The sequence below is a fragment of the Triticum aestivum genome, chromosome 1B (genome assembly GCF_018294505.1).
Source record: "Triticum aestivum cultivar Chinese Spring chromosome 1B, IWGSC CS RefSeq v2.1, whole genome shotgun sequence".
NCBI lineage: Eukaryota > Viridiplantae > Streptophyta > Magnoliopsida > Poales > Poaceae > Triticum > Triticum aestivum.
The window spans coordinates 331,529,329-331,601,417 of NC_057795.1; the positions used below are offsets into that span (position 1 = coordinate 331,529,329).

The 72,089-nt window shown below is 46.1% G+C and overlaps 3 protein-coding genes across 5 annotated transcripts; 2 read left to right on the forward strand and 1 right to left on the reverse strand.

Annotated features, from left to right (window-relative positions):
- The first annotated feature begins 21,712 nt into the window (after positions 1–21,712).
- On the forward strand, positions 21,713–49,697 carry LOC123122097 (vacuolar protein sorting-associated protein 52 A). The gene is made up of 18 exons (XM_044542238.1): positions 21,713–21,783; positions 21,996–22,053; positions 22,616–22,711; positions 26,701–26,784; positions 27,031–27,111; positions 29,530–29,673; positions 29,842–29,933; positions 30,585–30,666; positions 31,439–31,621; positions 31,805–31,920; positions 31,994–32,052; positions 44,302–44,402; positions 47,245–47,295; positions 47,379–47,558; positions 48,061–48,195; positions 48,280–48,354; positions 48,907–48,964; positions 49,049–49,697. Exons 1-18 carry the CDS (start codon positions 21,713–21,715, stop codon positions 49,348–49,350), a joined length of 1,968 nt encoding a protein of 655 aa, XP_044398173.1. The 3' UTR covers positions 49,351–49,697.
- Positions 32,344–39,213, reverse strand: LOC123122105 (uncharacterized). Of its 3 annotated transcripts, XM_044542243.1 has the most exons (3): positions 38,868–39,203; positions 36,269–36,453; positions 32,344–32,648 (listed from the first exon to the last, which is right to left on the reverse strand). In XM_044542243.1, exons 1-3 carry the CDS (start codon positions 38,978–38,980, stop codon positions 32,506–32,508), a joined length of 441 nt encoding a protein of 146 aa, XP_044398178.1. In that variant the 5' UTR covers positions 38,981–39,203; the 3' UTR covers positions 32,344–32,505. The 3 variants fall into 3 exon arrangements, 1 of the variants encoding a protein (XP_044398178.1); XR_006460070.1 differs by lacking the exon at positions 36,269–36,453 and having other exon boundaries at positions 38,868–39,213; XR_006460071.1 differs by lacking the exon at positions 36,269–36,453 and having other exon boundaries at positions 38,802–39,213.
- Positions 49,698–56,797: 7,100 nt separating the features above from the next.
- LOC123091043 (uncharacterized) lies at positions 56,798–58,205 on the forward strand. The gene has a single exon (XM_044512438.1). The coding sequence runs from the start codon at positions 56,845–56,847 to the stop codon at positions 57,763–57,765; it is 921 nt and encodes a 306-aa protein (XP_044368373.1). The 5' UTR covers positions 56,798–56,844; the 3' UTR covers positions 57,766–58,205.
- Positions 58,206–72,089: the final 13,884 nt, after the last annotated feature.

The window sequence follows — 72,089 nt, forward strand, 5'->3', positions numbered from 1 at the left end:
AAAGTCATTCCTCATGCTTGGCTTCATATGAAAGATCACAAGCCACCTTTGGAGAGCATGCTTTGAACCCCATTCACACCCCGTTTCAGGCATCAAACGTTTGTCTGCCCGCTTGAAACTTCACATGATACCTCCTTACTATGTTCTAGAGATTTTCGTAAGTTTCAGTTTGAGAGTTACTTCCGCGGTTCCGCCACCTTCCTTGATGTTATCGACCAGATAGTCGACCTTGCAGAGGTCTGTTCTCTTGGAATGCCCACCCTTTATTCTTTCGTAAGTACGATGGAGTTCCTGAAGAAAGGACGTCGACTTCATCATGATGACCTGAAGCAGAGAAATGGAGACATCAATGTATTGGACCGGCCTCTTCGAGAAGAGCAAGCCAGGATGAGAAGACCCGCTAGATTCGTAACCAAACCTTCCCCCTTTCACTACCTCTTAAATCTCGGGACGAGATTTCTTGTAGTGGAGGAGAATTGTGACGCCCGGGTTATCATGCTACAGTAACCTCTACTAATGATGCCACGTCATTGAGGTCACTGTTGTTAATCTCGCGTTAATTCAAACCCGATCGAATTCAAATTCGAAATCAAACCAAACGATGAAGTTTTCAAACATTAAAACTAAAATGCTCGGAGTGTGTCGATTAATCCATCAGTAGTGGTAGGTGATGAAACCACACTTTTATAAAATATTTATGTGCACTAAAATAATTAAAACAATATTTGAAAATACTTAATAAATGCTTTTATGTATATAGGTAATTGTAAGCTATTTAAGATAATGTGTGAACATTTTATTACAATGAGTTATGTTACCTTACTAATTTAGGTATGGATTTTATAGTTTGATAAAATTGTTTTGATATTAAAACATTTAAAACCGAAGTTAAAAGAATAAATAAAGACAAAACAAAAATAAAATAAAACAACCCCCCGCCCTAACTGGGCCAGGCCTAGCTGTCCACTGCGCCGACTGGCCCGCCGGCCCAGCCGCTCACCCATAAGGCCCCCCCTGGGGTCAAACCCTAGTCGCAGCAACCCACTCCCCCCCGATCCTCTTCTCCTCCCTGTCGCCCTGGATCGGGATCCCGTCGATCCCAACGCCCTTCGCCGGTCAGCCGCCGCCTGGCTGGCCACCTCCTCCGCCACCTCGCCTCCCCGCGTCGGCCTCGGCAACCCCGGCCCGGGCCACCACCCCGGCCCGAGCCACCACCCGCGGCCCCGTCATCGGATCGCCGCCGCCCGGAGCTGCCCTCTGCCTCCGCCATGCCCCATCCTTCCCCACGCGGCGCATCTCATTCTACTGCTCGCCTTCTTCCATGACCAGTCGCCGTGTGCGTCTTCCCCGCCATCAAGCATCACCGTCGTCCCCGCGCCGTGAGGCCATGTCCGGCCACTCCGGCGCCGTCTACTACACCGTCATCGAGGAGCAGAACGAGCTGGGATGCGCCAAGTCGAGCAGATCGACTTCGGCTACCCGCTTCAGCTGCCGGCGTTCGTCGTCGACTATGGCGAACCCCTGCTGCTCCTAAGCTTTCGCAGAGCCTCCATGAGCTCCCTATGTGAGCTTCGTTCGTTTTTCTTCTCCCTGCTACTCGAACCCATGCTGCTGCTTGCTGTTGGTGTTGTCGTCACTCCGGTCGTCGCCTCGCTCATCCACTAGACCTCACCGTTGCTCACACGCACACGCCGCTCCCTACAATGCCTCCCGCGCTTGGTCGTGGCCAGGCTCTGCTGGCCCCAGCACGCCGTGCGAGCCCATCTCCACTTGGTCGCGCTCCTCGCGAGCGCTCCCGTGCGTGGCCACCCGCCATTGGCGCCCGCGGCCAGTGCTCCGACGCCGTGCTCCCCGCGTGTCCCTGGCCTCGCCCTCTCTCGCGCGTGCTCACGCCTTTAGCGGCCGTCGCTCTCCTGTGGTTGCTCCGCCCCAGCCACACGCCGGCCCGCGCCCGTCTACGCCCGCACCACCCCGTGAGCCCCAATCGAGTGCACCCGCATGCCCGCGCCCGAACCCGCTATGGCCCTTAGGGCCTATGACATATGGGCCCCGCCCCCAGAACGATATTAAAAAAAGAAGAAGAATTAAAAAATAATAATAATAAAATTAATTAATTAAACTAATTCTGATTAATTAAAATAAACAACTAATTAAACTAATTAATCATGATTAGTTAGTCTAGTCAATGACGAACGGGACACACACGTCAGTTGACCAGTCAACGCCTCTGTTGACTGCTGACGTCATGCTGATGTCAGCATGCACTGTTCTAGATAATGTTGAATTAAAATAATTAAATAAATGCTAAAAATGATTTAAATCTTTTAAAATCAATATAAAATAAATTGTAGCTTGGATGAAAATACTTTATACATGAAAGTTGCTCAGAACGACGAGACAAATCCGGATACGCAGCCCGTTCGTCCGCCACGCGTCCCTAGCATAGTGAACCTGCAGCATTTCACCTCCGGTTCATCTGTCCGGAAACACGGAACACCGGGGATACTTTCCCGGATGTTTCCCCCCTTCACCGGTATCACCTCATACCGCGTTAGAACACGTCTAGCTCTGCTTGTTGTCCTGTTATGCACTTGCTTGCTATGTATTTACAGTTTCTCCCCCCTCTTCTCTCCGGTAGACCCCGTGACGATGCTGATGCCCCTGTGTTCGACTACGGAGTTGACGACCCCTCCTTCTTGCCAGAGCAACCAGGCAAGGCCCCCCGCCCTTGATCACCAGATATCGCCTATTCTTCTCTATACTGCTTGCATTAGAGTAGTGTAGCATGTTACTGTTCGGTTACTCCTATTCTGTTGCATAGCCTGTCATTGTTGCTACAGTCATTGATACCTTACCCGCAATCCTAAATGCTTAGTATAGGATGCTAGTTTATCATCATTGGCCCTACATTCTTGTCAGTCTGCCTTGCTATACTATTGGGCCGTGATCACTTGGGAGGTGATCACGAGTTATATATTATACATATATACATATTACAGATGGTGACTAAAATCGGTCGGCTCGAGGAGTACCCGCGAGTGATTCACGGATTGGGGGCTAAAAGGACCTTTGTCCCGATGGCCCTCTATGTGGATCTTTGTGGCGGAGCGACAGGGTAGGTTGAGACCACCTGGGAGACAGGTGGGCCTGGCCCTGGTCGGCGTTCGCGATTGCTTCATAATAACACGCTTAACGAGATCTTGGTATTTGACCTGAGTCTGGCCACTGGCCTATACGCACTAACCAACTATGCGGGAATAGTTATGGGCACTCGACATCGTGGTATCAGCCGAAGCCTTCTTCACGTCAGTGACGAAGCGGCGCGCGCCGGATTGGACTGGAATGCCTACTCTTGTATAAGAGAGGCTAGGTCTGCTTCCGGCCGCCCTCGCAACATGCAGGTGTGCAAAGGGCGATGGGCCCAGACCCCTGCGCGCATAGGATTTAGACCCTGCGTGTTGACCTCTCTGTTGTGCCTAGGTGGGGCTACGACGTGTTGATCTTCCGAGGCTGGGCATGACCCAGGAATGTGTGTCCGGCCAAATGGGATCGAGCGTGTTGGGTTATGTGGTGCACCCCTGCAGGGAAGTTAATCTATTCGAATAGTCGTGTCCCTCGGTAAAAGGATGACCCGGAGTTGTACCTTGACCTTATGACAACTAGAACCGGACACTTAATAAAACACACCCAGATAAGTTCCACAGACAACCCGGTGATCGCTTTTCCACAGGGCGACGAGGGGAGGATCGCCGGGTAGGATTATGCTATGTGATGCTACTTGGAGGACTTCAGTCTACTCTCTTCTACATGCTGCAAGACGGAGGCTGCCAGAAGCGTAGTCTTCGATAGGACTAGCTATCCCCCTCTTATTCTGGCATTCTGCAGTTCAGTCCACTCATATTGCCTCCTTACACATATACCCATGCATATGTAGTGTAGCTCCTTGCTTGCGAGTACTTTGGATGAGTACTCACGGTTGCTTTGCTCCCTCTTTTCCCCCGTTTTCCTCTTCTTCTCGGATGCTGCAACTAAACGTTGGAGCCCAGGATCCAGACGCCACCGTCGATGACGACTACTACTCTAGAGGTGCCTACTACTACGTGCAGCCCGCTAACGACGACCAGGAGTAGTTAGGAGGATCCCAGGCAGGAGGCATGCGCCTCTTTTGATCTGTATCCTAGTTTGTGCTAGCCATCTTATGGCAACTTGTTTACTTATGTCTATACTCAGATATTGTTGCTTCCGCTGACTCGTCTATGATCGAGCACTTGTATTCGAGCCCTCGAGGCCCCTGGCTTGTATTATGATGCTTGTATGACTTATTTTATTTGTAGAGTTGTGTTGTGATATCTTCCCGTGAGTCCCTGATCTTGATCGTACACGTTTGCATGCATGATTAGAGTACGATTGAATCGGGGGCGTCACACCCTTTCAACAATGTCTGGCCGTTTTTGTTTGCAGCGTTTCTATCACATCTAATTATGTTAACACCTTTTCTTTTTGTGATCGATATGCTCTAATAAGTGTTGGCTCATATGGATTTCATACTAAAGTTCTTTCGCCTCATCACCTCATTGTAGTATCCTTAATAATATTCTTTCTGATCAAACTTCTGCATTTTCTATATTGCTTGCAGAAGTTAAAAAACAGTCGGGCTAGGCGTGTGCACTCCGTTGCTCTGACCCTGACACCGTCCTTTATCAGTGTTCTTTATGATCAATCTTCTGGATTGTCTTTAGAACTTGCAGAAGTTAAAAAAGAGTCGGGCTAGGCGTGTGCAGTCCGTTGCTCTGCTCCTGACATCCACCATCACACCCATCTTAATATGTCAAATTGTTGCCTATTAACTGATTCTTGAAGTCATACACCAAGGTGGGCAAATACATTACTTTAATACACTACATATATGTGCTTCCTTTTGCTCTGCTAATAGTTTGACATATTATTGTGAATTGTACAAACTGATCTTTATTTTTCAACTTTGGACACATTTCTTCGTGCCTGCTACATCTCACCTATTTGGAGAAGGCATGGTAAATTATTATTGCACCCTATTTTTTCCACGATGATCTTTCTTACAATTATGTATTCCTAGCAGATTGTGGCTTATCCAAGAAAAACAGTCAAGCTGAGATTAGTGCTTTGAATTTTAAATAATTGCTTCCTGTTAGTACCAGTTTAATGTTCACATCTTGCAATATTTTGATCCACCGTTGGTTTCATAACTGAATGTAATATTAGTTAGCATCCATGCAGCTTAGTGAATATTTCAAAAGCAACTCACATCCAATTAACACTGATGGCCAAAGATAGTTATCATGTCTGATGTGGCAAAGGTGACACATTCATTATCTGTGTGTGAGACAACATAACTGAGGTGGGACCTTTTTCCATTGATTTGTCTACAGATTTCACCAGTGTAGTTGCTCAATGCTTTAGGATACGTTGTGCTTCACAACTGAAACTTGCTTCAATTAGTTTTGCTGTAAAATTATTGTTCCACTTAGTGTTTGTTTGATGAATTGTTTCACTTACTTTTGCTATAATACATCCATATAATATATAGGATTGCTACGGTTAAGTCCATTCCAGATTATTCTTTTGTTATACGTAGTTGCAAACTTAAAGATGGCCGTTATGTGGTCAATGCACTTCCAAACTTCCAATATAATTATGGTGGTTAGTTGTATTGATTCTAAGTTTCTAACTGAAGTTTTTATTCTTTTGTAATTAACAAAAGACTTTCAAATTGATGAGCATAATTCTTCAATTAAGCTATAGGGATCAGGACAAATGTAACACTAAGGCACATTTACAAGTATTCCGACCACTTTTCTATTTGGATGTTTGGTGTCATTTCCTTTCTCTTTGAGACTTATTATGCATGCGATTTGTTTTGCATCCGTGCCCATCCATGAGGAACGTAAAAATGGTTCTATGTATATTATTCTGTGTTACACAATATATTCTCTGTAATTTTTTTTGCATGTGATTATATAAATATGTGTCTATGCACTCCCGCAACAACGCGCGGGGTATCATCTAGTTCCACTAATGATGTGACCTCGTTCATCAAATGACAACTCATATCCATGGCTAGGAAACTTAACCATCTTTGATCAACGAGCTAGTCTAGTAGAGGCATACTAGGGACACGGTGTTTTGTCTATGTAATCACACATGTATCAAGTTTCTGGTTAATACAATTCTAGCATGAATAATAAAAATTTATCATGAATAAGGAAATATAAAATAACAACTTTATTATTGCCTCTAGGGCATATTTCCTTCAGTTATTGTATGAGATGATCATGTTCTGTAAGTTATCGGCAACCGGCAGGAGTGAAAGCACAAGTGCTCCCTAGGTGGTTTTGGTAATTAATGTCAACATATCTCTTGTTGGACTAACACTTTTATCTAATATATTTCAGATAAGTTCAACAATGGAGTGGCATGGACTAAAGGATGTGGGAACTCCTTCAAGATGCTAAGGACAAAGGATTGGCTCAAGCTTCAATCTCAAGACTCTTCATTTTATATATTAGTGATCCAAGATCACATTGAGTCTATAGGAAAAGCCAATACTATCAAGAAGGGATGAGGTGTTGCTTAATGAGTTTCTTGCTCCACAGTGCTTAGTGATATGCTCCAAAACCCTCAACTAATTTCCCACTTCCACACATATGACCCAAACCTAAAGTCAAACTCAGCCACACCGATTCTTTCTATCCGGCGCCACCGAGTTTAGATGTCATAGCCACTACCACAAACCCTAGGCAAATCGGTCTCACCGATAGGGATCCCGGTCCTACCGAGATGGGATTGTAATCTCTCTGTGTATGTCCATTACCAAAATCGATCTCACCGATTTTGAGCAATCGGTACTACCGAGATTACAATGCCAACTTCCTGGTTAACTTATTACCAAAATCGGTCATACCGAGTTTGTGTAATCGGTCCAACCGAGTTTGCCTGACCAACTCTTTGGAAAGCTTATTACCAAAATCGGTCTCACCGAGTTTGTGTAATCGGTCTCATCGAGATTACGTTATGCCCTAACCCTAACCATATCGGTCTTACTGAGTTGCATATCGGTCCCATCGAAAATCCTAACGGTCACTAGATTTGCTAAATCGGTCCGACCGAGTTTACCAACTCGGTCCCACCGAGTTTTGCAAGTTGTGTGTAACGGTTAGATTTTGTGTGGAGGCTATATATACCCCTCCACCTCCTCTTCATTCGTGGAGAGAGCCATCAGACTGAACCTACACTTCCAGCATACATTTTCTGAGAGAGAACTACCTACTCATGTGTTGAGGCCAAGATATTCCATTCCTACCATATGAATCTTGATCTCTAGCCTTCCCCAAGTTGCTTTCCACTCAAATCTTCTTTCCACTAGATCCAAATCCCATGTGAGAGAGTTGAGTGTTTGGGAGACTATCATTTGAAGCACAAGAGCAAGGAGTTCATCATCAACGCACCATTTGTTACTTCTTGGAGAGTGGTGTCTCCTAGATTGGCTAGGTGTCACTTGGGAGCCTCCGACAAGATTGTGGAGTTGAACCAAGGAGTTTGTAAGGGCAAGGAGATCGCCTACTTCGTGAAGATCTACCACTAGTGAGGCAAGTCCTTCGTGGGCGATGGCCATGGTGGGATAGACAAGGTTGCTTCTTCGTGGACCCTTCGTGGGTTGAGCCCTCCGTGGACTCGCGCAACCGTTACCCTTCATGGGTTGAAGTCTCCATCAACGTGGATGTACGATAGCACCACCTATCGGAACCATGCCAAAACATCCGTGTATCCAATTGCATTTGAATCCTCCAAAACCCTTCCCTTTACATTCTTGCAAGTTACATGCTTTACTTTCCGCTGCTCATATACTCTTTGCATGCTTGCTTGATATGTATTGTGAGTGTTAAACTTGTGCCTAAACTCCACCTAAACTTTAAGAACTTAAAAACTGCAACTTTGTCACTTAGTGTCTAATCACCCCCCCTAGACACCTCTTGTCAAGGTCCTACAAGTGGTATCAGAGCATTGGTCTCCATTGCCTTGGTTTAATCACCATTGGAGGAAGATGGATGAGTCTACTTTGGGGAGTCTTAGACATAGAGTGCCTATACTTGATGGAGAGTGTTTTCATGAATGGAAAAATGAGATGCTTGCAATTTTTAATCAATATCATTTGAACAAGTACATTGCTAGCCCTTGTGCACCTCATGTTGATCCTATGCATCCTACCCATGATGAGTCAATTGACATGATTAGGAATCTTAGAACTGCCGAACTTATCATTAGAGGATTACCTAGAAACTTGATTGGATGTTTGCCTACTCTAAAGTGTGCCTACACTATATGGAAATTTCTTGAGGAACGCTTTCCAAATTATTCCTTGAAAAATCTTGATGAAATTCTCCATAAGTCTATTGCTTTGAGTAAGATGAATACTAGTGATCCTATGTTTGGTGATCGTCTATTTGAGCTTACAAACCTTATGCATGCCAAAGGAGATGTTGGAATTATTAGTGATATTATTTCCGAAGCTATAAAAATTCATAAGCAAGATCATTGTCAAACTTACTCTAACGAATCACCCTCTCTAGGATTTGATCCACCACATGACGATGTTGAACATGGATACTATGATGAGGATGATGATAGTGACTTCGATCTTGATGATGCAATGAGACACTTTGGTCTTATGGCTAATCTTCGGGATATATGTCAGGAGGAAAGGAATGGGTTCCTGATAGTGGATGTACCGATCACATGACCGGAGATAAAGACATGTTTCGTGAGCTTGCTGAAAATGATAGTCCTCGAAAGTATGTCACTTTCGGTGACAACTCAAAGGGTAAGGTGGTTGGCCTCGGTAAGGTGGCCATATCACATGATAGCTCCATACAAAATGTCATGCTCGTTGAATCTCTTGGATACAACTTACTTTCAGTATCTAGACTTGCTGATTTCAGTTTCAGTGTCCTATTTACTGAAGTAGATTGTCAAGTGTTTCATCGAGACAATCATAAAATGGTCTTTACCGGTGTGCGTAGAGGTGACTATACATTGTTGATTTCACTAAAAAGGCTCAACCTAAAACTTGCTTCATTGCTAAATCCTCAAAAGGTTGGTTATGGCATAGACGACTAGGTCATGTTGGTATGTGAAGCCTTGACAAGCTTATTAAAGGAAATCATATCCTTGGAGTTAACGATGTCATATTTGATAAGGATAGACTTTGCAGTGCTTGTCAAGCAGGTAAACAGGTTGGAGGAAGGCATCCCGTGAAGAACATCATGACCACAAGGAGGCCACTCGAGCTACTTCACATGGATCTCTTTGGTCCCAACTCCTACAAGAGTCTCGGTGGAAATTCTTTTGGTCTAGTTATAGTTGATGATTTTTCAAGATTTACGTGGGTGTTCTTTCTCGATGATAAATCGCAGGTCCAAAAGATCTTCAAAAACTTCGCTAGGAAGGCCCAAAATCAACTTGAAGTTAAGATCAAGAAGGTTCGCAGCGACAACGGAACGGAGTTCAAGAACGCAAATGTGGACACCTTTCTTGACGAAGAAGGGATTTCACACGAGTTCTCGGCTACATACACACCTCAAAAAATGGAGTCGTTGAGAGGAAGAACCGGACTCTCATCGAAATGGCGAGAACGATGCTTGATGAGTACAAGACGCTGAAGCACTTTTGGGCAGAAGCGGTTGAGACAGCTTGTCATGCAACAAATCGCTTGTATCTTCACAAGCTACTCGGCAAGACGGCATACGAGCTCCTCACCGGTAACAAACCCCAAGTTGGATACTTTCGAGTATTCGGCTCAAAGTGCTACATTCTTGATAAGCATCGTCGTTCTAAATTTGCTCCTAAGTCTCATGAAGGTTTCCTACTAGGTTATGGCTCAAACTCTCACACTTACCGTGTCTACAACAATTTCACCCAAAAGGTTGAAGAGACGGTAGATGTGAAGTTTGATGAATCTAACGGCTCGCAAGTAGAGCAATTGCCAATTGATGTAGGAGACAAAGATCCTTCGGAAGCAATCCAAGACTTGTCTATTGGCAAGGTCCGTCCAACGGAGGTGAAGGAGAGTACCTCGTCCGTCCAAGTGGAAGCTTCTAGTTCACGACAAGGTGAACCAAGAGTTGATACGGAAGCATCCACAAGTGGGACGCACCAAGATGAAGAAAACAAGGAAGTGCATCAAGATGAACGTCAACAACCTCCTTCTCCACCACGACAAGAGGACGACGACGCCAACAATGAAGAAGGCCAAGAAGAAGAACAAGATGAAGAAGAAGTTCAACCAAGAAACAAGCAAAAGCTTTCACGAGTTCGAGCAAGAGTTGCTAAAGACCATCCCGTCGAGCAAATCTACAATGATATTCAAACCGGGAGAATCACTCGCTCTAAAACTCGTTTAGCTAACTTTTGTGAAAACTATTCTTTCATCTCTAGCATTGAACACATGAAGGTTGAATAAGCATTGGAAGATCTGGATTGGATAAATGCTATGCATGAAGAGCTACACAACTTTGAGAGGAACCAAGTTTGGACATTAGTTGAGAAGCCCGACAACAACCACAACATCATCGGTACCAAATGGGTGTTTCGCAACAAGCAAGATGAAGATGGACAAGTAGTTCGCAACAAAGCACGTCTCGTCGCCCAAGGCTACACACAAGTCGAAGGTATGGACTATGGTGAGACTTATGCTCCCATTGCTAGACTTGAGTCCATTCGCATCTTACTTGCCTATGCTAATCACCATGATATCACATTGTACCAAATGGATATTAAAAGTGCTTTTCTAAATGGTGAAATAGAAGAGGAAGTTTATGTTAAGCAACCTCCCGGCTTTGTCAATCCTAAGAAACCCAATCATGTTTACAAACTTCACAAAGCTCTTTATGGTCTTAAACAAGCTCCTAGAGCGTGGTATAAATGCTTGACCAAGTTCCTTATTGAAAAAGGCTTTGAAATTGGGAAAATTGATTCTAGAACTATTTGTGTGCCAAATCTATTTTGATGATATTATATTTGGTTCAACTAACCCTCATTTTAGTGAAAAGTTTGGGAAGCTAATGTCAGAGAAGTTTGAGATGTCTATGATGAGTGAACTCAAATTCTTTCTTGGATTGCAAATCAAGCAAACTAAGGAAGGTACCTTTGTTTCTCAAACGAAGTACACCAAGGACTTACTCAAGAAGTTCAATATGCAAGAATGCAAAGGTATGTCTACACCCATGCCTACTAGTGGACATCTTGACTTGACCAAAGATGGTGAACCGGTTGATCAAAAGGTTTATCGCTCAATGATTGGTTCATTGTTATATCTATGTGCTTCACGTCCCGATATCATGCTAAGTGTGTGCATGTGTGCACGATATCAAGCTGCTCCTAAAGAATGTCATCTTAAGGCCGTGAAAAGGATAGTGAGATACTTAATTCATACACCAAATTTTGGCATTTGGTATCCTAAGAGGGCCTCTTTCGATCTTGTTGGCTACTCCGACTCGGACTATGTCAGAGACAAGGTTGATAGAAAGTCCACTTCAGGTACTTGTCAATTTCTTGGTAGATCTCTTGTGTCTTGGTCTTCCAAGAAACAAAACTCGGTATCCTTATCCACCACCGAAGCGGAATACATTACCGCTGGTTCATGTTGTGCTCAATTACTTTGGATGACCCAAACTCTTAAAGATTATGGGATATATGCGAGACATGTTCCATTGCTTTGTGACAATGAAAGTGCTATTAAAATTGGTCATAATCCCGTACAACATTCTCGAACTAAGCATATTGAAGTTCGTCATCATTTCATTCGAGATCATGTTGCTAAGGGTGACATTGATCTTAAGCATGTTCGCACCAAAAAGCAATTAGCATATATATTCACTAAACCTCTTGATGAGAAAGTGTTTTGCAGGTTAAGAGGAGAATTGAACATCATTGATGCTTCAAACTTGGAGTAGAAACTCCATTGGATACATGCAAGACATGAACTTATGACTAATCCTTGATATTTCTCTTATGATGAAAATCTTATGTCTTGGATATATTTGGATCTTGCATGTTATCTAACCCATGTAGGTACTTGGTTGAATCAAATTCCATGAGATTGTAATCTACTCACATCTTGAGCATTCTCTACATCACCAAGTTTCTACACTATGGTGGTTGAAGACAAGGAAGCACGGAACCATTCAAACATATCCTTTGACAAATTCTATGTTGAGCTTCATGATTGTCATTTTTGGATACACAAGTGCTCTTCCTTGCAAGAACTAACCCATGTAGGTAGATGGACTCAAATTCCAAGTGGTGCTCCCAACTCTTGATGAGCTACATATCAACCTTGAGCAACCCACACAAGTTCAACTACATGGACAACTCCACCAACCAAGGTATGTTATTCCATCTTAGAGAAGCTTTACTCCAAGTTATGAGCTAAAGCAACTCGACAAGATGTGTATACATCAAAATGCTTAAACGAAAAATGGCAACCCCATTTTGAGCTTAAACGATGAGTATGACCTATGATCAAGTGATCTCACTTGACTCCTAAGTCAATATACTCTAACATAGGTGACTTTGTCGCCGACCATCTCTAGATGAAGTTCTCTTGTGTTCTTTTCTGTGTTTTTGCATTTGTCTCATGCATATTTGGTTCCCCTTTCAAAAAAAAACTTCATCTAGATTTCTTTCTATTTCCTCTGCATTCTCTGCATCTAATTCATTGCATATCATTCAGTAAATTCCTTGCAAATCTTTACTAGTCTAGTGAGCTGAGGTGACAAGCGTTTTCTCTGCGATGAACTCGGTTTCACCGATTTGTTGTTTTCAGTCCAACCCAATCCTTTTGGCACAACCGAAACATACCACTCGGTGCCACCGATTTCACAACAGGAAAAACAGTTTGCCACTTATTCTGTGTTTCTTCTGATCCAGCTCCACTCAATGAATCTTGTCCTCTACAAGCATCACATTTTTAACATTGCTTTGTGTTGTGACTCAAGGACCAAACCCATTCACGACAAATTCCAGAAGACCCTTCTTGGAAATTGATGTCAAAGGGGGAGAGAGAGATCACATCAAAGCTTATCATTTAGAGAGATCACATCAAAGAAAGAGAATATCACCTCCTCAGGGGGAGAAAGAGATCTCCAGGGGGAGAGAATACTCAAGTAGAAAGTATTTCTCAAGGATCCCAGATGCTTGGCGTTCAAGAGGAGAGATGCCACATGTCTTCTTGAGGGGAAAGACATGTTCATATGTGCTTATTTGCATTAGCTTGCATTAGCTCTGTTCATCTATATCTTTCAGCTCTGATTTTCTATTCCCTATCTTCTCCCAGTATCCCATGCTAGATTCAGGGGGAGCAAGACATCTAAGGGGAAGAAATCATTTAAATTCATTGCATATCTTTACTCTTGGGGACATGTCTAATCCAATGTGGTACTTAGTACTCACTCTCTACATGTCATCCCAGTCTTGGTATTCTTGTGGTTTCTTTTGTTTGCTCTGGCTAGTAGGTGCATCTGTGTTATCTAACCTTGTTTACGCAGGTTCATTCTATCCTAATCCTACTCAAGACTACAAGGTAAGTATATGCGTCACAATCATGTGTATGAGGAATTCTTGCTGATGTACATACTGTTTGCAAGAAGGACTCATGAGCATGAAGGTATTTTCTTTAATATTCTTTGCTCTGATGCATATGGCCAAGATACATGTAACACATTGCCTACTCTATCATGGTTATGCTCTCACATGCTTCTATATTCCATATTCACATGATTGCATACATGTAGGGGGAGCCTATGCTTGTTACATGTCCTTCCAAAGCTTTACTTGCTATTCTCTATATATTTATCTAAAGCTTTGATGTATGTTGTCATCAATTACCAAAAAGGGGGAGATTGAAAGCACAAGTGCTCCCTAGGTGGTTTTGGTAATTAATGTCAACATATCTCTTGTTGGACTAACACTTTTATCTAGTATGTTTCAGATAAGTTCAACAATGGAGTGGCATGGACTAAAGGATGTGGGAACTCCTTCAAGATGCTAAGGACAAAGGATTGGCTCAAGCTTCAAGCTCAAGACTCTTCATTTTATATTTTAGTGATCCAAGATCACATTGAGTCTATAGGAAAAGCCAATACTATCAAGAAGGGATGAGGTGTTGCTTAATGAGTTTCTTGCTCCACGGTGCTTAGTGATATGCTCCAAAACCCTCAACTACTTTCCCACTTCCACACATATGACCCAAACCTAAAGTCAAACTCGGCCACACTGATTCTTTCTATCCGGCGCCACCGAGTTCAAATGTCATAGCCACTGCCACAAACCATAGGCAAATCAGTCTCACTGATAGGGATCTCGGTCCTACCGAGATGGGATTGTAATCTCTCTGTGTATGTCCATTACCAAAATCGGTCTTACCGATTTTGAGAAATTGGTACTACCGAGATTACAATGCAAACTTCCTGGTTAACTTATTACCAAAATTGGTCCTACCGAGTTTGTGTAATCGGTCCAACCGAGTTTGCCTGACCAACTCTTTGGAAAGCTTATTACCAAAATCGGTCTCACCGAGTTTGTGTAATCGGTCTCATCGAGATTACGTTATGCCCTAACCCTAACCATATCGGTCTTACCGAGTTGCATATCGGTCCCACCAAAAATCCTAACGGTCACTAGATTTGCTAAATCGGTCCGACCGAGTTTACCAATTCGGTCCCACCGAGTTTGGCAAGTTGTGTGTAATGGTTAGATTTTCTGTGGAGGCTATATATACCCCTCCACCTCCTCTTCATTCGTGGGGAGAGCCATCAGACTGAACCTACACTCCCAGCATACATTTTCTGAGAGAGAACTACCTACTCATGTGCTGAGGCCAAGATATTCCATTCCTACCATATGAATCTTGATCTCTAGCCTTCGCCAAGTTGCTTTCCACTCAAATCTTCTTTCCACCAGATCCAAATCCCATGAGAGAGAGTTGAGTGTTGGGGAGACTATCATTTGAAGCACAAGAGCAAGGAGTTCATCATCAACGCACCATTTGTTACTTCTTGGAGAGTGGTGTCTCCTAGATTGGCTAGGTGTCACTTGGGAGCCTCCGACAAGATTGTGGAGTTGAACCAAGGAGTTTGTAAGGGCAAGGAGATCGCCTACTTCGTGAAGATCTACCGCTAGTGAGGCAAGTCCTTCGTGGGCGATGGCCATGGTGGGATAGACAAGGTTGCTTCTTCGTGGACCCTTCGTGGGTTGAGCCCTCCGTGGACTCGTGCAACCGTTACCCTTCGTGGGTTGAAGTCTCCATCAACGTGGATGTACGATAGCACCACCTATCGGAACCACGCCAAAACATCGGTGTCTCCAATTGCATTTGAATCCTCTAAAACCCTTCCCTTTACATTGTTGAAAGTTGCATGCTTTACTTTCCGCTGCTCATATACTCTTTGCATGCTTGCTTGATATGTATTGTGAGTGTTAAACTTGTGCCTAAACTCCACCTAAACTTTAAGAACTTAAAAACTGCAACTTTGTCACTTAGTGTCTAATCACCCCCCCTCTAGACACCTCTTCTCAAGGTCCTACAAGGAGCCTTATGGTTGTCTCTTTATTTTATGAAATGCAAACGCCATGTAATTGCTTTACTTTATCACTATGTGTTAGCGATAGTTGTAGAGGAAATAGTTGGCGAGATGACCACGACTCAACAATGGAGATCAAGGTGTCAAGCCGGGGACGATGGAGATCATGACGATGCTTTGGAGATGGAGATCAAAAGCACGAGATAATGATGGCCATATCATGTCACATATTTTGATTGCATGTGATGTTTATCTTTTATGCATCTTATTTTGCTTAGTACGGTGGCAACATTATAATATGACCCCTTCACTAAATTTCAAGATAAAAGTGTTCTCCTTGAGTTTGCACCGTTGTTACAGTTCGTCGTGTTGAGACACTACATGATGATCGGGTAGACTCTACGTTCACATACAATGGGTGTAAGACAATTTTGCACATGCAGAATGCTTGGGTTAAACTTGACGAGCCTAGCATGTACAGACATGGCTTTGAAACACTGGAGATCGAAAGACCGAATGTAAATCATATAGTAGATATGATCAACATAGAGATGTTCACCATTGATGACTACCCCATCTCACGTGATGATCGGACATGGGTTAGTTGATTTGGATCACGTGTCACTTAGATGACTTGAGGGATGTCTATTTAAGTGGTAGTTCTTTAGTAATTTGATTAATTGAACTTAATTTATCATGAACTTAGTCTTATAGTATTTGCAAATTATGTTGTAGATCAATAGCTCGCGATATAGCTCTCCTATTTTTGATATGTTCCTAGAGAAAAATAAGTGGAAAGATGATAGTAGCAATGATGCGGACTAGGTCCATGATCTGAGGATTATCCTCATTGTTGCATAGAAGAATATGTCCTTGATGCACCGCTAGGTGACAGACCTATTGTAGGAATAGATGCAGATGTTATGAACGTTTGGCAAGCTCGATATAATGACTAATTGACAGTTTAGTGTGCTATGCTTTATGGCTTAAACCCGGGACTTCAAAAACGTTTTGAACACCACGAAGCATATGAGATGTTCCAAGAGCTGAAATTGGTATGGCGCTTAGTAACACTGAACCAGTTATAGTTATATTTGTTGGTACATTGGTGAAGACTTGTGATCATGAGCATGCTTTACGCTTATCAGGGTACATTGGTGACGACTTGTGATGGTTAGCCCCACTCCGTGTAGATGATCATAAGCTACTCCTTTAATAGGGCACAAGGGTGTAAGTGGCAGTGTCGCATGATGGTGATATATTAACGAGGACCTGACTGATATGTGAGACTTCTATAACATGATTGTTGTCGTCTTTTCCCTTTCCTTTGCATCATTTTTTTTATTTTACTCAGACGGTGCTATTCATACATGTCAGGGACAGCAGAATTCTTCTGTTCTTTCATGTTAGTGGTTGTTACCTTCCTAATTCCTCTCTGCGACTGGTTCATTTATCAATATTTCTGATTTCTGTTGTTTTTATATAAGACCATAACATTAACATATTATCTTCTGATACCTCTTCCTATTTAACTTACAGGATGTGTGGTGGTGTCACCCGTATTGAACACATCAATCTGCCTCGGCAGATGGTTGCTGAAGTTGACACACATGTCAATTTGGAGACAAAGACCATGAGAAAATTGTCTGACCTTGATATGTTTGATAATCGGGTAATTACCGAAAAAGGCTTTTGCCCCGCTTTATATATAAAGAACCGACCATCAAACATCCAGTACAAACACACGTCATCACAACACACGCACACACCCAAGGCAGGATACATAGGCGTTGAGCGCAGCAACACCACCCCTAGCACTACCGCCACGAAGAGATGAAGCTACATATGTCGAACCATGTGCTCCTAGGATCAGAGTTTCCCCTGAAGCCGCATGATGGGCAATGAGAGCCGCGACGACGCCTTTAAGAACGGAACGATCTTCGCTGCCGCCAGTCCGTCCGAAGATAGAACAGGTTTTCACCTCGGCCAATACTCACTGCCATCGAATGCCACACCCCGGCAACCATGCCGCCCACACGGGCATGGTGACCGGGCAGCGCCAAGGCACATGCTCTGCCCAAGAGCACCATGCTACCACCACCAAGGCCGCTGCCCACGGCATCCAAGACCTTGACACCACCTCACACGAGACCCACGTCAACCCCAGCAAAAGAGACGAGTGGAAAGGTCCAACCTTTCGCACCCCTGGGCAACCCCCAATATCGAGACCCGATGGGCCGGCCAGAACTGGCATCCACCGATCCGTCCTGCTACTGCGAGTGCGAGACGAGCTCGGTCCTGCAGGACCGAGAGGGGGACGAGGTCGGTCCTGTTGCACCGTGCGCGAGACGAACTCGATCATGTTGCATTGTGCGCGAGACGAGCTCGATCCTGGAGCATCGGGCGCGAAACGAGCGGTGGACCGCAGCTGGAAGAGGACCAGCCCTTTGATGGGAGTAGCGCCCGGACGAGGAGTAGATGGGGAGAAGGTCGAGACAGTCCGAACATAGACGAGCCGACGTCGGAGAAGCTGGCCGTTGCCGCGGGCAGATCCGTCGAGCCACCGTGAAGCCGCCAAGACACCGGGAGGCCACCACCGCCAGACCTCCCCACGCCGCCACCCACGACCGGATCAGTGGCCACGCCCGACGAGCTCCAAGCGCCGGAGCCGCCGGGCACACACCACTAATTCCATGCGCCGCCAGCCGACCCCCACGCTAGATCTGACCGGATCCAGCAAGAGACCAGCCGCGCACATCACACCCCTGCGTCTCCACGCCCTGGCCAGGACCAGCCACCCCACCAGAGGAGGATGAACCCCGGCTGCAGCACCACCATGTTAGAGGGGCCATCGGTCACCACTGCAGTTGCCAATCGCCACCACGAGCCGGATCTGAGCAGGGTTTGCTAGATCCGCTGCCAGCACACCCCTGGGCCTCCAAACACCACGAGCCAAGGAGAAGGGGGAGGAGGAGGAGAGGAAGTGGCGCCGGCAGGTCACCAGGACGCGAGAAGGAGGAGGGCAGCCGGGACAGAGGCAGGCCGGCGCCCGACGCCACCGAGCAAGGGAGGCCGCCCCGCGACGACCGCCACCCATGCGAGGGAGAGAGCCGCCCCACTACCGCCTACGCCACGCGACCTTTGGCCGGCGACGCCATCGGCAGCGGTGAGGGAGGGGGGACGGGGCAAAGGGACGAGGGCAGCGACGCTCCTCGGGAGGGGGGGAGGGGAGTGCCTCAAGGAAGTTTTCAACCGGGTAATTAATTGTGCCATTTCTCAAAGCGTTGGTACTTCTTTTTAAAACCGGTAGATTTAAGAAATATTTCTGAGGCATTGTAAGATGTCGACTACCAGAACACATTTTTTTCGAAACGAAGGCAAAAGATTTGTCTCATCTATTAAAGTAGAGGAGAATAGAGTTTTGCAGAGTTACACAAGGCCGTAGTATGGCATGACAATTACTCGCTCAATACACTTTTCCCTAATTGTTTAGCCCCTGCAGTAACCCATAGGTTGGCCTCATCTATAATAAGCTTGAGAAGGATTGGCGGTGGCGTCTCTTTATGGTGGAAGACTCTAGCGTTCCTCTCGTTCCAAATTGTCCAGGATACAAGTATGGTAAGGGAGGCCATGGCTCGACGATCCGGGATGCTCGAATTGGTGCGCTTATCCCACAAGAGAGGAGGGAATCCTCAAGGTGCCAGTTAGAAGGGTCTAGATGCACAAGCCCATACTTGTCAATGAGCATCCGCCAAAGCCTCAAGATGAAGCGACATTTGGCGAATAGGTGGACGCCCGACTCTTGCACCCGCTTACAGAGCGGGCAAAGACCACAGTTGTCCCAGCCACGTCGCTCAAGCCTGTCGGCGGTCCAAATCCGATACTGTAAGGCCAGCTAGGAGAAGAATTTGACCTCTGGGGGCGCCCACATTTTCCAGACCATGGAGTCCATGGGGGAAAGCGTCAAACCCAAAAATTGTGCCTTGTATGCAGTGGACGCCGAATATGAGCCATCCAGAGAGTGCTTCCAAATGATGTCATCCTCAGAGTGGATGTCGAGGTGTATGTCGTGGATGAGCATCGAGAGGGTGAAAAATTCCCGCACATGCTGGCCAGTGATGGTGATGTCTCGTCTGATCATAAGCATCCAAGCATTCTCTGTGACAGCTTCTTGCACCTTCCATTTCTTTCTCCTCGAGGCTTCAAAGACGAGAGGTGCAATGTCCTTCGGCTTGTGGCCAAGCAGCCAGGGGGAGTCCCAAAAAGGCGTTTTGGCCCCATTGCGCATGATGATGGAAGTGGAGGCGTAGAAAAAATCATGGTCCTCCTTGGTGCAAGGTTGCCCAGACCGACCCAGAGCTTGGACGACTCTTTCCATTCAAACCAAAGCCATCTGAGCCTCAACACAATAACTGCAAGGCAACATGCCAATTGCTGAACAACAAGACGACGAACAAGTCCCCAACGAGATAGTTGCTTCCCAGCCACTGCCAACTGAAATTGTATCAAGCCACATAGGATGTTTGCAGGTAAACCCAACTAGCTGGTCACCTCCGATTCTCTCTGAAGAATAAACTAATGTGGAATACCTTATAAACCCCAAAATATGCTTTGAACTCATCGAAGTGTATGAATAGCACTGATCTTTTCCTTTTAAACTCCTTTCCAACAGAACAACTCTAATCGCATCGCGCGCTACACACTCGAGCACCCGCGCCGCAACTTTCAATTACCGTCATATCCAGGCGCTGGCGCCGCTGCTCGCACCTTCCCATTTGATTCGGTGACCCGACGACGCTTCCCTGGCTATCCCCGCTCCACCGCTGCTTCCTCCACCTCCCTCCAGTCGCCGCCGCCCCTCGAACGCGCCATTTCTCCGACGAACAGCGCCCGACCGCCCACTGCCGCTCGACGCCCACAAGGTGTTCGACAAAGCGAAACGCATGATGATCTTTAGAAGGATCTAATCGAGAAGTGGTGGGCATGAAATGGCCGACAAAACGAGTGATTTGTATGTTTGATGTTGTATTGTTGAACTAGTTGTTGTATTGAAAGATAAACTATTTGTTTGAGTTGTAATAAAATTAAACTATTTATTGTTGATTTATGTTTATGTGTTTGATCTTTTTGGTTTTGTTTGAAGTGTCAAATGTTGTTTGTGCTGTACGCGCGTATCTTTTTGTAGCGTGTGGAGCAGACTTGCACACTCAATATTTTATAGCCGCCGTTGGAGCCAGCGCCCTGCCGCGCGAAAAAAATACCCGCTACTTTCTCAGTTTTCCCGCTGAAAAGTGCCACGGCCCTGCCCCCGGCGCAATGCGCTAATCGCGAAATGAAGCTGGTAATCGCGATTTTGCTCACTAGGGTCTCGCCGGGATCGTCGCGCGAGGGCTCCTTGGACCCCCCCAGCGCCGCTCGGGATGGGTTCCGCGGCGGAGCGAGGAACTCGGAGCGTGGGGGCAGGGCGAGGTCCTCAGCCTCACGTGTGGCGGGCTTCCCCGCCTGTTCGTCCGCCCCAATTCTCTCGCTACCATGACCTCTTCGCCCGAGCCGCTCCTAGTTCCCTCCCACTAGCAACGCCAGGGAGCTCTTCCTGGTAGTCCTCCTCCTCCCCCTCCCCCTCCCCGCCGCTAGATTGGCCTATTCCTTTTGTTGGTGAGAATGCCCTAACTCCGTTTGGGTTCTTGTTCGTTTTCCTTGCCGCCAACAATCGAATCCGATCAAATCTCCGCTCTTCGTGGGTCTCATTTGATCTACTGTTAATAATTAATACACGAACTACTGCTACTAAGAGCCGTTTTTTACCCCGAACAAAATTAGGGTCCCAACTGTTTTAAGCCTTGTGTCTTCGACTATGTTTCAGCCTTGGGTGATTCTTCTGTAATTTTAGGGTTTATTCAGCTGAGTATGCGGTGGACTGTTGATTCAGTTGAGTGCAGTGGGTTAGGCTGGAGAGAAGAATTCCTTGGTTTTTTGCTTTTATATATCAGACGAGAAATGCAGTTTACCCCATGACAGAATCTGCATCAGTTATTTATTCACCATCTCTTACAAGAACTAAAAGAAGGGTGATTATTGCAGGAACTGAAAACAGCTGCATGGCGGCTGTCCAGGAACAGCAGTACGAAGAATTCTTTGGTGGATTTTTCTTTGATGAAGATGCGTTAAGGTACTACCACCCTAGTAGCATTGATGAGCAATGCAATTAGCTTACAATGCATGCTTGTAAGGAAAGTATAGGAGTAGGACACTATGATTTTTCCCTGTTACCTTAGCTAAACATATTTGCTGTAGTCGAGAGTGTTACATTGCTTGTTTGTGCGAGAGAAGGTTACTTTCTGCAGTCATGGAATCTTCATTGTTGGTTATTTGCTGGAACAGTAAGGATATATCATTGGATGGGCTGGACAAGGAACTTGAGGAGCACAAGCACTATGATGTGAGTCTAAAGCCCACTAATCCTCATTCTCCATTTCCATATAACAATGGTCTGAATTAACTGTTCTTACCATTGGAGTGTTGCACTTTAACGACTTTTAGTTATTAATGACTGCAAATTTGCAACTTTGACTTGATGAAGTACTGATTGCATATTAATGGCGCAGTGTATGTAGCGTCTTTATTTGTTATTGATGGTTTTAACATGTATGCTACTCCCTCCGTCCGAAAATACTTGTCAAAGAAATGGATGTATCTAGACGTATTTTAGTTCTAGATACATCCACTTTTATCCATTTCTGCGACAAGTAATTCCGGGCGGAGGGAGTATATTTTGGACCACCAAATGCCTGTTATCCGATTTCCTTACCATTCCAAAAGATGTCTGCTGTTCTTTTTCCAAAAAAATAAAATGAAAGAAATCCTGAAATAAATGAGACCTATGCTATGGGCCATTAATTAGCTTCCACCGCTACATACACTGCTCAGGTTCTTGAAGCACGATCTTTCTTTTTTCATATGATAATATCAAGGGTCATACGCTTCTCTGTGCTGTTTTCCAGGTGCTAATAAGTATTCTAGCCAACGGTGAAAAACAGCGTGCCATGGCAACCATGGTGGAAGGCAACCTAGGCCATATTGAACAGGATCTGATTCAAGTACGTGTTTCTGCAAGCTTCAGCTATGTCACCAATCTGCTAATAAAACTTACACACAGTTGTGGCATGTGTGTCTTCCAAAGCGTTGGATATTGGATTATTGCATGGTACTACTGATTGTTTCTTTAGACTAGATTTGTTCTACATTTTCCTTGCTGGAGCTATATTCAAAGGAAAGAGAAGGAGTTTGAATGATTCACTGTTTATGGCAGCAAGTTAGGACAAATATTATTTCTAATGATATGATTCTAGCCAGTTTTTCTTTGAGCAGAGCATGATTAAACTTGTTTTGAGTCTTTGTTGTCCTGTTTGCTTGCTATATGGTACAAGCTAAATCTATATTTTTCCTAGCTTCATTTACCCGCATATTGTCTTGAACTTCAAAACAATGGACTGCTGTATCATCTGTTCAAAAGGACTCATCTACTGATGCTTGCTTTTCTCTTACGAATGACTCTTATGTTACTCAAGAACTAAATTCAAAGCTCTAGCAGGTAGACATGGACATAACAAAAGTCACAAATCAGCAGTGATAGGAAGTTTTGTGCAACAGACCTAGAGAAGTAGGATTTACAATTAGTGCTGGTACTTAGACATGGCATGTTACCATTTTTTAGAAGGTATTGATTCTGATACTTATAATGAGTCTGGGCGATGTGTTGTGACTTATATTTTGCTAACTATTTTGTGATTCCTATAATGTATGAAATAACCAATGGAAGGTCTCTTGCATAGTTTCTTAATCTTCAACATAGCTGTGCCGTGATGTTTTGCATATTTCAATTATATGTTTCTAAACTTTTACGTACAAAATTGCATGGAAATATCTAGATCTTAAGATGATCTTTCTTCATGTCTACAGGATTATATAAAAGATAATGACAGCCTAGTTCTGTTGCATGATCAGATTCATGACTGTGACATTGTTTTATCTCAAATAGGATCACTTCTTAGTGGATTTCAGGTATATTCTTGATTACCTGTCTAGTACATGTAGGGTCCTTATTTATTTGATAACCTTTCTGTTGCAGTAGGTTAGCTTTTTCTCCAAGGGAGAATATGTATGGTGTTGATGTTATAAGAAAAATGTTGAGATTTCATACATGTCAATATGTAAAGTGTGGGGATGTAGCTAGCATGGCGCGACTGCTTATTTGAATGTTTAATTTTCAATTTTTATTAAATTGATAGGCTGTATCCCCATTGCGGTGTGGAGAGGCCACGGGGACATAGCGATAGTATGGCTAACCAAGCTTTTCAACCTCATTTTTCGGGCAAACAAGATGCCAGAAGAATGGAGATGGAGTATATTAGTACCAATCTTCAAGAACAAGGGGGATGTTCAGAGCTGTACTGATTACCATGGAATTAAGCTGATGAGCCATACAATGAAGCTATGGGAGAGAGTCATTGAGCACCGCGTAAGAAAAATGACAAGCGTGGCCAAAAATCAGTTTGGTTTCATGCCTGGGAGGTCGACCATGGAAGCCATTTTCTTGGTTGGACAACTTATGTAGAGATATGTGGAGCAAAAGGACCTGCATATGGTGTTCATTGACCTAGAGAAGGCCTATGATAAGATACCGCGAAATGTCATGTGGTGGCCTTGGAGAAACACAAAGTCCCAACAAAGTACATTGCCCTCATCAAGGACATGTATGATGATGTTGTGACAAGTGTTCGAACAAGTGATGGCGACACTGATGACTTCCCGATTGAAATAGGACTACACCAGCGTTCAGCTTTGAGCCCTTATCTTTTTGCTTTGGTGATGGATGAGGTCACAAGGGATATATAAGGAGATATCCCATGGTGTATGCTCTTTGCTGATGATGTGGTGCTAGTTGATGATAGTCGGATGGGGGTCAATAGAAAGTTAGAGCTATGGAGACAAACCTTGGAATCGAAAGATTTTGGAGTTAGTAGAACTAAAACTGAGTACATGTGGTGCGGTTTCAGTACTACTAGGCACGAGGAGGAGGAGGTTAGCCTTGATGGGCATGTGGTGCCTGAGAAGGACACCTTTCGATATTTGGGGTCAATGTTGCAGAAGGATGGGGATGTCGTTGAAGATGTGAACCATCGAATCAAATCCGGATAGATGAAGTGGTCCCTAAGCTTCTGGCATTCTCTGTGACAAGAGAGTGCCACAAAGCTAAAAGGCAAGTTCTATAGGACGGCGATTCGACCTGCAATGTTGTATGGCGCTGAGTGTTGGCCGACTAAAAGGCGACATGTTCAACAGTTAGGTGTGGCGGAGATGCGCATGTTGAGATGGATGTGTGGCCACACAAGGAAGGACCGAATCCGGAATGATGAGATACGGGATAGAGTTGGGGTAGCACCGATTGAAGAGAAGCTTGTCCAACATCATCTGAGATGGTTTGGGCATATTGAGCGTAGGCCTCCAAAAGCTCCAGTGCATAGCGGACGCTAAAGCGTGTGGATAATGTCAAGAGACGTCGGGGTAGACTGAACTTGACATGGGAGGAGTCCGTAAAGAGAGATCTGAAGGACTGGAGTATCACCAAAGAACTAGCCATAGACAGGGGTGTGTGGAAGCTTGCTGCTATCCATGTGTCAGAACCATGAGTTGGTCGCGAGATCTTATGGGTTTTACCTCTAGCCTACCCCAACTTGTTTGGGACTAAAGGCTTTGTTGTTGTATTAAACTGATAGTCTGTCAGAATTTATTTGGTCATACGTGAGACCTGTTACGTGTCAAAGTAGCCCACTGCCCACCTGAACTCTATGTTGCTTAGGTAGGGCAGGCCCAGCGTTGAATTCAGTACTACCAGGATTGAGTGTGTGTGCATGGGTGGGATGGGGGGTACAAATGAAGAAATATGAGAGATAGAGAAGAATGCATAGTACAATATGAATATCTCTCAATGCAGTCTCAGATTCATTTTTCTGCCCATGACTCATCATGCTTTGAACCCATTCTGTCACATGGTGGGTACTTTCTGATTGGCAATACATTGGCTCAGTATATTGATTGATGCTCAACAACTGTGGTTATCATTGTCCATCATGCCTTTTAGATTGCTGGTCCGTGGCCTTGCCACGCTGCACGACTTACATACAACCAAGCCTTCTGCTGTCTGGTTGCCACTCATTCAATGCCTCATGGTAAAGAGAGGAAAGAGAAAACAATTATAAAGAAAGAGGAGGTCCAAGGGGAGGGAGTGCATCTAGAACTCGCTAACCCAGTGTTAGGCGTATGATTGCCCATTCTAATGAACCTTCTTGCCATCAGTCCCACTTAGTATATTGCAGCAAATGGTTGTGTTTGCCGTCGCCTACCATATTTGTGGGACCTGAGAAGTTCATTCTTTCATGGTCCTTTGCCATTATACGAGGCTTATCGGCTGTCATGCACTCTTTGCCATCTAGTTGCCATTCTTTCAGTGCCTCTGGAGTTGGGAGCAGAGGTCGCTGAACTCAGAACGAGCAATCACCAGTGGAAGAAGACTGGATGTGGGGAACCCTGTTAACCTGGCTTTGGGTTGGTACTTGATCAGACAGTGCAGGACAAATGGGGTGTTATTGCCATACTACTAGCCGATCAATTAGACCATAACCGTCGTAAGCTCACAGAGCACTGAAGTTTGAAAGCCTGAGAAAGTGAGACAGTGCTTGTTATGGAAGTGGGACTAGTGAGGCAGCGCTAGGCAAGGCGAGTATCACACAATAACTGTTGCCATCTGTCAGCACTGCCCCTGACCCGACATCCTTGCCCTCACCGCAGGTGTTGGCTTGCAACGGCGACTGGAGGGGGAGGAATCCTTGCATCAACAAAGTAGACCTGAAATGGAGAGCGTTGGGGAGGCTTGGGTGGCCATACCTGATGGGGAAGTGTGCTCCCTAAAACTTTTAGTTTTGTGATACAATTTGCAAATAGATGTTCAACAGTAACTCCTAGCTTCCCACACAACCAGCTTGTGACCATAATCATATTATTGAAATTACGTGTTGTTGTATGTCAGGTTCACATTGGTTCTTTAAGCTCGGAACTTAGAAGTCTCCATGAGAAATCCTTGGACTTGGGTGTGAGGCTGAAGAACCGGAAGGTAAGGACAATCCTGTTAGGCTTTCACCGAGACTGTGCGATAATCTTATATAGGTACAGAAATTCTTCACTTAACAAAATACTTTTACAAGTAACAAGAGTTACTCGGAAGTTTAGTTTTGGTGTGATACAAAATTGAATGGTAAAATATTAATTGGCAGCAGTAGCATATTTGATGCACTCATAATGTTTACTTTAATGGTTCAATAAATATTAATGGGCTGATACGGGAGCTTATGCTGTACAGTTGGCTGAGACAAAGCTTGCAGCATTTGTCGAAGAAATTGTCGCTCCTCCTGGTTTGGTTAATGTTATAATTGATGGGGAGGTAAGCATCTAACAACAACTCTGCAATTTGATGCGGGGGTTTTCCAGTATGATAGGTTACTTTTGAGTTCCTTTGTTCCACACTGCAAGTCTTGACGGTTTTTAGTAGCTATGAGCCAGTGACTTCAATATTTTTCTCTTCATGCACATCAGCACATGTAGATGAAAGTATATGTGTGCATCAGTGCATGTGATAAACAGTTACTGTACTATTTACTCTGTATGTTAATGTGCTGTCTAATATTTGTTGTTTTAGTTAGACATGATTGTTCAAGGGCGGAGTGCACTAAAAACAGTGATTTCTAAATGTTGAGTTCAGCACCACCCCACTAGGCCATCATTATCATCTTCAATAGTTAGGACGATCCAGTATATCTTATTCTTATCCTGTTCTCAGTTGCTATCAAATTATTGGCATTCATATGGATTTTTGTTTTTGTTTGCTCATATGGAATCGATAGGTTTTTGACTTGGTAGAACTAAAACTGAGTACATGAGGTGCGGTTTCAGTACTACTAGGCACGAGGAGGAGGTTAGCCTTGATGGGCAGGTGGTGCCTCAGAAGGGCACCTTTCGATATTTGGGGTCGATGTTGCAGAAGGATGGGGATATCGATGAAGATGTGAACCATCGAATCAAAGCCGGATGGATGAAGTGGTGCTAAGATTCTGGCGTTCTCTATGACAAGAGAGTGCCACAAAAGCTAGAAGTCAGGTTCTATAGGACAGCGATTCAGCCTGCAATGTTGTATGGTGCTGAGTGTTGGCCAACTAAAAGGCGACATGTTCAACAGTTAGGTGTGGCGGAGATGCGCATGTTAAGATGGATGTGTGGCCACACAAGGAAGGACTGGGTCCGGAATGATGATATACGTGATTGAGTTGGGGTAGCACCGATTGAAGAGAAGCTTGTCCAACATCGTCTGAGATGGATTGGGCATATTCAGCGCAGGCCTCCAGAAGCCACAATGCATAGCGGACGGCTAAAGCGTCTGACAATGTCAAGAGGGGTCGGGTAGACCGAACTTGACATGGGAGGAGTCCGTAAAGAGAGATCTGAAGGACCGGAGTATCACCAAAGAACTAGCCATGGATAGGGGTGCGTGGAAGCTTGCTATCCCTGTACCAGAATCATCTATTTTGTCCCGTTTAGATGAGTAATGAATGCCAAGCTGTGCAGAAAGTTGTGGTCTCGTGGATCCACAGACATACATTTTTTCTTACCGCAGTGAAGACGGCTAGACAGCATGCTTGAAGAGGGGGGGGGGGGGGGGGGTAGTAGACATGTTGGGATGAGTGAACTAGTGGATCGAATGATAGCGTACAGAGATTTGTTTCTTACTGCTTGCGTCAAAAGAATATGAGCATTCTCATATGCTGGATGCTTAGGTTTTGACATTTCCTATAGATGACTCAGTTCATTAGATCTTTCCTAGTACAACTGGGCTCCCTAATATATCTTTCCCTACCAGCTGGTACACTCTTTCTTAGTATTTCTGGACTATCCGAATCCTGTTATTTCCTGATTCTCCTTCTATTCCTGAGTGTCCAACTTGGCTCTGTAGCTCCAACACAACCTATCCAATCTGCTGATGCTGCTATCCTCGTCCAATACGTGAACAACATTGCACCCCCCTCCTGGAACACGCAGATTGTCCTCAAGCTGCTTTCCAATATGCACATATATTCATTACAAGATCGAACCCTGGTATGCTGGTATCCTTTTGAAGGAATTAGCAGGAGTTCTTATGTATGTTTTGGTTAATGCTTTTTAGTTGCAGCCTTTTCGTAATTGTTGGCCAACATTACCTGGTTTTCTGTGTAGTAGTTGTATTTTAAGGTTCGATTGTGGCAGCTGAACTGTGTTGCGCTGAACTTACTCTATAATCTGCTGTAGAAAAATAGGCACAAAAGTAGGAAAAGTTGGTTATTTAAACGGTAAACGGGATCATCATAATCTACCACAATGCACCATTTGCCAACCAGCTTTTGCCTATCTATTGGTTGGCTAACCACCCTTTCCTGCTTCCGTGCCTATTCTTCTACAGCAGATTATAAATAAATTTAGCATATCATATTTGAGCAACCACAAACTGTGCGTAAGCTGGCAATTCCAATGCTTTCTTTACGCACTAAAAGTTCTGTTGAGCATCTGTAAGACGCTGTTTAAGCTTTCTTTAGATGTGGTGTTGGCCCTTTTCCAAAGAAAACAACATAGAACTTCAGATGTTTTTCCTTTTCAAAGAAAACATCATGGATCTAGTAGCATCTGGAACCAGCAAGCCACCCAATAAATGGAACTTAAGATGTTTCTCTTTTTCAAAGAAACATCATTCTCCTTTTGTTTACCTAAATCACATATTTGCTGATGCATGAATATAATAAGTTCAATGACTTGCTATTCCAGTTTCTTTTGGCAGGTAAATGATGATTATATCAAAAGTCTAAACATGTTGAGCAAAAAGTTGAGATTTGCTCAAGTTGATACATTGATTAATGCATCAAAAGCTCTGAAAGATGTTAAGCAAGAACTGGAAAGGCTTCGGAAAAAGGCACTATCAAAGGTTACCTAAGAATGCATTCATATAGATTAACGATTGCTTTATGTCCTGGTTTTCAAGCTAACTGAAATCTGTTTGTGTTCTTACATTTTGCTTTCCTCCGTTAATTACTGTAAATATTTACTACAGGTGTGATGCTTACCATTTATTTTCCATTATTTACTTTGTCAGGTGTCCGCCTATGTCATTGGGATATTCTCTTCCATGAGAAAGCCTGGAACTAATGTCCAGATACTTCAACAAAATTTGCTTCAGAAGTATAGGTATACATGGTGGAAAATTAAATGTCTATGGAATATCTAGCCATTCTGTCCTCTCTACACAGTAGTTATCTTCATGGTATTAAATCTCATGTTCCTGGATGTATGAAGAATTGTACCTATACTCTTCTCATTCACGTTAGACTATATGTGCCTGAAAGCTGTATGCATTTTTGGTTTTCTTAAAGTCAGTTCATGCTTGATTTTCCAACTAAGTGGATCGGGGTAAGGAAAACCATTTGAGTTTGGAATAATTAAAGACAACAAGAAACGCAGAACAAACAGCCACTTGCTATGGTGAAGTTCATAAAATTTAGAAGTTGGAAGCCAACTTCTAGCGTTATTTTCTATGATATACTCCCTCCGTCCCGAATTACTTGTCTCAAAAATGGATAGAAATGGATGTATCTAGAACTAAAAATACATCTAGATACATCCATGTCTGAGACAAGTAATTCCGGACGGAAGGAGTATATTTTTTCAGTTAATCTAGCCTCTTTAGTCCTGTCGTTGCACTAATGAACAAAACAAGACAACATGACATCATCATTTGCTTTATTTCAATTAGTCATGTCACTGGTGCATGTGCAAGATACCGTAAGCATTCTGATAATTTCCTACAGGAGCTGATTATTGCTTGCATGGTTCTCTCAGGTATCTTGTTCTCTTTCTTAAAGAGCATGGAATCGAGAAATATAATGATGTCTGTGCAGCATATGTTGATAAAATGAACAAGGTAAAGCTGTGTGAAATTATTTCCACTTTTTTTTCGAGAGAAAATATGTTTTCCCATGTCTGTCCATGACTACATGATTGGCTGAGGAGTATGAAGAGAGTTTTCAAGACATATCACTTGTGTCATGCCTGAGCTATTAGGTACTGGGAGATCAACATACATGTTGAGCAGGTGACTTTTGGCTGGTGATGAAATATGACAGGCCTCATGGTTGGAATTCTGGTGGAAATAGATGGCAGTAGGCTGAGGCTCTGCTTGCTTTTGATTGTCTGTATTTTGATGAATGGATTTTAATTTAGTGAAATATCAACATTTAGATGGACTATGCTTCCTTTCATTTGGCATCAACATTCATCAATTCATCTCATCCTTTCCTTGTCCTTGACTTGCCTCTTACCTTTTTTCTCTATATGGTATCAATCAAATTGTCTTTTTCAGACATCTGAATTACATTGTCACGTTACCTACGAATACAATGACTATCTGCTGTGATGTCGATACATTGTTCCTTCTAAATAGCCACCATTCGATGTTCATTCCTCACTCATAAAAGCACGATCATCATTTTCATAATATGGTATGTGAATATTTTGACGATTGCTATCTATGGAAGCTTCATGGTGTGTTTTGTTGTCTTGCTTTGCGGAATCAAATTGTCTTGCTTTGTGCTATATCAGCTACTGTGCTGTATGTGTTGCTTCAATTTTTAACTTACTCTATTATTTTCTTGATTCGGCCATACATGCTAATTACCTTCCCCCCCTCCAAATAGGTGCTGAGTGAAGATTTTTGTGTGTACTTAGAAGCATTGGAGAGTTTGAAGCTAGATATTGGTGCATCCACTGATGTGATTGGATATGACGGCAACGTCGTAGACCTTATACCAAGGGGGAGAGAGCAACAGAGAAATCATCGTTTCATGTTTTCTTTAGGTGAACGATCAAACATCTTGAAGGTACATAAATAATTCTTATTAACTACTACTCCTGTTTCTAAATATAAGACATTTTAGCAGTTTAAGTTGAACTGCCAAAACATCTTATATTTAGGAACAGAGGGTGTAGTTGAGTATTCAGAATTGCACATTTGTTTTGTATTTGCAGCAGATTCATGGCCATATTTTTACCTCACTTTGCAGGAGATTGATCAGCCTGGCTTGGTACCTTGTATATCTGAAGCTAATTCCTTGAAATACCCATATGAAGTTATTTTTAGGAGCCTACAAAAGCTTCTGATGGACACTGCTAGCTCTGAGTACGTGAATATCCATCGATTTAATCTGAGTACAGTAATGGTGCTGATGGTTCCTGTAAAACATACTTTTCAGGTATATTTTTATCAAAGCATTCTTTCGCGAAGAGTCGATGTTTTATCAAGTTTTTGAAGGTGCAGTCTTTTGTTTTCTTTTTTACTTATTTGCCTCATGTTTCCTCTTTTTAGTGGCTATATATGTTTATGCCAATACTGAACATCCTGTAAATACCTTCGCAACACACAATGGTTACTTTATGTAGGGATGAGAGAGAGATGTGCCAGCAGCAGCAGCGCATGCTTTCTCTCGTATTACAGCGCTCGTGGACAAGAGGGATGAACACGTCCCATTTAGGTTAGTCATGGATGGGCCTGGACCACATAGGCCAACAGGTTTTTCTTTTGAAAAGGAGGATAACCCCCGGCCTCTGCATCAGAATGATGCATGCAGCCATTTTATTGAAATAAAGTTCCCAAACAAAGTCTCAAGTTCAGTAAAGGCTAACAAAAGGAGCAAAAACCAACAAAGATTAAAAGAACTGCCACAACCAGTGACAAATAGGCCAAGATGACTAAACACATATCCTATTATTGGATCGCCATCCAAACCGGTTGTAGATAACCCGTGCTACCATCTTCCATCAGTTGCACCCAATAGCCAAAAGCTCCCTGGAGTCTGCATGAGTGAGTAACGACTACGTATGGATCCAAGCAGTGGCTCAGTATATAACCTGCAAAAAGTTGATGAAATTTTTCCTGTTAAAGATTATATCATTTCTGCAGTTCCATATAGCCCAAAGTAGTGCGCATATCCCTATCCGAATATGTCCCACAATATTTGATTCCACTCCGGTTAGCCACGTCCCAAATAACGTGTCGATACTAATTGGAGGAGTAACGTTAAAGGCTATATGTATCGTGCGCCATAGTAGTTTGGCGAGAGGATAATCAAGAAAGAGGTGTTTTATGGTTTCATTCTGGTCACAAAAACAACATCGTGAACTACCCACCCATCTTCGCTTTACCAGGTTATCCTTGGTTAGAATCACTTCCTTGTGGACAAACCACATGAAGATTTTGATTCTTAGCGGAACTTTAACCTTCCATATGTGGAATAATCTCGTCACTGGCCCAAAGTTAATTAAGTCCAGGTACATAGATTTCACCGTGAAACTACCGTTCCTGGATAATTTCCATCAAATGGTATCTGGCTGGTCAGAGAGTTGAACCTCCATCAACCTACGGACCAGATGTAGCCAAGATATCCAGCGTTCGCCCACTAAAGCCCTCCTGAACTGAATGTTTAGTGGAACCGACTATAATACTGTAGCGACATAAGCTCCTTACGTTGTACAATATTATAGAGCGTGTAAGGCTAAAGGCATCTCCCCTAACCATGTATCTTGCCAGAATCTCGTACCATTGCCATTACCAATGTTAAACTTCGCCCTCTGGAAAAAGGTTTCTTTCATCCTCATTAACCCCTTTCAGAAGGGCGAGTCATTAGGGCCAATGTCTTGGATTGTAGGTACTTATTACGCAAAATTTGTACCCACGTACCCTCGGCTTCAACAGACAACCTAAATAGCCATCTGTTAAGTAGGCATCTATTTTTAACCTCTAAATTCTCAACCCCTAATCCACCTTGGTCCTTGGGTCTGCAAATTATATCCCATATGGTTAATCTGTATTTCGTTTTTACTTCATCACATTGCCAGAAAAAAAGAGATGGATAAAAGTCTAATCTTTTCCGTACCCCAACCGGTACTTCAAGAAAAGATAAGAGAAACATCGGCATGCTAGTTAAAACTGAATTTATCAACACTAGCGGACCCCCATAAGACATAAGGTTGCCCTTCTGGCAGCTTAGTTTTTGCTCAAATCGATCTTCAAGGTACTTCCACTCCTTATTCAAAGAAACTGGACGGGGTTATCTTCAAAGTGGATTTCGAGAAAGCATACGATAAGGTCAAATGGCCCTTCCTCCAGCAGGCCTTGCGCATGAAGGGGTTGTTGTGCACCCAACACAATCTGCGTTCATGCTCGGGAGACACATCCCTCTCGAACCAACCTAGTTCGAAGGAGAAAGTGTTCTTGTTGCCCGCATGGGTAGCTTCCTAGAGTCGAGCAGCAAAGGCGTGTGGTCAGAAATTGCCCTCTGCAACGCCTGGACCGTTACCAAGGGAAATTTTTGTTCCCATTCAACACTGGCTAGAACCCTGTCCAACTTCTAATAAGTCGGATGGGGCAGTGTGTTCGCCCACGTGAACTGTCTGCCAGTGCGGTCTATTCCCCTCAGATCAAGACTCTCAATAATCGTATTAAACATAAATGACCATCTTCCATCGAAGTTGTCATTATTCTTCTCTTCTCTCCTATATATGTTAAAATCACCCCCTACTAGAAGAGGTAACCTTTCGTCCCCGCATATCCTCACAAGGTCGGCAAGGAAGTCAGGTTTTAACTCAGGTTGAGCTGCTCCATACACAGCCACCAACGCCCATCGAAATCCATCAATTTTTGATCTCACTCGAAATTTGACGGCAAAGTCACCACGAACAACATTCACCACTTCCAGCGTTTCGCACTTAACCCCAAGTAATATTCCTCCGGATCGACCCCTTGGTGGTAAACAGTGCTAGTCAAACTCAACCCCACCTGATATGGTATTGAGGAATTGCGAGGTGAAATTATCTCGCCCTGTCTCAGTAAAGCAATAAAATCGAGTTTATGCTCTACAGATGCTTCCGCAAGGAATCTCCTTTTAGCCAAGTCCGCTAGACCTCTGCTATTCCAAAAGATCCCCTTCATTTATCATCATGGAATTTTTTCTTGAATTTGACTCTCGCACTCCTACGTATTGCCGATGTAGGATAAACCTTCCTCTTCCAGGATCTTTTTTGGTTTATCCTGCACCACCACGTCTTCCTCCTGAGCGTGGGCAGTAAGTATCGTGGGCAGTAAGTATAGGACTATCATCAGGTTTCAAAGGAGCCGTATACCCCTCTGAACCCGTTTCATCCTCCCCTCCTCATTCTCTATCCCCTCAGTGGATATTAGATCCTCACATAGACTCTGTAATGCTGTTACCCCAAGATTATTAATTTCGGCATCATTCATAGGTTTATTACGAATCATCTCCATGGCTCTATCTGCTTCTAAGTCAAACAGATCATTTATTGTTTTCGCCATTTCCTTCCCATTACTACCAAGAGATATCCCTAAGTTACCCGCATTATTAACGATTTCATGCTCTGAAAAATGAAGAATGGGACAATTCGTATTAACAGACATACTTGTAGTTGCTTCGATGTCACGAAGCTTGGCTGCCCGCATGGCACACCCCAACAACAGGTCATCCGCATCTGGTTGGGCCTCAATCCGGTGATTGACTAGCCTGTCACCAGTCATCGGGTCCGAAACCCCACCAAAAGTAATCACGTCCTCTGTAGAGACATCAGCCGGGACGTGGCCGCCTGCCACATGCCCGACCACTCTTGGAGTCACTGACGTGGGAGAGGGAGACCGTGACAGCCTTGTGGGCTGCCCCACCGGTCTATCTCCCCCCTCCACTAGCGTCGAAGATGCCCCGATCAACCTCCCCTCCCCAAGACCCTGGGGGATATCATCCACCCTGGGTGGTGAAGCACGGTGTGGTGCAGATTGCGGTGGTGAAGTTGATGAAGACCGCGGTGGCGAGGGGGAAGAGCGTCGGGCCTCCTGCCCAAGACTTCCCACCACCTCCTCCGTCGAAGATGAGCGCCCCCTCCTTGGCGTGGAAAGAGATGGCCGCACAATGACCACCTATCCTGGGGTCCCCTCTGTCCCACCCGACGCGGCAGTCGGGCCACAACCGTGCCCGGACTCCAAACTCAGCCCAGAAGTACCCGCTGACAAAGCCGGCAGAGTCATGTGCTCCTCCGTCTCTACCCGGTCACCCCACAAACGACTAGGTGCGGAAGCCGCGTGGAATGAACCGAATCTGAGTGTAGCCGTCGGCGTCGTCGTCGGCGCAGTCCCCCTATTTGTCGGCACCTTCGCGGACTGAGCAGACTGTTTCGCCGGTCTGGGCGTCTTATCACTCGTATTACGAGTCCCATCGTTATCTTGGTTCCCATTCCGATCACCTCCGTCTGTCATGTCCACATTTTTAATCGCAACAGTCTCGTCCCGTATGGGTTGTTAAGGAGTATTAGTATTGGTCTAGGAGTCTTTATTAGTCTATGTTTAGTTTCCTTGCACCTCAAGTCATGTGTAATACCGAACAAGACAAGTGCAACCGAACACCTTGGGTGGAACTGAGAATTTATTTTCTGCAAAAACCAACTCACACGGTGATTTCATACCTCACCTGGGATGGCGTGCGGTTGATCAAGAGGGCGGGCATCATGACAACTTCGCTCCACAGGAACTTGGGCACATTCGTGGTGAACATCAGGGCCCGGGCCGCCTCTAGCAGGTGGTGATTTTTCCTCTCTGCCATTCCATTCCGCGGAGGTGTGTCCCGACAAGATGTTTGATGGAGGATGCCCTTGTCTGACATGAAGGCACCAATGGCCTTGTTAACATACTGCATAAAAAACTTTGAAACACTTCATTTTTGTGTTTTAGAAGATAGACCCAAGTCATCCGAGAATGGCAAGCGATGAATGTAACGAAGTACTTCATACCACTGACAGATAGCACTGGACAGGTCCATACATCAGAGTGGATTAACACAAAAGGAGATATGCTCCTGATCCCCTTACTCACATATGAGTTTCTGGTATGTTTAACAAACTCACACGCATCACATTTCAGCCTCTTCTTGTCCACACCACTCTTTACATCAGGAAATACTTGGTACATTTTGTCAGAACACATGTCCCATCCTACAGTAATGGATCAGGGCTCTAGTCTCCTTATCCTCAGCAATTGCAGCTAGCATGTGCATTCCCTCCTGGTCCAACATGCTGTGGTCCATGTACCACAACCCCCTATGCCTCGTTCCAGTCTCAAGACTCCTGCCCGTCGATCTCCCGCGGATGAAGAACACAACCTTGCCAAGAATTATTCGGCAATCTATTTGGCCAACCAAAGCACTCAAGGACACTAAGTTAACGGGAAAAGTTGGCGCATGCAACGCCGAGCATGCTCCAATACTCGGTGTCAGGGTCGTCTCCAGGAATTGGGGGCCCTGGGACGAAATAAGAAATGGGGCCCTAAATTCTATAATAATCATATAACTACAGCATACTTCAAATATGTGTATAATATTTATAAATAAATCAAATCTAAATGCTAGAATAGTAGATGTGGTATTAAAGTCATAAAAGATCTAATGTTCTACCTAAACAAATATCATTTATCATTTAATGGAAGTAATGATTCAAACAATAAATCAGTTTGGTTTCATGCATGGGAGGTCGACCATGGAAGCCATTTTCTTGGTACAACAACTTACGGAGAGATACAAGGAGCAAAAGAAGGACCTACATATGGTGTTCATTGACTTGGAGAAGGCCTATCATAAGATACCGCATAATGTCATGTGGTGGGCCTTGGAGAAACACAAAGTCCGAGCAAAGTACATTACCCTCATGAAGGACATGTACAATAATGTTGGGACAAGTGTTGGAACAAGTGATGGCGACACTGATGACTTCCCGTTTAAAATAAGACTGCACCAGGGGTTAGCTTTGAGCCCTTATCTTTTTGCTTTGGTGATGGATGAGGTCACAAGGGATATGCAAGGAGATATCCCATGATGTATGCTCTTTGCGGATGAGGTGGTGCTAGTCGATGATAGTCAGACGGGGGTAAATAGGAAGTTAGAGCTATGGAGACAAACCTTGGAATCGAATGATTTTAGACTTAGTAGAACTAAAACCTAGTACATGATGCGTGGTTTCAGTACTACTAGGCACGAGAGAGGAGGTTAGCCTTGATGGGCAGGTGGTGCCTCAGAAGGACACCTTTCGATATTTGGGGTTAATGCTGCAGAAGGATGGGGATATTGATGAAGATGTGAACCATCGAATCAAGGCGGGATGGACGAAGTGGCGCCAAGCTTCTGGCATTCTCCGTGACAAGAGAGTGTCACAAAAGCTAAAAGGCAAGTTCTATAGGACGGCGATTCGACCCGCAATGTTGTATGGCGCTGAGTGTTGGCCGACTAAAAAGGCGACATGCTCAACAGTTAGGTGTGGCGGAGATGCGCATGTTGAGACGGATGTGTGGCCACACGAGAAAGGACGGAGTCCGGAATGATGATATACGAGATAGAGTTGGGGTAGCGCTGATTGAAGAGAAGCTTGTCCAACATCGTCTGAGATGGTTTGGGCGTATTCAGCGCTAGCCTCCAGAAGCTCCAGTGCATAGCGGACGGCTAAAGCATGCTGACGATGTCAAGAGAGGTCGGGGTAGACCGAACTTGACATGGCAGGAGTCTGTAATGAGAGATCTGAAGGACCGGTGTATCACCAAACAACTAGCCTACCCCAATTTGTTTGGGACTAAAGGCTTTGTAATGATTCAAACAATAAATGAGTTTTAAGGTTAGCATGGTAGGAAAACAAGAAAAACATAAACCTTGAAATTTGAAGCAGCAACTATTGTGTATGACCAGCTATCCACATAAATACTTTTGGAGTTTTGCTTTGTACACACCCGTAAAAGTTTGCACACTTGAAGTTACTTAAAAAGTTCATAGTTTTATAAATTTATCTGAATTCTCGGGGCATAAAGCAATGTGTTAGTTAACAATCTATCTAAAATACAATGGCTAATGTTGTAATTTACTAATTACCAAACAGTGCTACTGTTGTAAAGCTCATTGCAATTATGCCTAGAAAACAACCTAAAAGCCTAGATTTAAAATATATCATATGAAAGGTCGTGCTTACCTAGATTAAATGAAGAACTGAGGAGCACGAGATTAAACAAATCTGAGTTTAAGCAAATCTTCATACCGGACATACGACAGCGAGTAGACAATACTGTGTGATTCACGTTGGACAGGGTTGCCCATCGGTCCTCGGTTTAGCTGTCCTCGTATGGAGGCGGTTGTGGAGGGTGCGTGCATGCACCTGCGATTGATCTATCGGCGGCTAGGGCAACCTGAACAGGAAGATGCGTTTTAGCAATCCGGATTTAAAGAGAAAATGAAACTAGGGATGGGGATTGGTAAAGAAAAAAGGTAAGCTAGTGAAGCCTCTTATCTTCATGTACTGGCTGTTTGGCTGGGGACCTGCGCCTCTTTCCCTAATTAAACCTGGACATATACCTATTAGCTGCTGATTTGGGGGCCTCAAATTATTGGGGCCCTGGCCGGTCGCCCACTTTGGCCCCCCTCATCAACGGCCTTGCTCGGTGTGCAACTGACTATCCCAATACCTGTGATGGGTTGGGCTGTGCCATCTGCTGTGTGAATGTTTTTCTGATGTGTGAGAGAGTATGGAACATAAGGTTTAAACTCATTAAAGTCTCCAGCAACATGTTGTGATGCTCCAGTATCAAGCACCCATTCAGAGTTTATTTTATGCGCTGCTATTGATGCGTGCTCAATGTTATCTTCATTTGTACGGACAAAGTTGGCATGGCTGGTAGCAGTCTCCTGTCCTCCTAGAGGCTGCTTCCCTTCAGCTGAAACAGCTACATTTGCCTTGGGAGCATTCCAAGAATCGCCACTCCTATTCCGACTTCCTCGGCTTCTATTGCCACCATTGTACCCTTGGCCTCTGACTCTTCTAGGTCCTGATATGCCCTGGTTGACCACAATTGTAACACTCCCCATAACCTCGCTGGACAGCCGCTCTGTAAGCAGAGTCATTTCCATCTCCTCTTCTCGACTGTAGGTGTACCTCTTCTTGGGACATCACAACAATGGCCTCATCAAGGGACATAAGCCTCTTCTGATGTAGTATCGCTGCATGCCTACTCTCAAAAGCTTGATCTAGGCCCTTTAGAAAATGTATTACACGCCTGCGCTCAACTCACTTCCTGGCAATTTCCATGGACTCTGCATGTGGAAGCTCAAGGGGATCACACTGATCCAAATCCTGCCCAAGGTGTTGCGGCTCATTCACATACAACAGCACGCTTCTGTCACCTTGACGAACAACATGGATCTTGTCTTCAATTTGAGACATGGCCAAAGTACCCAGCCAAGCCCCCCCGTCCCCCGCGTCGCTCCTCCAGGGCGACACGGGCGGAAGCCCCAAATCCTGCCGCCGGCCTCCCTTTCCCCCCGCCCTCTCCCCTCGCCACCGTCGAATGACATGGTCGGGCAAAGCCCGTCGCCTGGACTGCGGTGGCGGGGCTTCCCCATCTCGCGGCGGCGCAGGTGTGGCCGATCTGGTGCGGCGGCCATGATGGTGGTCCTCGGCGTGTCTTGCGCTAGGGCTCGGTAGGGCGCGGATCCGGGGTTGCTCTGCCCGGATCTAGCGTGTGGTGGGCGCGGCGGGGGCTCTTGGTGGCGGCTCTGCTCCCGCCCTGCCTAGCCGAAGGTGGCCTGCTCAGCCGGGTCGGCGTCCTTTTGTGTCGAGGTTGGTAGTGTGCTCCGACCGGCGCGGTGCTGGTTTGAGCTGCTCTACGTGGTGTAGGGGTCCTGCCGGTGATGTGTCTAGCAGCGCTACTCCCTCCCAGATCCGGTATGGCTGCGTGCGCCTTGGGCAGGTTGGATTCGCTTCGATCCGGCCTGTGGTGGTAATCTGACCATGAGCTGCGACGGGGCGGCCATGCTCACTTGTGGTGGTGCAGATCAGCTCACACCTCTCTCAACCGGTCTTCGAGAGTGTGTCAGATCAACTTGGGCGAAAGCCTTGCTACAACTGGAGCCAGCGGCGGCGACGCCTCCTGTACGGATGATGGCGGCGCAACCAACGTCGCAGCCCTTCTTGAAGGCGTCATCTTTGAGGTCAACATGGTTGTTGTATGGGTGTCGCTTGCTGCCGGAAGGTTGGTGGTGGTGGTGCGGCCGGTTGGGGTCGACGGTGGTTTGTGTTGCTGCTGTCCTGCTTCCTATGTGTTCGTCTTCGGTGGTGTTCCCTGGTGTCGGCCATGTTGCTGTGCATGTTCAAGTACCTCCCCTGGTGGCCATTGTGTTGCGGTGAGCTTAGTGCTCTTGGTGTTGTTCTGGTTCATCTTTGCTCTTCGACGATGCAAGATGCCTCCCCAACTTGCTAATCGTCTCGAATTCTCATGGCGGAGATCCCAGTCAAGGTTCGTGTTGTCACTCGTTGGTTGTGGTTGCTCCTGAGTTGTGTCGTGAGGTTCAGTATGCACGCCGGTGCGGTGCGTTAGGTTGCTTGCTTAGTCATGGTATTGTGATCCTTCGACGACACCCCACTTCTACTTGTGCCTCCTATGGTGTTCGTCCTTCGATTTGATAGCTTGGTCGGGCCTTGTCCTGGGCGTCCTTTTTTCTCATCTCTTGTAATCTTCTTGTATGGTTTTCGGCCCGGTTTTCCTCATAAACGGGGTCAACTTGTTTAGGTCTTCGATCCAGTTTCCCTTATAAACTGAATCAGCCAAAGCTTAAGGGGTGACCCTTGGCTTTGGCAGCTTTTTGAACAATATATTCAAGCGGGGATTCCCTCCCCCCGGTGACCGTTCAAAAAAAAATTGAGACATGAGCATCAGGTTTCCCTTACCGGAATACCTCGTGGTCAGCATGCTCCACACAGCAGAAGCATTTGGCAATGCCTCAACAGACACTGCAATGGCTGGAATCAGGGAGTTCAACATCCAGGCCAAAATCAGAGTCAGTAACACTCCACTTCCATTCTGGGCTCGCCTTGTCAGCCGGTTCTTCAACCGTTCCAAGAACATACTCCGTCAGACCCTTTGTCTTTAAGATCAACAAGGCCCACCTCGACTAGCTCAGGTAGCTGCTCACGCCATTCAGCTTGACATCATTTGGCATGAGCTCAAGCTTGAATAACTGATCTGCTTGAGGCACAGCATTCCGCCGCTTGTTGCTCGAGAGGGCCCCTCGGCAGCTTTCGCCGCCACGAGCTCCACAAGTTGCTGCAACACAGAGGTAACTTCAGCTACCGCCATGACAGCCTCCACCTCTGCTTCTTTCCTCCCTCCCCTGCTCTCAGCACCCACACAACCACCAGATCACTCGCTTCAGCACAGCCAAACACAGCCAGCAGCACCAAGCTCAACCCAATCAGCAGTATCAGCAGCAACCCTCACAACAGCCCAGCAGTGCACACCACCACCACCAGCAGCAACAAGTAGCAGCAAGCCAGCAACAGAGTCAGTAGCACCTCGCAGCCTCCAGGACCACAACGCCCAGCAGCAGCGCCTCTCCGCTCGATCTCTCCCCTGCCTTCTCTGTGCTTGCACAGCAACAGCAATAGCAGCTCCGAGCCGCCAGCCTCCACGCGCCCACACACTCGTCGTGTTGAACGAGCCGCACCACCACCTTTTCCTCTGCTAAGCGGCGAAGCTGCAGCCTTGGAGTCCCGCGTGTTTGCCTGAGCTCTTGCTCCACCCCAAGAAAGCAAGCCCCCCCTCCGCTCAGCCTCTGCCATCTCCTGCCCCCGCAGCCCGCGCTCTCACACACAGCCGCCCGGTAATGCCCCCCCGCCTCGCCGCGCATCTACCGCCGTCGCCGGCCTCTCTCGCCCCCGCCTCCATATGATACCATGTAGGTGTTGAAGTACATATGTGGATTGCCTAGCCCTTTTCATCAGTCCGGACTTTTGATTGCATTGGCTAGTGCATGAAGCTTTACAATAGGGATGAGAGAGACGTACCAGCAGCAGCAACGTGTGCTTTCTCTCGTATTGCGGCGCTCGGGGACGATATAACTCATCCCCTTTAGGTCAGTCATGGATGGGCCTGGGCCACATGGGCCAACAGGATGGGCCACACTTACAACACTTTATGATGGCTATTCAGAGTTGAAAGGAAAATGTACATAATGGTTACTTTATGGTCGTATCATTGATTCAGCTGAAATATCTGCAAATGGACATAATTTGTTTTTCTTACTCTTAGGTGTAGTTTTCTCATAATTATATTAGGTACAAGTTTATTGAAGTAGTATCTATTATTGATTTATTTGCACATATACAACACTATTCTGTAACCCTTAGAATAGCTGTTCTCTAACCCTCCTAACTTCTCTTCTCCCAAATTCCCAATTAATCCCCAAGTAAATATCCTCAAATGACCCCCTTCCTGTGCCGCCTCGCCGTAGCATTCTTGTTAACAGAGAGCCTCTTTGATTCGCAGTTCCAAAACGCGGGAATAGGAAAAACGTAGGAATAGAGTGACATGTCATCTTCAATACTACAGGATTGTGAGGATGTTTGATTGTGCACAGGGAAAACGGAGGATTCTCTCAAAGAGGTTGGAGTGGATGAAAATTTTCCTATGAAACTAGTGCAAATGAATCCTAAGGAAAAATTCCTATGGTTTGCAATCCTACGAATCAAAAAACCCACATAGAAAAAATTCCCAAGGATTAGAATCCTCCAAAATTCCTTCACAAATCTTTTGTACCAAAGAAGCCCTGAGAGTGTTTTTTTACAAAAATAAGTTAGTACAACGTGAAGAGTAGATTTTGCTGGAGGTCCATAAACTTGCGAGGTAGATGCCCCATCAACTTAACAACGGAACATTTTAAACCGTTAACACGTGAAAATCAAGAGAACCATGTTGAATGCAGGCAGCTACAATTGTGATGATGGTTTGAAGAATCAGTGACTGGTGTCCGGTGGGTTGGTGTCAAACACAGTGCCGTTCCGTCTTCCCTTGCATCAGGCTCGGGTTGGAACATGCAAGGAGTGGAGCTGCTCAGCTGGATGGCTATTCCTTTTAGGGTGTGATTTGAGATGTTTTAGATAGAAGCGTCCATGATGTACCCATCAAGAAAGGGGATACTTGGGCATACATGCATCCTTTTCGGGTGTGATTTGAGATGTTTTGGGTAGACGCATTCATGGTGTACCCCCTTTTTACTTGAAAAACAATAAAGGGGATACTTGGGTGTACATGTATCCTTGTGTACCCCCATGGACCCGCCAAATAGAGTTTGTTTGTCAAGTATCAGGCAACATAGAAGAAATATACGTCGACTATAACTATATTCTGACAACGAGAAAAACAAATTACTGTACTAAAGGAGTAAGACTATTGCACCTTTGTGGGTGTAGAATAAAGTTCTAATACGTGCATTTGTTTTGACCACACACAAGCATGAAGTTAACTAAACTAGCTACAGAAATGATATTACCTCCTTCAGTGACCACTTTAAGTTAGATTTGGTTCTCATATTCTAGTTTCATATACAGCCCAAATTTAATGTGGAGCATCATAATTCATAAGGCATATGCTTCAGATGATGTGGCAAAACCTCACAACCTTATTTATCCTTGTAATTTTCAGGACCTTTTGCAGTAATTGATGAAAACATGAAGCTTACTCTTGCAAATAGTCATGATGCAATATGCTTGATGCTCATGATCTGCATAACTAAAAAGCACCAGGTAGGAAGGTATTTGCTATTTTCCCTTTGCTGGGGAGAAAAACTGAACTTATGTCCCTGTTTTTTCTTCCCGCACAATACGGACAAGGAATGAGTAAAACTAAATAAATTGACCAATCACATACGTCCAATAGCACAAGGCAAGCCACATGTATACTCGGTTTAATGATGATGTATCTCTGGCGAAATCCACATTTTCATATTTCATTCTTTGTTCAGAACTATTTTCGCTAAAGCGAACCACTTTGGAATCATTTAAAGAAATAACAGAACCCTTACATTTGTTTTTCCATACAAACTATCAAACACCAAATTCTTAGATGACATTGGTGGGGGTACGATGCAATGCCCTCACATATGAAAATTTGGTCAACACAAAACCTGGAGTCCAGACAACCCCCAGCACTATTCAATCTAAAGATAACAGAAAAATCGACGAATACATTATACGTAAATAAAGGGTGCTAATAGGTACTCGAGTGTTTTTTCACCTTGAGAGTTGAGAGTACTTGAATTTCCATCCACATAATTTTCCTGTTAAACCTGGAATTAATAGGGGGGATTATGGAGATCTCATGGCTAAGAAAAAACACTCAAGTACAACCCAGACACTCATAAATAAATGCATAACTGGCAGTAATTTCAGCATTATCGTTCTTACCAGGAATATGAACTTTGCTTTCTTTGGTGATATGAAACCAACTTTTGTCAAAGTTAAGACATTTAACGATTAACGAGGTATACTATTCTGCTATCCTTCAGAATTTAATGTAGATCTATACTCTTGGACTTGCTAGTGCCCTTTTTCTCCCATACTGATTATTACCACTCGCCCCCCGTCGTTCCCGTGAGCGGTGGCTGGGCGAACCCTAGCGCCGGCCGTCCCCGTCCTCTCCCTGCCCTTCTCCCTTGCCATGGCGGGGACGCGGCCAGGCCGGTGGCTCGGGCGCGCGCTGGTGCCACGGCGGCTGCGTGGGGGTCATGGGTGCGTGGCGGCGCCCGCGCTGCCCTCCTCGCCGCGTCGGGTACATGGCTGGGCTGCGGTCTGTGGGGTTGCTTCGACTGGCGTTGCCGGGGCTGGTGGCGATGGTGTGCGTCTGGTGGAAGGCGACTGTGGCTGCTATTGTTGTGGCTGCGTTGCAGCTGGGTCTCCACCCGGATCTTGATGCGCCAGATCTGGCAGACGCGGGGGCATCTCGACAACAGGGGGTGTGTCCTCACGCTGTGCTTGGCTGCCCCCCGCGCACGTGTCGACACTCGGTCGCTCGATGTCGTCGGTGGCTGGCCCTGGGTATTGCAGATGGCCGCAAGGCTCGGTGGTGAGCTCCCTCCGTCCATGTCGAAGTGGGCTCTGGTGGAAGGTTGGAGAAGCTTTTCTCCTCCGATAGGTGGTGGCCATGTGATCTTGAGGCGGCATGGAGGTCGGGTGTCCGTAGGTGATTGCACGGGTCGTTGATGTGGTCGCGGTGGTGGTTGGCGTGCATCGGTGGGGTGCGGGTGGTGGTGGCTCCTCCCTTCTCCTGGGCTCGGGTCGGCGGCGCGAGTTGTTCGCGTGGCAGAGATGGCCACGACATGGGGCTCGTGCTCGGGCGGACTAGATTGAGGCCCGAGAGTTGGAGCTTTCGCTCTGGGTAGGCGATGGTGGGCTTGGTGCGGGTGGTGCCCACGGGCGATGAGGTCCCTCTCCTTGCGGGTGCAGTGTTCGATGGTGGTGGTTGGGACTCCGCTGTTCTATCGGGCAGATCTCTGTCGATGGCCACGGACATGGCGTTGTGAGCGTGCTTGGCAGCGGTAGTTGGTAGTCACGGGGTTGTGTCTCCCTTGGTCCATCGGGACTGGCTGGAGATGCAGGCATGGGCACCTCCTACCGTGGAGGAGCCGACCTGACTCTGTGGCTTATATCGGGCTAGGAGTGAAAGGAGACGCCTTTTTCTGCTCCTACCGTGGTGGGTGCATCGTGATGTGGGCGGTTGGTGGCGTCTCGGACATGGATGCCGGGGCGGCAGCTACGGATTGCGGTCCGCATGGTGGGCTCTGCGGTGGGCACCAGGGCGGTGGCGGTGGCTTTTCCTCTTGATCGTGTGGGCGGCAAGAGGTGGAGCGACAAGTGGCTCGGCGCGCTCTCTGTCACTGACAATGGCGTCGCCTCGATTCGGATCTGGAGATCTGGGCTCGCTGGGCTTGTCGTGAAGACCTCGTGGTGGCATGGGGGAGCCACTAAGTGAAAACTCTGCGCTTTGTCGCCGATGATGATGACGCTAGCGGGCGCCGCTCTCTTCTTGAAGACGTTGTGGTGGTGATCCTCTCCGTGTCTGGGTTCCGGATGAAAATCTTTGTCCAGTGTGGACTCGGGAGCGACGATGCTTAGTGCCATTCTTCCTCTCGGGGGCGTTGTCGTGGAGCTTAGGTGTTATAGGGCGTAGCGTGGTGTTGTACTCGGTTCTTTCTGTGCTATTTTTGGGTAGCGTAGTTGCTTGCGTTCTGCGTGGTTTGATTATCCTAAAATCGGCATTGTATGACGGCTACCTCACCATCTTGTATCGTTCGGCCGTGTACTCTGTTTGGTTGTTGCTTTATATATAAAGCAGGGCGAAAGCCTGTTTCGAGATCTATACTCTCCAGAGTGAAAGTAGTCATTTCAAGTAAGAAACAATAACAACAGACGTCCTAGCTATAATAGCACAAACTTAGGTGCTTAAGATACTACATCAGTGGTGCTTCTGTTGCAGGTTGGTTCTTCTCAATGCAATAGATTTTGCCTGTTAATCTACTGTGTCATACCTCCGTCAAATGTTTGCAAAATAAGATAACAAAAATTGTTTCCCCTTATTTTGTTATTTCAGCTGGTTATGTCCAACAGGCGGCTTCCTTGTCTAGATACATATTTGGATAAGGTTTGTGATGAGGCATCAATTTATTCTGAATGCCCCGATAACTCTGTTCTTAATAAATTGCATCCCTGTCCTTTTCTCTTCAGGCTCTCATCTATCTCTGGCCACGTTTTAAGACAGTGTTTGACATGTATATTCAAAGCTTGTACCAGTGTGATGCAAAAATGTTATGGGTAGATGGGACCCATCCACACCATATTGTAAGGTGCTACATGGAGTTCACAGCATCTCTTGTTCAACTTAATGCTGAATGTGGAGATGGTCAGGTTAGTTCAGTTACAAAAATAGCCAGCATCAGATTCTGCTAGCATTAGCTTATTTCTTTTTTGAACGCAAATCTGCTGTGTTTCTAAACAAATAAATGTTTCGATTTTTATTGGAAAGCACTATATCTATATTTTACAGTATGTTTGTAGTCAATGGCCCTGATCACCTATTTGCACTTATTTAATCTGCATATTGTCCATTTAATCATCTCATGCACTTGTGTCCCGTTCTATTGAATTTTGGATTAACTAAGTAGCATCATTCAAAATATATATTTCATGAACTTCTCATGATTGTTGGTGCATATAATGTACTTAAGTACATGCATTTCGTTCCAATAAAATCAATTTTATACCATGGAAGACATCTTTAAGGGAAAGCAGCATTTCTGTTCCTGCTTTTGTGATATCATCTTTTCTCCCAATAGCTTTGTTGGTTCAGTACAATACCCTCATTTGTCTTCATGTTTTTCTTATAGTATATCTAATATCATTTATGTAGCTTGATATGAGCTTGAAACGGTTGCGGTTAGCTGTTGATGATCTACTTGTTAGATTTGCCGAAAAGTTTGCAACTAAGAAACTGCAACACCTGTTTCTTTTGAATAATTGTGACATGGCCATCTCTATCCTGAAGGTTAGGTTCTTGCTTTGATGCAAATAACTATTCATCTTGTGCTCCTTTCAGCCTATTGGGGTTTACCATGCCTATTTATTTCAGGAAGCTGGTGAAGAAGCAAAGGAACTGCGAAGATATTTTGAAGAGAAGCTGGAAAGTAACCTGGTGTCATTTGTGGTAAAAATGTCCTATCACCCCATGCCAACCGCGGTGCAAGACTTTGTTAGAGCATTTCTTGGCTTCTGGTGGGATCTCATTTAGACATGATTTTAAGGAACTACAGTGGAACTTGGCTGGAGTCTGAACTACAGTGGGATCTCATTTAGGCATGATTTCAGTGTCCATCACTAAATGGCTGATTGTATTCTTTATGATACACTCAAAAAAAATTCTTAATAGTGTCATCAAAAGGTCATGCACATAATATGGCATAAAACTAATCTCAGTGTCTTCATGACTTTTGCTTTTGATGTATCGGTGGTAACTGTGAAGTTACTGCCTGTCTGCTAAGTTCCGATCTATGTTATAGAAGGTTGCATATCATATGCCAAATTATTTAAATTTTGTTGCCAGCTTAGCAGATGGCAGATGAATATGGTTAGGCCGTTAGTTTCCTTATCAAGCTAAACACAGCAGATTTATAATGCTTCTTTTCTCAAATGGAAATGGGTCGACTGAATTTACACCCATCGATCGCTTTTGACTTTCTCGACCTTTGCTGGTTTACAGGATGAATTGCTCATGGAGTATTTTGGCGATTTAATTAAATTTGTGAAGAACCACATTTGTAAGTTGGACAAAACTATATTGCCGAAGTATGTTATTGCTGTTATTCACGGGAATATGCAGAAAATCACTATTACTTTTGTAGCCGAAGACCTAATTTCTTACACTGAGTGCCCAAACATTGCTGATGTTGAGCCGGTTGTGAAGAACTTCGCCGTGAAGTGGAGAACTAATCTAGAGCTCATGCACAATGAAGTTGTAACTTGTTGCAGTAACTTTGTGTCTGGTATGGCGATTCTAAAAGCAGCAATGGCTCAGTTGCTTAATGACTACAACAGACTCTCAGAATGTGTGAAGATGATCCCAGGTGGATCTTCTTTGAACAGGAATCTGGTTTCTATCACCTCGATTTCATACGAAATCAGGAAATATTCAAGAACACTCTAGTTACTTGAATAGCATGGTAGCCATGCACATATCCTACGCCTCTGTGTAACTGAGGCTCAAATAAATGATTGCGGATGGACTCTCAGGATCAAAGCTGGAGAGGAACTTATGCTCTGTCAAGCAATAGCAGAAGAGCTGAAAAATACATCAGGGTTGATATTTTTTAATCCCTCTACCAAATAATGCCATTTGTAGTTGGATTTCAACATTAGGCAATAGTGCAAATTTGGATATTATGTATTTTGTCTTATAGCTTATTTTATTGGATATACTGTTGCTGAAAGTTGTGGACAAAATGATACTTGTCAGTTATGTCCTAGTCACAGTTTATTCCTGAATTTGTTTTACTTACTGGGGCTGTAGTTATATTAGTTTTTGATGAAGAGATATCATTGCTGTAGGTACAGATCAAAGTTAAAATGGCGGGTAAGTTTTTTTTATTGCTAGATTTTCTCTTCTACTTCATTAATAGCATAATAGGTTCTCCTGTTTTAATTATGAATTTATTCCTTTATGATTTGGTCACAGAAAGATGTAAAACAAAATCAAGCTTATGTACAGTCTTCTGATATATACTTATCATTACTTGAAGCTTGCTTGTATGATCGAACTACCATAGTGGGATATGGGGTCCATCAAATCCTCCTGGCTCCAGCTATCAGAGGGGACAAGGTATTTGGTGCGATACCCTTGGGCTTACATTTCGACCAAGTAGTTTCGGTTGACATATCATTGTCGATTGGTGAAGGTAAGTGCCTTAGCTTATCTTTTCCCTACTTTTCTGCAGGCACTTACATTTTCTTTTTTGGATTTAGATAATGTTATAGTGGAACTATTGTAGGTCTGTAGCTTCCTAGCTGGAGGTGGTCCAATTGAAATTCAACATGCTTATGTGAAACCATTTTTATTGGCTTATGTTAACTAAATGCAATAAATTCAGTATTTTCGTTAAGGTTGCTTGCAAATTGGGAGAAATCGATTGCATGCTATTTCTTCTGCATCTTCAATATTTATTTTGTAACTATGTGTGGTAAACTACATAATTGCACATTGGACTAAATAAATCACAAAATAAGCAAGAAGCGCTGCTGCTATGATTTCACCAATATGTGTGTGACGAACAGTTGAAAGATTGAAGTTTATTATGAGTATAAAGTACTATTGAAATACTAAAGCTTAATGTTACATCACTGTGACTTATGATTTCACATTGTAGGGTTTTTAAGTTTCCACCCTATTACTATCTGTCATTCATCCATTATCAAACTTCTGCTTGGTTCGTGTTACTTCTCATTTTTGCTTGATTAGAATAAACAAATGCGGATTTCTTGGTTTCTAAGATTGAAGCTGTTTCTGTGGTTAGACACCATGTGTTTCTCAAATGTTCAGCTCTATGCACAGATACTAGACAGATGCCCTAGTTGCATAGCACAAAGGCCTATACTAGATTAAGTGCCTACTGACCCTTCCTGTCTTCTCTAGTTCCATGGGTGTGTGGTGGGCTACTACACTTTGCCACCTAATGGTGGCAGAGTGCATGACACCAAACTTATTTTGGATAAGAATGCTTCCACCACAATTTAGTCGAGAAGTGAGGGGAAAAGAGTGACAGGCAGATTTTATGGCTAGGAAAGTAGGGCACAACACAACTTTGATGGTGAACCAAGCGCATACCTTGGAAAGTAAAATAGGGCTCCCCCTGCATGGCTTCAATTGGGATGGTTTCATGCTCCTCAAAGTCAAGGTGTTCGCCTGGATTCTACGACATGGCAACACCTGTACGAGGGCCTTCCTTCGCCGAATCGGTTCCTCGACTATGATGATTGCCCTTTTTGCCCAGGACAGTCGGAAGCGATCGGGCACCTCTTCTTGGAGTGCCCGCGTTTGCGTCTAATGTGGGCGCGTATCCTTGGCCGTTGTCGCTTGCCTATTGATTGCACAGTGGAAAATTTTTGGTGCGCCTTCTCTGCCAATCATCCCTCTTGGAGTCGTCCTCTCCTTAGCACGGCAATGTGCTCCGTCCTCTGGGTGGTCTGGAAGTCCAGGAACCGGATGGTGTTCGATAACATCCATAACTCGGATATTGACTTGCGACATTCGATCCAAGAGCATCTGCTCTTGTGGATAGTTCGGGGACTGTGCACCGTTGCGTCAATGGTGCGCGGATATTTGTAGCTGACGCACCCCTCCTTCCCATCAGCACTCTGCGGGGTGTTTAAGTGATGTACGAAATGCCTCGTTATTACTATTAATATTTAATACAATGTTCAGGTGGGCGATCGCCCCCCGTTGATTGTTCAGAAAAAATAAAAAAATTGGCAGTGAATCAAACAGGCTCCGTTAGCATGACAAATGTGCACCAAAGTGGTACTGTAACAGAGTCGTTAACAGTCACTGATGAGAGCGCTAATGCAGGCGACGAAGTTGTGGATCAGAGCCGGGACCCAAATTTATGAGCCTTTGAGCACCGTTCCGATCAATGCCCTAGCTAAGGGAAAAGCAAATTGCACCTTATGGAAGTGGTTAGAAACCATCCTTCATGTCCCCATCTTGATCGTCCAATCCTTGCTATCCATTTATCTCACGCGATCCTCCAAGATCTCATTTGGATCAAAAGATGGACATGACTATTCTATTCTTAAGCCATGGTGGTATCAGATTATTGTGGTACAGTGGCGATTGTACGATTCATGCAGAATCAGGAGGAACATAGTGGACTGGACAGAGATAGACAGCTACAGCTACACTGCTACAGCCAGTGTCCATCTTGACTCGGACGTGCACTGTCTGCATTGTACACCTATCTGCAAAGCTGCAGCTCTAGGCGATTCAGTGGCTGGAAAATCCACATGAAACAGGACACAGGTTTAACAGTACTTACCATGCATACCTATGTTTTTTTGTTAAAGCGAGAAAACATAAGAATAGCCAGCATCGTGCATTTGCGCCATGTGCGGACTATGCCTATCTGTTCTCCGCATACAACAATCCAGCTGTTCTGCCTTTTTTTTAGGGAACTGTTTTGCTTTTGTGTACTTGAGTTGAGACATGGCAACATCTTTCAGAAAGTGAGATGCCGGTGTGGGAATGATGGAATGGAAACGTATATCTTCGTTCTGAATCCTCACTAATGATGCTAATCTCCTGGGAAATTTGGACGGAGCGCAATGCTAGAGTTTTTCGCAACACCGCCGCACCTACGACGGTCGTCATTAGTAAGATAAAAGAGGAGTTGTCGCTTTGGGCGTTGGCGGGCGCCAAGCATTTGAGTGTTGTATGCCGCGAGATTAGATTTTATTTCTTGCCACTTCGTGGCCTGTCTAAACCTTCTCTTAATCAATGAAATGGCAAATCTTTTGCCTTGTTTAAAAAAAAAAAGATGCCGGTGTGGTGCATTGCAGCAAGCTTTGCAAGCAAAAAGACCCCGGCCGGAGCAGGATCCTTTCCTCAATGCACCATCGTACCGTCACACAGCCGGTACGATGGCGGGGGTTGTTGATGATAGGCCATCACGGATGGATGCCGTCGTACGTGGGGTGGGACCTGTGACCTGTCGCTGTTGGTGCCTAGCTTAGCTTTCATCAGATCAGAGCCATGTCGCAGAACACAGCTATCTCGGTGTTCTCTTTTCCAGCTTGTTTGCAGTGTGCACGTTTCTGTTGGGTGCTGGAGAGTGCCTGCCGATATCAAGCCATCCAGGAAGGCATCAGCTGCCTGCCGATGCCATCCATAGTCGGCCGGGAAGTAGTCGGAGTAGTGTTTAGAATGTTTGCCAGTACCTGTGTCCGAGTACACACTGTCCTGCTCTCTAGCTGTAAGTAACCACCAGCAGACGTAGTATTACTGGTGTTTAGGTGTAAGTAAAAAGATGAGTTTAGTTGACCAATCCTTGAACATGAATACGCAGAACTAGGCACGCCACGTATACTGGAGAATTATATGGCAAAAGCCCGAGATTCCCTTGCAAGAAAGTTCATGCATGCTTGTGTAAGCAAAGTCATACTACTACAGTACATGCTAAAGATCGAGCCCGGGTCAGCTCAGCTTAGCAGCAGGAAACGGTTTAGCATCCATCCAGGTTCGGAGCCTCTATCTAGTTTGGTACCCCTAGATAGATAGAGGCTTTCTGCTGCATACCCGGCCATGCAAGCAAAGCAAAAGCAGAGATACCTAGAAAAATACAAAATCAAGGCGCTGGATTACGGATTGCGACACCGCTCGTCTGCTAGCGGTAGAGGTGGTGCCGAGCCATGTGTGCCCAACTGCTCCGACCAATGGATTGCGAGGCCGTGGCGAGGCCCACGTCTCGTCGGAGGAATATCATGTCTGCTGTGCCTGTGCTGCCTTTGCCTGCGCTTTTGCCTGCTTTCTTTTTCCTTCTAGATATAGTAGACTAGACTAGATAGACAGGGTAGTGGGTGCTTGGGGAGCACGGGCGGGCCCCACCGGCGCCGGCATACGGATAAGCAACGAGCGAGCTGACCTAGACTTGCAAAGCGATCAATAGTAAGAAGATTAAGATAAGCAAGCAACAACGACAACGACGGCGCAGGCAGCGTCCGTCCGGTGTGTGCTTGCTGCTGCTCCAGCCTTGGGTCTCTATTGACTGACTGACGGACCGATTGATAAAAGGCAGGATCGGACAAGGCATGTTCGTGGGTGCATAAAAGGTAGGTGCCGTGGAATAAAGCCCCGCTGTTATTCTTCTGATGAAGCTACTGTTAGCGTGCTGCGACTTCTGAAGTTCAGTTTGCGGTTGCCTCGTTCTTATTTTACAATTTTTTTGACCACCCGGTTAGAAACAGCTTGGTTAATTAAACTAAATAGTACACACTAAAACAGAAACAAAAGCTTGTTTTGGGTAAAATATACCAAAAACGGTTGGATAAACTGCATCATCGTAGTCTATTGCTTTAGTGTGTTAGTATGGTGTATGTATATGGCCGCTTTGTTTCAGTGCCTTTTTCTTAGCACTTACTCCCTCCGTCCCAAAATATAAGAACATTTTTAACACTAGTATAGTATCAAAAACGTTCTATATTCTGGGATGAGTAAAATGCATCGGCGGTCATTGTATTTGTGTCAAAAACTCACTTTGGTTACTGTACTTAAGAATACGATCAATACGGTCACTATATATGTGTTTTCATGATTATGCGGTCACTGATTGACCGTATAGCTTCGTATTTGCTCTGCGTTGACTAGTCAATCGTCCTATGTGGCATATAATGCAGCCTAATCCTCTTTCTAATTATGTGGGTCCCACTTGTCAGTGGGAGGGGTGTAAAATGAATACAAAAACTTTGACTTGCGGGTAACCGGAATTGATCCAGAGACCTCTGTGACTACGCCAAGACGAGCAAGCCAGTTGGACAGTCAACTAGTAGTGTCATTTACTTAGAACGCATCCTTATTATTAACACATGCAAAGCATGATTCAGTTAGAGCACGCCCGCATTATGAACACACACAACGCACACTACCACCCGTGCACACACTCGCAGACTAGCACACCAGCGACGAAACTGAGACCGCCAGGTCGTGCTTCGACAGCCGTGCCGCCATCGTGAGCACGGCGAGGAGGGCGACTCCGTGCGGGTGTCGTCACTGTCGGCCGTGTGGCCACCTCACGCAGGCAAAGAATTAGTATACGTTCGCTACCTTGTCCGGCTGCTTCTACGTACCGGACGACGGTGATGCAGCAAGCGCTCATGAGGCGTTGGCGAGGGCTCCATGAGCTGCCTAGCGAGGCAGTGAAGGGACTTGGGCGTGGAGACGACAACAATGTGTGAGTGTGTGGTGCAGTGCGTTCGTGTGTGACAACTACGTGTTACGTGTTGCCATTTACGTGATATAAAAGAATATCACTATCCGGTTTGACACCGAAGCTAGCGCGCGCGTCTCCACCGTAGGGTTTCTGGTTCGAATCACTCCTGCGTGCGGGGCTTTTGCTTTTATTTCCAGTACTAATTTATTTCCGCACACAGACAGATGGGGCCCGCAAAAGGGCGGCCGACTAAACTGCGTTATTTGCCACTTGGAAATTTTGACCAGTCAACAAAGACAAAATACGGTGCGAGCAGTGACCGTATAATCACCGGATAACGTATATAGTGACCATATTGACTATATTTTTAAGTACAGTGATCAAAGTGAGTTTTTGACACAAGTACAATGATCACCTATGCATTTTACTCTTCTGGGACGGAGGGAGTACTTAGGGAATTAGTACGTAGCTTTCTTCCTTGGTGTGTGTGAGAGTGTGAGACGATGACACGGTGACAGGATGCTGGCGCTAAAGAAGGACGAGACTTGCCTGCTCCCCTCCCGTGTGCCCATCCGTGCTCCCGCATACGTGGCTTGATTTGATTGGAATAAAATAAAGCTCGATCCCACCCCATTAAAATCAGGGGGAGAGATGATTAGATTAGAAAGAAAAAAAGAAAAAATACAACCGTTGGATGAGGTGGGAGCACGGATGGGAGCATGGAAAAGGAGCAGGCAAGCCGGATCCCTAAAGAAGACCCAAGGCCCGTAAGTCATGGGTACCTTTGTTTTAGGATAGGTCATGGGTATCTCTTGTGTTAACCATCATACATAGAGTACAGTACTAGTACTTGATTGACAAGGCCGCCACCTCAAAAAACAAGCAGTGATAATGCGGTCTCAACCAATCAAAACCAAAACCAAAACCCAAGTGGGTGAGTATTGACACATGGTCATGCAGCTGACGTATGTATATATGGCGCCCTATTTCCAGCTCCACCCTTGGCTGAATCATGCATGCATGCTTGTTTCCATTTCTTCGTATATATTGGTCTGTAGAAAATACAGTTATACTCGCTCTGTACAAGGGACCGACGACTGGTTCAGTACTCAATAATGGTTCACAGCGAAAACACGGCATGCGTGCATATTGTATTCATCCACCATACTATGCACCGGTAGTAGATATATGGGTGTTTGATTGACTGACCTCGCGAGACGACCGGACTCCGCGCCCTACTATCAACTGCGGTTAAACCTGCTCATTGCTTCTCTCTTCCTCCTTAATCAAACCATTTAATACCTGCATTATGTGGGTTACTTTCAAGTTAGTATATATGTTAAGCTGTAGCCTGTTGCACTCAGTTAAGCACGGTCGCAGCACGAGCGGAGCGTATTCACACCGGCCGGGTGCAACATTGGATATTCCGTTCCTTATTTTGTTCTTTCCTCGAAACTTGTTTATTTTGGAAATTACTCTACCAGTTGAGGCTGAGAAGATGAAAATATCTTGTTTAAAAAGAAGATGGAAATATCTTTAGCGTGCGCTTTATGCTTTTGAGAGAGGTCAGTCCGTCAGTACCTCAGCTCCTCCTCCTCCTCCCGTCCCGGCTATATAAGCGACTCGACCCACACATTCATCGCTCCCCCCCCCCCCCCCCCCCCCCCCCCCCCCCCTCCTTGCACGCCATCCTCCCCCCTCTCGTGGCCTAGCACGTCTTCCCCGAGATGAACTGCTCCTTCCTCAGGGCAGCGGCGGTCGCCGTGGTCGTGGCCGTCCTGGTGGCCACGGCGGGCGCAGCCTCCTTCGTCTCCGTCGCGCCTCTCCCCTCCGTTCTCCTCTTCTCCCGTCCCTGCGTCCTGTGGATCGCCGCCAACGTCATCGTCGTCTCGCTCTGGCTCCTTTGCCACCGCGGAACCGCCGTCGCGGCCGGACTCCCGTCCGCGGCCAGCGACGTATCCGCTGCCATGGGCGGCATGCTCTTTCCTTCCTCGGAACACGACGTCTTTGCTGCCGCTCCTGACGCCGTCGTCGCGCCGCCGGCGCCGGTCTCGACGAGCCGGCCGCGGGAAGCGAGAACGGCCAAGAGGCCGGTCGACCGCCCCCGCGTGCGGAAGAAGCTCGCCGGCGAGGGCACGGCCACGGTGGGAGCCGCCGCGGCGGAGGCCAAGCCCGAGGGCAAGAAGGAACGCAGCGAGGAGGAGACGCCGACAGCCTCCGCCGCTGCGACTGAGTCCGAGGCAGTTGGCGTCGACGACGTGTCCATGGACTCGGCGTGGCAGTCCATCGTGAGGAGCGGCGCGGCGCGGCCGGTGGCCGTGCGGAAGAGCGAGACGTGGGGCGGCGAGGAGCTGCCGCGGATGCGGCGCGCGGCCGACAAGGCCGTGGTCGCGCGGAGGGAGATGCGGAAGTCGGCCACGATGGTCCCGGCCTCCCCGCCGCACCCGGCCGCGGCGTCGTCCCCGGTGGCGGCGAGGCAGGGGTGGCGCACCAGGGACGTGCTGGGGATGGCGCAGGACGAGCTCCTCCGCCGCGCCGAGAGCTTCATCCGGAGGCAGCACGAGCACCTGCGCATGCAGCGGCAGGAGTCCGAGCAGCGCCAGGCCATGGAGCGCGACCGCCGCCGCCCTGCCCCCATCCGCGTCTAGTAGCCGGCCAGCACGACATGCATCGCACATCGCCTATGCACGCGTAGCGTACGTACGTGCTAATCCATCCACGGGATGGATGGATGCACGCGTCCATGCACGTACGGAAGGAAGACTGTACAGAAGTTGGTCAGCTAGCTAGCCCTAGTAGCATCATCATCAAGAGACAAAGAGGCCTGCCGCCATCGCACGCCTAGATGGAACGATGGAAGGACTGCGTACGTAGGTAGAGAAAGGATTCGGCCATGGCTGTCTAGCTACGTTGCACACTGAAGCAGTACTGGTCTGGTCATGCACCGCGTCCTGCAGCTTCGATCGACGTAGATTAAATCCGTATGTACGTAAGATTATGGTTGAGTGAGGAATCAACGCTACATGTACGTTATTTTAACCTCTAAATAAATGAAGAGCGGTAGCCGTTTCTTTGTTCTTTTGCTCAATTTTGCTGTTTCAAATTTTCGGAGACCCCTGTCCGTAGCGCAACAATTTCTAGGAAATCCACAAGAAAATTCATCTCACTTGCCTTGCTCATCACAAAGGATGTGTGCTTGATAACTGAACAGGTAGCTGTGAGCATGCATCAAGGGGATTCTGGATTTCACTGATTTAGTACAATTTTGTACTGAATCAATAATAATTAATATGGATTGGAGGGAGTAGAGGATTAAAATTGTAAGGAAATTTTCTTCCTGTCCCTGATCGTAGGATTGCAAACCTCGTTGCATAAGAGATGCGGCCAGCCTCTTTGGATCGTAAAATTCAAATAGGATCATGAGAAGAAAAAAGACAAGACTATAATAGGAGTGCATGCACAAAAAAACAATAGTAAAATGCGAGAATCTTGAAACTTGGGTATTTGGTCCACAGAAATAGAAAAACATGTTGATCTTAATAAGCGCAATCAAAGTAAGCGCAATCAAAGTAAAGTCAAACCATATGAAAATATATAATTAGGATATTATTAGACCTTTGTATCACATTCTTTGAACGTACGAATTACTAAAGGAGGTCTGAGTAGATCGTAAAATTCTCGCGTTTTTCTTTAAAACTGTGATCAAAGAAACGTTTCCTCCTTTTACATTTACTCCATTACTTTGAATCAAATTGACGAATGGTAGTACCAAAGGTCTAAGTCACGAACCGACTTAGCCTGGGTTTCCTAAACCGAGCCGCTTTTATCAACTTGTATTAAAGTTTAACATATAATCTAACATGTCTGACCAAATGGATTTTTCTTTGAAGTTCCAATGCATCTTATGTCTTTCTCTCTGGATTCTCTCCCTAATCAAGTAACACACAATCTTAGAAATTTTATAATTTTCCTTCGTGGATCGTCCAAAGGTTCTTCCCAATGTTCCTTATATTTTTGTTTGCTTTACGATTCAAGATGTCATGACATTTCAATCATGTGCTTTTCATATTTCCTTTTCTTTTTTTTCCGAAAAGGGGGTATGCCCCAGGCTCTGCATCAGAATGATGCGTACGGCCAATATTATTAATAAGCAAAATATCCAACAAAAGTCTCCAAGTCTCGAATAATGAACGAAAAAAGGCTCAGCAAGAGCTGAACAGTAAAATGGAAAAGCCACAACCGGCTGGCATAAAAAGATAAGAGCACTACATGCCTATCCTATTACATGACCGCCATCCAAACCGGTTGAAAATATCCCGTGCTACCATCTCCCATCGGGTAGACCCAGTAACCAAACCTTCTTTGGCCTCCGTCGGAGTGAGTAGCGACCACATATGGATCAACGCAGTGGCTCTGAAGATAACCTGCAAAAAGTGAATATTTGTTGTTCTGTTAAAGACCAGATCATTTCTGCAATTCCAGACTGCCCATAATAAAGCACATACTCCTACATGAATGTGTTACGCTGTATCGTAATCTATCCCATCAAGCCACGTCTCAAATAACGTGTTGATAGAATTCGGTGGAGTAATGTTAAAAGCTATGTGAACCGAACGCCACAAAATATTTGCCAGAGGACAATCCAGAAAGAGATGTTTGATTGATTCGTGTTGGTCGCAGAAACTACATCTGGTAGATCCTGTCCAATTGCGTTTTGTCAAATTATCCTTAGTTAAAATAACTTGTTTATGCACAAACCACATAAGCACTTTTATTTTCAAAGGAACTTTAACTTTCCGAACATGTTTCGATCTAGGAATCAACTAGGGTTGATAACATCCAAATACATGGATTTAACCGAGAATTCACCATTCTTAGTTAGTTTCCAGCACAAATGATCGGGTTGTTGAGACAGCTGAACATCCATCAATCTTCTGACAAGATTGAGCCAAGCTTCCCAATGGGTTCCCACTAGCGTCCTCCTAAATTGAATATTGAGCGGAGTTGACTGCATAACTGTTGCAACGTAAGCGTCTCTACGCTGAACAATGCTATACAAAGAAGGATATTGGAGTGCGAGGGGCGTCTCCCCTAGCCATGTATCCTCCCAAAACCTCGTAGCGTTATCGTTTCCAACTATGAATCTTGTCCTATTGAAAAAGAGTGGTTTTAACTCTCATCACTCCTTTCCAAAGAGGTGAATCAGTCAGCCTCACTGTTACCTGGGACAAGGTTCTGGAGTGAAGGTACTTGTTCCGCAAGATCTGAGCCCAAGTGGCCTCCGTCTCGACAGAAAGCTTAAACAACCACTTGCTAAGGAGACATCTGTTCTTCATTTCTAGATTCTCAATACCTAGACCCCCTTGGTCTTTCGGCCTACAAATGATATCCCATTTAGCAAGTCTGTATTTTCGCTTAAGTTCATCACTCTGCCAGAAGAAGCGTGATCGATAGAAGTCTAGCCTCTCCCGGACTCCCATCGGAACCTCGAAGAAAGAGAGAAGAAACATGGGCATACCCGTGAGGACCGAATTAATGAGAATTAAGGGTCCTCCGTATGACATCAGCTTGCCTTTCCAGCAGCTCAATTTCTTCTCAAAACGATCCTCAATGCACTTTCATTCTCTGTTGGTTAGCTTACGATGGTGAATTGGTATACCTAAGTAGGTAAAAGGTAAAGCCCCCAATTCACACCCGAACAATTGCTTGTACGCATCTTGTTCATCATTAGCTTTTCCAAAACAGAACATCTCGCTCTTGTGGAAGTTAATCTTTAACCCGGACAATTGTTTGAACAAGCATAACACGAGCTTCATATTTCGTGCTTTTGCCAAATCGTGCTCCATGAATATGATAGTGTCATCAGCATACTGTAGGATGGATACACCTCCGTCTACTAAGTGCGGGACGAGGCCGCCTACCTGACCCGCATCCTTAGCTCTTCCTATAAGAATTGCCAACATATCGGCCACTATGTTGAAGAGAATAGGAGACATCGGATCCCCTTGCCTTAGTCCTTTGTGTGTTTGGAAATAGTAACCTATGTCATCATTCACTTTAATTTCAACACTCCCTTTTTGCGTGAAGGAGTCTACCTGGTGTCTCCAGGCCTGATCAAAACCTTTCATACGCAATGCATGTTGAAGGAAGGGCCATTTTACCTTATCGTATGCTTTCTCAAAGTCCACTTTGAAAACAACTCCATCTAGTTTTTTTGAGTGGATTTCATGGAGTGCTTCATGCAGAATGACAGCCCCTTCCAGGATGTTTCTGTCCGGCATGAAAACGGTTTGGGACGGTTGCACGACAGAGTGCGCAATTTGCGTAAGCCTATTAGTCCCGACCTTTTGGATTCGGTTGACCTCTTGGAGCGACAACCCCTTCCAGGATATTTCCTTTTCTTGGTCAATGTTTTTTTCCTCTCCATGTAGTGTTCCTAGTCGCGGTCGGATTTAGTCATCATGAATCAGAATCACCATACATCTTTTGATATCACTGAAACTAGCAAGAAGCGACATACGCGAGCACTGTTTCACATTGGAGATACTTCCACCATCTTTCGGCCTTCGGAGATACTGTTTTCCTCAGTTAGGCTTGCTGAGTTCTTCGGCACTTCGACCATAGCTACGGTGGCAACGATGCTTAGGCTCATAACCTTGTCTAGATCCATCTTTGATGCGAATGTCCTTATTCCTACGGTTGTTGATAGATCTTGGAGGTATTTTTGGTGTCTTACTCGGGGCAGCGAGGCGGCGGTGGCAGTCCAGAGTCAGAATAATGTACTTCCCGTCTTGTCCACGATCCGGTGGTGCGCCTAGCTCCGACAGAGGACGTGTGTAGATGTGTGGTCGGCGTTGGCCTCCAATGGATCCTTTTGGATTTGGTTGGCGCTCGTGGTCATTGGTATCTTTACAGGTATGATCTTTCCGATCTACATTTATCTTGCGGTGATGAATGTTGGACCGGTGCATTGGTCCTTCGGAGCCTTAGTATGATGACTTCCTGATTGTTAGCTGCAACAAGTTTTGCCCAACTATGGTGAAGGATGGACGATGATGTCGGCGTGCCTTCAGCTCATCAATTCAATGCTTGTACTCGTTGCTAGGGGAGGGGGTCCATGAACCTGGTTGTAATTTTCACTTTTAGGAATCTTTGTACTGCTATTGCTCATCATCAATAGATCAGTAAATTTTTTGCAAAAAAGAGAAAAACACTGCACTAAAGAGTAACAATCAATTTTTATTAATTTTTTGTGAATTAACCATCAAATGTGTATGTTAGACATCGTGCCAGTGTCCAAAATACTCCCTTTGTAAATTAATATAGGATGTTTTAGAGACTTGACAAATAGGAGTAATTTATTACCCCTTTGGAAAATACGAGGTGTAAATGTCATGTCATAAAATAGATGATGTAGTTAACCTTGACCATCATCCTTCGTAGAATTATTTTGGAAACACTAACGCCCACACGTGTGGGCGTTTGCATCTCGCCCCCACGCGTGGATCCGCGCCCGTTTGTGGGTGAATGAATCTTGGCATGTTTGTGGTGCCACGTAGGACTGGGCTGGTGTGTGGGCATTCACCCGGTCGCCCACACATCCGTTTCACCACACGGGGGGGGGGGGGGGGGGAGGGGTGGGCGTTTAGCAGTTCGCCCACACGCCAGTTTTCACTCACGCACAAGGGCTGGTGTGTGGGCATTTGCCATCTCGCCCACACGCCCGTCTCCTCTCCCACACCCAAGTTGCCAGTTGCCATGTGTTTTGCAGTGTACATGGCGACTGCCCTAGTGTGCTTTGTAAGCAGATGGCAACTCTCTCTCTTTTTTACTCGAACATGTCAGTTGCCATGTGTTTTTAAGGGTACACGGCAACTGCCCTAGTGTGCTTGTGAGCAGATGGCAACTCTCTCTTTACCCGAACATGTTGTTTTGTCATGTCTTTTTGTAGCGCTACACGGCAACTGTCTAGTGTTAGTAGGTGGCAACTCCTAAGGTTTTCAAATCATGGCAATTGTTGTAAACCATACCATACATGGCAACTGCTTAGTGTTAGTAGGTGTCAACCCTCTAAAGTTTTCAAATCATGGCAACTATAGTAAACCAGACCATAGATGGCAACAGCTGCAGTTGTCCAAAATGGCATCTCGCACTTGACCTGAGATGGCAACTGCAGTTGAGCAACCATGGCAACTGTAGTTGTCCGACATGGCAACTGTAGTTCAGTGACATGGCAACTGCAGTTAAACGGACATTGAAGAGGGTCCAGACTATGGCAACTGCGGGGACGCGTGCTAACTGTCACGCGGGACGTGCTGGACCATGAGGTAGGTGGCTAAGAGAGGTCGTGTGGCAGTTATTCATTTTGCCCACATGTAGGCGTATGAGAGGGACCGCAAGAAAAAAAGGCGTGCGGGTGCTAGTTGTTTTGCCCACACGTAGGCGTGTGGGCTGCTCCTCTTAGAGACCACACAAAACGTGTGGCCAGACCCCTTAACACCCACACGTATGGCAGTTATCGTCGTCCAATTATTTAGACTAGCAATGTGAAAAGTAATATCACTAAGTTTTTCATTTAAATTATACTCCCTCCTTATTAAGATATAAGATGGTTGTGAAACAATGGCAGTGTCAGAAAATATCTTATATTTGGATACAGAGGGAGTATGTGTTTACAATATCTCATTACATATTTTCACCAACATGTTGATACGAAAAGTAATGATCAAAGTTGCAACCTTAATACCTCATTAGGACCCAAGACGTGGTTTATCGTTAAACAGATGAAGCACTATTTAACAAGTTCGGCATGTGCTTATGAGAAACTACCAGAAGCATGGCTGTTATGGCGCTGCTAGAAGGAGGGCGCGAGAGGGCTGGCCGAGGGCCTTTTTGCCCACGGCCGGGCAAGAGGGAAGGGATTTCTTTCTTAATTTTTGCTTTATTAGATTGATACATCTCCTCTCTTTATATAGAGAGGTTTACTTGACTCCCAAGCAAGGCTTACTTAACCCCTAAGCAAGCGACCCTTATCTCCAATTAACCCTAAGACTAATGGGCCCATTAGACCCATTACATACTCTAACACTACACCCCACCTGGACATGCAGCTTGTCCTCGAGCTGCAGCCTAACCAACTTATAACCATGACTCGACGCAACACAAACCTAACACCTAAAAACAAGCCTTTTACATCTCGGCTTGTTTTATTATTCTCAACCTGAAATGGACTGGGACGCTTTATTTTGGACCCCTTAACAAAAAGTGGACACCATACGCACGTCGGACGTGCACGTGTACAGCCACCTGGATCCCATGGAAACCACCTAGACAAAAGGAGTGCATGTGTATGACCACATGGAAGTGGTCGCAAGAGTGACCAGCAGAGGCGCCCTGGCGGCGGCCGGTGGCGGAATGCAGTGGTGCTACGCGGTGCACTGCTGTTGGTGACACCATGCCTTCTCCTAGCCGGATGACTGTTGGTTTGCACCGCACAGGGAAGAGTGGAGGGCTTGCGATGGAGAATGACGAGGAGGGGTGCGCCCCCCCAACCGTCGATGTCGCAGACTTTGAGGTCGCTGCCCGCGGGGAAAATAGCATGCCCGCCGCCCATGGGGGAAACCGCATGCCCAAGATCCCCAACGCAGTGGAGGAGATCGAGGTCCTTTGTGCAGAGAAGGGTGAGGGAGTCCTGGATTAGGGGGTATCCGGACAACCGGACTGTGTACAACGTCCGAACTATTGAAGCGTGAAGATACAAGACTCAAGACTTTGGCCCGTGTCCGGAATGGACTCTCCTTTGCGTGGAAGGCAAGCTTGGCGATCCGGATATTATATTTCCTTCCTTGTAACTGACTCCATGTAAACCCTAGCCCTCTCCGGTGTGTATATAAACCGGAGAGGTTGGTCCTTAGAAGGCCGATCACAATTACAATCATACCAACATAGGCTAGCTCTTAGGGTTTAGCCTCTACGATTTCATGGTAGATCTACTCTTGTACTACCCATGCCATCAATATTAATCAAGCAGGAAGTAGGGTTTTACCTCCATCGAGAGGGCCCGAACCTGGGTAAACATCTATGTCCCTTGCTTCTTGTTACCATCAGCCTTGACGCACAGATCGGGACCCCTTAGCCGAGATCCGCCGGTTCTGACACCGACATTGGTGCTTTCATTGAGAGTTCCTCTGTGTCGTCGCTATCAGGCTTGATGGCTCCCCTAATCCTCATTAACAACACTGCCCAGGGTGAGGCTTTCCTCCCCGGACAGATCTTTGTGTTCGGCGGCTTCACACTGCGGGCCAATTCGCTTGGCCATCTGGAGCAGATCGATAGCTATGCCCCGCCCACCAGGTCAGGTTCGGAAACTTGAACTACACGGCGGATATCCGCGGAGACTTGATCTTCGACGGATTCGGGCCAACATCAGGATCGCCGAACAATCACGATGAGCATGGCTTAGACCTGCTGTCAGACGATGCTCGGGACATCACCCCGGCAGAAGCCCCGGATCTAAATCCAGGGTAGGTTGCGTTGCCTAAGGAAGGAGGGCTAGACCCCGCCCCGCAGGCCGTACCCTCATCGGTGATGGAGCCGAACACATGCCTCACTTTCGAGGGAGCCTGTGACCTCGGACCCCCGGATTCTTATCTGGTTGTAGGTTCCAGTCTGCGCGTCCTTGAGCCCGCCGAACCTGGTTGGGCTCCGGTGATGGAGTTCACCGCGGCGGACGTCTTTCAGCACTCGCCCTTTGGCGACATGCTGAACTCATTTAAAATTATCTCTTTGACAAAGAATTCCGGGACAAACTATGTCCGGCTCGAGTGGGAAGCAGGCGACGAAGAAATTCGTTACCCACCCACCACCCACTTGATAGTCACGGTTGATGATTTAACCGACGTGCTTGACTTCGACTCTGAAGGCATCAACGGTATGGACGACGATGCAGGAGAGGACTCAGAATCTATGGGGTACCGGATTCCCGCCTCGTCACATGACATATACATGGTGGATACGCCCAAGCAAGACGACGGCGACAATCCGGAAGATAAAACCCCTGGGCAAAAACCAAAGTGACGGCGCAGACGCCGTTCCAAATCCAGCAACAGTAAAAATATCAGCAAGAGCGCCAGAAGAATGGATGCTCCGGTCAACCCCGAAGGCAACAACGACCAAACGGAACTAGCGATGGAGCAGGATGAACCAGGTCATGCCGAGCATAGTTCGGAGCAGACGCCCGAAGACAATGATCCAGAGGGACGAGTTCATCAAACCGACCCAGGACAAGAAGACAGTCCGGATGATGACGCATTCATCATTCCGGAAGAACGCGTGGAACGAGATAACCTCCATAGAAAGCTTATGGCCACAGCGAGAAGTTTGAAGAGGCAGAAGCAACGGCTTAAAGCTGCACAGGAAACGCTCAATCGCAGATGGAATAAAGTGCTAGACACTGAAGAAAGATATGGCGACGGTCGCCACACAAAGAGCTACCCAAAACGTAAGCTACTGCCAGAATTCGACGACGAGGCCATTCCACTAAAGAGTAACACGACCAGGAGACGAGACGTACCACTTCATAACCGCAATAAATCAACTACCGAAAACACGCACGATCTAGGTGAGCACCTGGAAAAGAAAGCTGGCGCAGCTAGGTCCATCTACTGATCTAAAGGTCACACCTCGGCGGGGGACTATGGTCGTCAAAATAGTTATGACAACCAAATACCAGTTCGGAATAAACACCGAACACAACAACAACCGACGGCATGCCACAACGCGTCCAGATACAGAGGAGCTGCTCACCCCCTGTGCTTTATTGATGAAGTACTGGACAATGAATTCCCACAGGGCTTTAAACCTGTGAACATAGAGGCATACGACGGAATGACAGACCCAGGGGTCTGGATCGAGGACTTTATCCTACATATACATATGGCTCGCGGGGATGATCTCCACACCATCAAATACCTTCCCCTCAAACTGAAGGGACCAGCTCGGCACTGGTTGAAAAACCTCCCCGAAAATTCAATTGGGAGCTGGGAGGAACTAGAGGACGCTTTCAGGGCCAATTTTCAGGGACTTATGTCCGGCCTCCGGATGCTGACGATTTAAGTCACATAATCCAACAACCCGAAGAGTCAGCCCGCAAGCTTTGGAACAGATTCCTCACTAAGAAGAATCAAATTGTTGATTGTCCGGACGCCGAAGCCTTAGCGGCATTCAAACACAACATCCGTGACGAGTGGCTCGCCAGACACCTCGGCCAAGAAAAGCCAAGGACAATGGCAGCCCTAACAAGCATCATGACCCGCTTTTGTGCAGGAGAAGATAGCTGGCTAGCCCGTAAAGGCACCAGCGGCCCTAGCACATCCGAAATAAGGGATGGCAAAGGGAAACCACGGCGCAATAAAAATAAACGCCAAATAAAGGAAGAGAGCCCGGATAACACAACGGTTAATGCCGGATTCAGGGGCCTTCGACCTAACCAGCAAAATAAGCCATCTAAAGGCAGTAAAGAGGGACCGTCCGGTCTGAACAGAGTTCTGGACAGACTATGCCAAATTCATGGCACCCCGACAAACCTGCGAACCACACGCACAAAGAGTGCTGGATCTTTAAGCAGGCCGGCAAATTAAACGCCGAACACAAGGGAAGGGAAACACCAAGCGAAGACGAGGATGAACCTCGCCAGCCGAACACCGGGGGACAGAAAAAATTCCCGCCAGAGGTTAAAACAGTGAATATGATCCACACGACTCGCACATCCTCGAGAAGGCATGAACGCGCCCATAAAGACACGCGCGATATAGAGCCCATCATACCCACACCTAACTACTGGATGTCTTGTCCGATCACCTTCGATCACCTGGACGACCGAGCTAGTATTCAACGCGAAGGATCAGATGCCTTGGTGCTTGACCCAACAATCAACGGATACCACCTCACCCACGTCCTTATGGACGACGGCATCAGCCTCAATTTAATATATGAGGACACTGTCCGCAGGATGGGGATAGACTCATCCAGAATCAGCAAGATTAACACCACCTTTGAAGGGGTGATACCAGGCATTGAATCCTACAGCAGGGGCTCCGTCATACTGGAGGTAACATTCGGCTCTCCAGGCAACTCCAGAAGCGAAGAACTAGTCTTCATCATCGCACCCTTCCAAAGCAGCTATCAAGCACTGCTTGGAAGAACGGCCTTTGCCCGCTTCAATGCATTGCCACACTATGGCTACCTCACACTCAAGATGCCCGGTCCACGTGGCGTCATCACCATTAATGGAGTAACAGCACGCTCTTCGTGCGCAGAGGAACACGCAACGACCCTAGCGGCCGGACTATAAGCGGCCTCTAACAAAAATATGACGGGTCGTAAAGACCACGGACACGGTTAGACGAGTCTGGCAGCCCATATCAAACCAGGGCACCGTATATGTATTCCTATAGTGGATACCAGGGGCTTATAATAAAGCCCCAAACTTGGCCCAACCTTATTGGCAGGCCAGCATCTCAGATTTTTACTATCCATCGCATACTTACGTTGCACTCTTCTATGAGTTTCCCTTTTTGGCAGACAACGTTCGCGCGATACCCTTCCAGGATGCGGCACAACGGAGACAAAGGCGCAGACGTGCAGCAGGGCCCCGTTCCACAGGTTTCTTTTTAGATTAAGCCCCTGTGTAAACCTTTTCTATTGTCTCTTGTTGTTTAACCATCCCATGGGTCCCATACCCATAGAGGATACTGCCGTTTTTGGCATTTCGCCATGACAGATTAACGCCCGTACCTGGAAACACAGGGTTTATAATGAATGGGCATTCTTGAGCTCATCATCTGTTATAAAGTCCGAACACCTTCGGGAGTGTTCGGCGTCACGAGTTTGGCCTTATATGCATTAGCTCTGAATCATGTCTTTGGTCAAATGTTGGGTTTGCCCGGCTCCTGGGTTTGCCGCCTTACGTTCCGTTATTATCGGCTAAGGTGGCCAAAGAAGAACTACTGCGATTGTGCCCTGGTTATTCCGGATGAGCACCTCAGTAGAGAAAGCCGAAAACTGACTGTCATGATACAACGAGAGACTGGTCAACCACCCGACGACTCACCTTCTTAATGGACCAAGACGTTGGATCAAGAGTGATTAAGCATATTTTTTTGCGAACACCCCTGTATTGTACGCGTGGGGGCCGAAGCCAACGACTGCTAACTTTCGGATTGCATATTTATATATACATATATATAAACGGCCGCACAGGGGAAATAATCATATTCTCAGGCAAATAGTATAAACCTAGCCTTATAATCAAAATAAACATTGTTTTTACAATGATTTGAATCATCACTCGGATAGGAGATTCTTCGGGCACTGCACCTCTATCAGGCGGGCACCCTCTGTGACCTGCACCAAGTAGTGCCCGGCCGGATATTGGCCCCCCACCGGATCCTGAGACGCTATAATAGCGGCATCCATATCCGTCCAATACGCTTTAACGCGGGCAAGGGCCATCCACGCACCTTCTATGCATGCCGACCTCCTCAGGGCATCGATCCGAGGCACAGCCCCAAGGACCTATTGCACCAAACCAAAATAACTGTCCGGCTTAGGCCCCTTCGGCCAAAGATGGTCTATTACAGACCGCATTGCAAGCCCGGACAACCTGTGAAGCTCCGCTACAGTAGCCATCCTATCACTTAACGGCAGCGGGCGAGTGGGAGCATTAAACTGCGACCAGAAAAGCTTCTCCACCTCCTTCTCGCCCTGATCTTTGAAGAACTCCACAACATCAGTCGTACTCTTCGCCAGGTCCGCGTAGGCATCCGCCGAACTCCAGCGTCCATCCAGGGGAGCGTACTTCGGATCGAAGAACTTCATCCGCAGCAAGAAGGAGCCTCCAGCCGCGATTTTACCGGCCTGTTGAAGCTCCTCCCGCGCACCCCTGAGCTCGGTCCGTATTTCCTTGGTTGCATTAAGTGCCTTGCTCAGGTCAGCCGATTTATCCTCATGCTTCTTTTTCAAGAGCTCATACCGGTCAGCGGCATTTTTTAACTCGATAGCCATTTCGGCTATCTTTTCCTTGCTTCGGTGATGAGTAGCATGTTCGGCTCGCAATTCCTCGGCCGCCTTTAGGGCAGCCGCATTACTCACCCGAGCTTGCTCCTTGGCTAGAGCAAGTTCCGCCCTCAGGACCTCCACGGCAGCAGCACCATCTGCAGTCCGAACAAATTACATTAATATGTGCCACCTTAATATTTTTCCTATGCTATGGGAGACAGGGCACATACCTTGTGATGTATCCAGCCACTCATTCATCAGAGTGATATTGGCATCAATCGACCCAATTTGCCTCGATAGTTCGGCAACTTCAACGGATGGGCTGGCGGTCGAACCCACAGGTACCTGAACATATTTACAACATAAATCTTTGGTTTATGATCCCCCGTTTTCCGCCTAGGGCGGGCAACCAAAGTCTCAGGGGCTACTATCTATATGGTGTATTCCCCATTACATACCTCAAAGCCTCTGAGAAGGCTTGTAAATGCTGCATTCAAACCGCTTGTAGCGGATGAAATCTTCTTGAGCACCGCACTCATTAATGAGCGGTGCTCCTCCGAGAGCACAACTCGCTCCGGTAAGCCCGTCAGTACGTCCGGACTCAGGGCGGCTGACGTATTGGCCTCCGGCCTTGGCGGATCCGGACTCCTCTGTGACGACACCTCGGTGTCGCCCGCGTCAAGAATCGGAGAGGCGGGTGGGGTCTCGCTCTCCATCATCTCCGGAGGAAGGTCCCCCGAAGACGACCCAGTTGAGAAGAGCTGCCAGCCGGACTGCAAAAAGTTGAATCCTGGTTATTGACCCAGGAGAAATACAGTACCTTTAAGTTAATGATTGACTTACGGCTCGTTGGAGGGCTGGCCCGTTGCTGGGCATAATGCGGTGAGGATGCCCGACGCGGCAGAGCCCCTTGGTGACACCTTCTTCCCTGGTTTAGGCGTCTCCGTCTCCAAGTCTTCGGAGGCAGCCCTCTTCTTCCCGCGCGGGGAGGAGGCTTTAGCCTCCCCTCCCCGACTATCCTCCTTGGGGGAGGCAACAATTCCCCTGATTCGGATGTGTAGCATGTGGGGTTCGGTCTCTTCGTCCCTCCCCTTGTCTTTCCCCGAGGGCATTCTGCTGAGTACCCGGTCGAGCATCTTGGCCATGGTAGGGGCGGGCGAGCCTTCGGGAAGCGGTGCCGGACACCTGATTCTCTCCGCCTTGCTGAGCCATTCCTGGACGCAGGTGATTGTCAGAACAAAGAGTCATGATAAATATAAAACAGGGTGTCCGGTATCAAGGCTACTTACTTGGGTATCTAGGCGATTACAGCTTAGGCCCACATCCTCGGTGGAGTCCGGACACATTACTTTCCGTCCGAAGAATAATTTGCACACCTCTTCGAGCTTCAAGCCAAAGAAGTGCTTGACAGTCCGCGGACCCTCCGGATTGAACTCCCACATCCGGAGAGGCCGGCGTTGGCACGGTAACATCCGCCGGATATATACCTGCATGTGGCCTTAGATGAATACATCGATAAAGGGAAATGCATCATCTAGAAAGGCTTACTGAGGTTTAGGGACGTTTGTGTGATAGATCGTATGATTAACATCACTTGCATTATGCTGACAAGATTAATGTCCCTCGCAAGAAGCTCCCGGATGCGATTCTACAGTACTGGTATATCACCAGTGGGCCCCCAATTCCGTCCTACGTCTGTCCAAGACGCCAACTGTGGCGGAGGGCCCGAGCGAAACTCGGGGGCAGCCACCCACTTTGTGCCTCTGGGAGCTGTGACATAAAACCACCTCCACTGCCATACATCAGATACTTATGGGAAAGAACCCTCTGGCCACGGGGCATCTGCGTTTCTACTTATTACAGCCCCTCCGCACTCCACATGTCGCCCCTCGATCATCTTTGGCTTCACATTGAA

Bases quoted from the DNA above. Each gene is read 5' to 3' on its own strand.
- LOC123122097 (XM_044542238.1), top strand. From the start codon at position 21,713: ATGGCGGCTGTCCAGGAACAGCAGTACGAAGAATTCTTTGGTGGATTT. The intron at 31,921-31,993 runs GTACGTGAATAT...CATACTTTTCAG, and splicing joins ATGGACACTGCTAGCTCTGA to GTATATTTTTATCAAAGCAT. The intron at 44,403-47,244 runs GTAGGAAGGTAT...TTGTTATTTCAG, and splicing joins GCATAACTAAAAAGCACCAG to CTGGTTATGTCCAACAGGCG.
- LOC123122105 (XM_044542243.1), bottom strand. From the start codon at position 38,980: ATGCACGCACCCTCCACAACCGCCTCCATACGAGGACAGCTAAACCGA. The intron at 36,454-38,867 runs GTATGAAGATTT...CCTTCATGTCAG, and splicing joins TACTCGCTGTCGTATGTCCG to ACAAGGGCATCCTCCATCAA. The intron at 32,649-36,268 runs GTGAGGTATGAA...AACTTTTTGCAG, and splicing joins TCAACCGCACGCCATCCCAG to GTTATATACTGAGCCACTGC.
- LOC123091043 (XM_044512438.1), top strand. From the start codon at position 56,845: ATGAACTGCTCCTTCCTCAGGGCAGCGGCGGTCGCCGTGGTCGTGGCC.